A 72,089-nucleotide genomic window follows, 5' to 3' on the forward strand; every position below is an offset into this window, starting at 1 on the left:
TAATGCAATTATTTGCAATACTGTGTGGTGTTGTTTCCCTGCTTTGTGCATGCTGCACCTTCGGATTGTGAATTTATTGTTAAGGAACCTAAGATCATTAACCAAGAATTGTTTCTTGGAATAAGAGAAAGGTTTGTCATTAGACTGTGTGCTAGTGAAAGAGAGAAATGGATAAAAGATTCTGCTCTAGGATGGTGCCAGTAAAACTATAAACAGTGTTCCTTTAAATTATAGCAGCAGAGAGTCTGACAGAGGATAAGAGTCATGAGGCCCATCCAGCACCTGCCCAGTTTACTTCCTGACGCAGTGCTATAGACCTCCAGGTGAACTCTGGTGAGGGGGGATATGATAGAGGTTTTTAAGAACATGAGAGGTCTTGAACGAATAGATGTAAATCGGCTATTTGCACTTTCGAATAATAGAAGGCTAGGGGGCATTCCATGAAGTTAGCAAGTAGCACATTTAAGACTAATCGGAGAAAATTCTTTTTCACTCAACGCACAATAAAGCTCTGGAATTTGTTGCCAGAGGATGTGGTTAGTGCAGTTAGTGTAGCTGGGTTCAAAAAAGGTTTGGATAAGTTCTTGGAGGAGAAGTCCATTAACGGCTATTAATCAAGTTTATTTAGGGAATAGCCACTGCTATTCATTGCATCAGTAGCATGGGATCTTCTTAGTGTTTGGGTAATTGCCAGGTTATTGTGGCCTGGTTTGGCCTCTGTTGGAAACAGGATGCTAGGCTTGATGGACCCTTGGTCTGACCCAGCATGGCAATTTCTTATGATCTTATGTTCTTTTCCATTAGGGTTCCTTTGCACTTATCCTGAGCATACTGGTTTTTGTCTCCACCTCCTGAGAGGCCATGTCATGCATCCACCACCCTTTCTCTGAAAAACTATTTCTTGATGTTACTTCTGAGTGCAACCTCAGAGCCTCATGGTATGAGACTTTGGCCAGAACTCCCTTTCCACTGAAATATTTAGTTCTTGTGCACCATTTGAATATTTGAATGCCTTTTATCATACTTCCCTCTTTTCTTCTCTATACAAAGTCTCATTTCCTAATGCTTTTGGGGTCCTCTCTCTGAATCACTTCAACTCTTTGTGTAGGGAGAACATGGATTAGCTCCCCTTTTTGGGCTGAGTATCCCAAAAAAAGGCAATATCACTATTAGCAATGATGTTGGCCTGACATGAATCAGACCTCAAACCCATTCCCTCCTAGGACATTACTTCCTCTCAAATGCTGCCAACATTAACAGTTTCAAAGCTCATGGTCTGGCTGTGCATGGAAAGATTAGCATATCAGATCATGAATTTTGAAACTACCTCTGGGGCTGGCATTCAGGAGGAAGCAGCTGAAAACAGCCCTGATATCCCTGCAGGAGCAGAAAGCAAGTGAAAAAACAGTCTATAGGAGCAGCAGGTCTGGCATTCTCTGCCTGCTCTCAATCCTGCCCCTGCATTGATGCCATCACAGGGGGGGGGGGGCATGGCCACTCCAGATTGATGACAGTAGAGCAAGCGGGCACTGATGATGGCACCATCTCCTCCTGGTAAAACTATGATCCTTATATCCTGCACTCTGCTGGATCCAAGACACATCTCTATCCTTTCCTTTAGAAGGCTTTTTATTTAATTTTTCCATACCTGCGATCAGACTTTCTGGCCTGTAGTTTCCAGCCTTTTCTCTTTTATGATGAAGGATGACATCCTCTCTTCTCCAACAGAAGCAGTTTTAGAGGAATGACTTATCTGGATATTCACACTTTTGGCATTAAAGCAGGTGTCTGCAGGGCAGTTATATGAAACTCTGCCTGAGTGCTTTATAGCCACCCCTATTTCAGGTGCAGAGCAGAGGAAGGAGACAAGCTGCCTGTTTGGAGAGACTTATTAACACAGTAAATGTTGGCAGAAAAAGCCCCAAGTGGTCCATCCAGTCTGTCCAGTAATCTTTTTTTTTAAATTCTTTGGGTAATTAAGGCACTATACAGGTTTCCTAACCCTCTCCTGGAGGCACACCTAACCAGTCAGGTTTTCAGGATATCCATAATGAATATGCATGAGATAGATGTGCATACACTGGGTCTCAATGTATTCAAATCTATCTCATGTATATTCATGGTGGCAATCCTAAAAGCCTGACTGGGTAGATATGCCTCCAGGAGAGGGTTGGGAGTCATTGCCATAGTCTTCTCCATCATTCAGCCACCAAGAATCCTCTGCGTTTATCCCATGCCCTTTTGAATTCCATCACTGTCCTTGTCCTCACTATCTCTACTGGGAGGGCATTCCATGCATCCACCACCCTTTCCATGAAGAAATGCTTCCTGTTACTTGTTGTATCTTGCAGCTGGAGCTGAAATGGCAGCCAGAGGGATGTCAGTACCACACAGATGATGGATCCCTCCTTGACATGCGCCTTACTTAATCATTAAACACACCAGCAAAACCACATGTGCACTACTAATTTCAGAGTTTATTTTTGCCTGGAATAGAAGTGAGAGATGGCTGATTACTCTATTTTGGCTTTGGTGGTGATTAGTATATGCTTTCAACTGTCTGAGGTATTATTAATGTGAGGACAAAAGAAATGCTTCTTAAAAGAAAAAATAAGCAAACAAAAAATCATTGAGGGAATCTGGAGCTGGGAACTCTTTGTGTGCAGCACCAAAGCTGAGCTTCTTCCAATATAATTTTCTGCTCTGACTAACACAGGGAAGAAAGGTCCAGGAATTATTCCTTCTATTGTCCCCTTCCCCCCTTGAACATGCAAAAAAACCTTTTTCAGTCACACTGTCTGCTGGCAGGGAAGATGCGTTAAGGGCTGGAATCAAAAGGTAAGATGAAGGAGACAGGCTGTAGGATGAGTACTAACTTCATAGCAGTTAGCAGGAATCTTGCCTAACCTTGGAGAATGTCTCAATCTTTCACTTCGACTCTCATCTTTCAAGTCAGAGACTAAAATAACCACAATACATAAGATATTTGGTTAAATATTGAAGGGTACAGGTCCTGCCTTAGCAAAATCTTCCATGGCTCCCAGAACTGAATTGCAAGGAAACATGAACCTCTGAATGATTTTCAGAGAGCCCAAAGCGGGTGGAATGGGTGCCCCATTAAACTGGTGACTGTGCAAATATGTGTCTAATACAAGAAGTGTCAGTTATAAGGGACTACACTTATGAAAGTAATTATGCATCCTTCACAGTTTTATTCAAACAGACCAATGATTAACCCTTTCAGTTTTACCCCGAGTAAAGAAAGCCACATGGTACAAGCATGCCTTCTGTTTTTCTTTTCTAAGTGACAGGTTCTTTACTTTATTGGTGCATACTGCATGTAACAGATTTAATCCTTTCCCCCTTCCTGAAAGAAAAGTGCAGTATTTCATAGCATCACAGCTCTATGGACGTCTGCCTACTATACATGGACATCCCACCTCAAAGTAAGAGCTTTAAATGTGTGCCTCCTGTTTTTGTGTCTGTGTTGATACCAATAAGAATTCACACTGGAATCAAAGAAGGGATCATTTCACACCAGGAGATACTGGACAGCAATAAATTTATTAACTATTCCAAAAAATAAAAATTGACAAACTAGTAAAAAATAAAATCTTAGACAGCTGAAATTGTCAAAAAATCAGAAGCAACTGAGTTGGGGATGGCACTAACTTAGGAGAAGACAGATATGATTAAGAAGTTTTGGAATCTTGACCAGAGGCAATGTGAGGCAGGTCCTTGGCTCAGCATTTGACTGAGACAGTGGAGATGCAGTAGGTGGAGCTGAGGAACAAGGAAGAAGCCACTGAACCCTCCTACTGAGTTACTTAGCAACCTGCAACTCCCTCACCCCTCAGTCCTTTACTTGCCACCCTGGACCTCTGATTCCTCTTCATCATCTTCATACATCTCCCCTTCCTCCTCGGCAGTGGCATCTTGGTACTGCTGGTACTCAGATACCAGGTCGTTCATGTTGCTTTCAGCCTCAGTGAACTCCATTTCATCCATGCCTTCACCCGTGTACCAGTGTAAGAAAGCCTTACGGCGAAACATGGCAGTGAATTGCTCTGAGATGCGCTTGAAAAGCTCCTGGATGGCAGTGCTGTTGCCGATGAAGGTAGAAGACATCTTGAGGCCTCGGGGTGGGATATCACACACTGCTACCTTGACGTTATTGGGGATCCATTCCACAAAGTAGCTGCTATTCTTGCTCTGAATGGCCAGCATCTGCTCATCCACTTCCTTCATGGACATTCGGCCACGGAAGACAGTTGCTACTGTCAGGTAGCGGCCATGACGTGGGTCACAGGCAGCCATCATGTTCTTGGCATCAAACATCTGCTGGGTGAGTTCTGGGACGGTTAAGGCTCGGTACTGTTGACTGCCACGGGCAGTGAGTGGAGCAAAGCCAGGCATGAAGAAGTGAAGGCGGGGGAAGGGTACCATGTTGACTGCCAGTTTCCTCAAGTCAGCATTGAGTTGGCCAGGGAATCTCAAGGAGGTGGTGACCCCACTCATTGTGGCAGAGACGAGGTGATTGAGGTCTCCATAGGTAGGAGTGGCCAGTTTAAGGGTCCTGAAGCAGATATCGTACAGAGCTTCATTGTCGATGCAATAGGTCTCATCTGTGTTCTCAACCAGCTGGTGAATGGACAAGGTGGCATTGTAGGGTTCCACTACAGTGTCAGAGACCTTGGGAGAAGGTACTACACTGAAAGTGTTCATGATGCGATCCGGGTACTCTTCCCGCACCTTGCTGATAAGGAGGGTGCCCATGCCAGAGCCAGTGCCCCCACCCAGAGAATGGGTGAGCTGAAACCCCTGCAGGCAATCACAGTTCTCACACTCCTTTCTGACAACATCCAGGACTGAGTCCACCAGCTCAGCACCCTCTGTGTAATGACCCTTAGCCCAGTTGTTGCCAGCACCACTCTGACCTGCAAAGGAGAAAAAAGGCAACATGTGTCCTTACTGGTTGCATCATCCATGTCAATGCGGCAGGGTGACAGGGGACCAATCAAGTCATATATATATCACCCACCCCCAGCAATTTATATACAACAATCATTCTGGAAAAGATACTTTACTGCTACAAAAAAAACAAAACAAAAAAACAATAAGAAGTTTCTCCAGAGCTGCTGTGTGAGTATCACCAGGCTAAGACTGTGGTCTTCAAATATAAGAGCAGTGACAGAAGAATACTGCCCTGTATTTTTCCCTTCATAACATGTATTTCTGAAACCGTCATGAAAGAAAAAATGTAAAAATGTTTTTTTGGGGTTTGTTTTTTTTTTTTACATATTTTTATGTACTTTATATAGTTTTGATTGTTTTCACCTTACAAGTTAATAGTGGAATGGTCTGGCTAAGTGTAATACTTTATTTACTTTATAATATGCACTATCCAGTCTTCAGACCCAGAGAATGAGTAGAAGGTAGGAAGGGAAAATGATAAGGAAGAGACAGACAAATAAAAATAGAAAGAAGAGATGACCTGCTGCTGCTATTTACCAAAGATGAAGTTGTCTGGTCTGAAGAGGTGTCCAAAGGCTCCTGAACGGACACTGTCCATGGTCCCTGGCTCCAAGTCCACCAGAATTGCTCGAGGAACATACTTGCAAGCTGAAGAAAAACACAAATTACCCTCGTGAGCACGCAAAATGAAATGTCTGACCAACCACACATCACATGGAAGTCCTTCATTTATCTCACATAGAAACATAGAAATATAGAAATCACGGCAGAAAAAGACCAATCGGCCCATCCAGTCTGCCCAGCAAGCTCCCACCTTATTTTCCCATAGTTAGCTATTTCACCGACCACCAAGTTCAGGGCCCTTGTTGGTAACTGTTTGATTCAAATTTCCTGCCACCCCCTGCCATTGATGCAGAGAGTAATGTTGGAGTTGCATCAAAGGTGAGCATAAGGCTTAATGGTTAAGGGTAGTAACCGCCGCATCAAGCAAGTTATCCCGATGCTTGTTTACCCAGACTGCACAGATCAATGCCTTGTTGGATGTTGTCTGAATGTAAATCCTCTTTTCCACATTTATTCCTGCTGTTGAAACAGAGAGCACCACTGTATATGCATTCAAAGTGAAGTATCAGGCTTAATTGGTTTAGGGTAGTAACCGCCGCAATAAGCAAGCTACCCCCATGCTTATTTGTTTACCCAATCCTTGTTGGTTGTTGTCTGAATGCAAATCCTCTTTTCCACATTTCCCCTTGCCGTTGAAGCAGAGAGCAATGTTGGAGTTGCATTAACCGTGTGAAGGCTTATTGAGTAAGGGTAGTAATCACCAGGTAGTAGCCTCCATTCCAGCAAGCCACCCCCATGGCTCTTCTCTTCATTCCCATCCTCTATCCTTTATAGATCGAAAATGTTTATCCCATGCCCCTTTGAAATCCTTCACAGTTTTAATCTTCACCACTTCCTCCGGAAGGGCATTTCAGGCATCCACCACCCTCTCATTGAAGAAATACTTCTTGACATTGGTTCTGAGTCTTCCTCCCTGGAGTTTCAAATTGTGACCCCTAGTTCTACTGAATTTTTTCCAATGGAAAAGGTTTGCTGTTGACCATAGATCATTAAACCCTTTCAAGTATCTAAAAGTCTGTATCATATCACCCCTACTCCTCCTCTCCTCCAGGGTTTACATATTTAGGTTCTTCAGTCTCTCCTCATAAGTCATTTTATGAAGACCACCCACCTTTTTGGTCGCCCTTCTCTGGACTGCCTCCATCCTGTCTCTGTCCCTTTGGAGATATGGTCTCCAGAACTGAACACAGTACTCCAGGTGAGGCCTCACCAGAGCCCTGTACAAGGGGACCCTCACTTCATTTCTCTTACTAGATATTCCTCTCTCTATGCAGCCCGGCATTCTTCTAGCTTTAGCTATCGCCTTGTCACATTGTTTCGCCGACTTCAGATTGTTAGACACTATCACCCCAACGTCTCTCTCCTGCTCCGTGCACATCAGCCCTTCATCCCCCATCAAATACAGTTCTTTTGGATTTCCACACCCCATATGCATGACACACTTCTTTGCATTGAATCTCAGCTGCCATATCTTTGTCCACTCTTCCAGTTTCCTTAAATCCCTTCTCATTGTCTCCACTCCCTCCGATGTGTCCACTCTGTTGCAGATCTTAGTATCATCCGCAAAAAGGCAAACCTTACCTTCTATCCCGTCCGCAATGTCGCTCACAAAGATATTGAACAGGACTGGTCCCAACACCGATCCTTGCGGCACTCCACTTAACACTGCTCTCTCTTCAGAGTAAGTTCCATTTACCATCACACATTGTCTTCTGTCCATCAACCAATTTGCAATCCAGGCCACCACCTCGGCACTCACTCCTAAGCTTCTCATTTTATTCACAAGCCTCCTGTGCGGGACCATATCAAAAGCTTTGCTGAAATCCAAGTAGATGATACTGAGCACTTTTCCTCGATCCAATTCCCTGGTCACCCAATCCAAAAAGTCAATCAGATTTGTCTGACAGGAACTTCCCCTGGTGAATCCATGCTGCCTATGGTCCAGCAATTCTTCTGACTGTAGATAGTTCACTATTCTTTCTTTCAGCAGCAACTCCATTACTTTTCCCACCACCGAGGTGAGGCTAACCGACCTGTGGCTTCCAGCCTCCTCTCTGCTCCCACTCTTGTGAAGTGGGACCACCACTGCTCTTCTCCAATCACTTGGCACCACTCCCATTTCTAGGGATCTATTGAATAGGTCATGCAGCAGACCCGCCAGCACATCTCTGAGCTCCCTCAGTATCCTGGGATGAACCTCTTCAGGCCCCATGGCTTTGTCCACTTTCAGTTTTCCTAGCTCTTCCCATACATTCTCTTCTGTAAACGGAGTTACATCTACTCCACTCCCCTCCAGTTTCTTGTTAACTAGCGATGGTCCTTCTCCAGGGACCTCTTTAGTGAACACCGAACTGAAGTATTCATTTAATATTTCTGCCATTTCTTCATCTCTCTCCACACATTGATCCTTTTCACCTTTCAGTTTCACTATATGACTTTGGACTTTTCTCCTTTCTCTGATGTATCCGAAAAATATTTTGTCACCTCGCTTTACCACTTTGGCAAGCCTTTCTTCCGCTTGACGTTTTGCTGTCTTGATTACTTTCTTCGTCTCCCTCAGTTCCACTAGATATTCTTCCTTGTGCTCCTCCCTTTGGGATCCTTTATATTTCTTAAAAGCTGTTCTTTTAGCTTTTATTTTATCAGCCACCTCCTTCGAGAACCAGATAGGTTTCATTTTTCTCTTGCTTTTCTTTACTTTTCTAACATATAGATTAGTTGCCTTGGTAATTTCTCCTTTTAGTTTGGTCCACTGTTGTTCCACATCTCTCTTGTTCTCCCAGCCTTCTAGTTCTTCCTCCAGGTACTTCCCCATTACATCAAAGTCCGTGTTTTTGAACTGCAAAACTCGGGTCTTCGTGCTACTTCTCTGTATCCTGTTTGTGATATGAAACCAAACCATTTGATGATCATTGGTGCTGAGGTGGGCACCCACCTGGACATTAGAGACATTATCTCTATTAGTGAGCACTAAATCGAATATAGCTCTCTCCCTCGTGGGTTTCATTACCATTTGTTTGAACAGCCCCTTGCAGGGCATCCACTATCTCTCTACTACTGTTAGATTCTGCAGAAGGGATTCTCCAGTCTATATCCGGCAGATTAAAATCTCCAACAATCACCACTTCTCCCTTCTTTCCCATCTTTTGGATATCTTCAACCAGATCTCTGTCAAGTTCTTCTATTTAATTTGGAGGCCTGTAAACCACTCTGTTATGACTTGTAAGAGTGTGAACCCTGGGCCAAGGTGAGAGGTGTCTCCGCCCACAGGGAGGAGCCCTGTGAGCCTCACCATTGATAGGCACAGTCTCAGTGGTGTCAGACCCAGCTGTGGAATAGAGTCTTTATTAAGAGAGGAGAAAGGCTGAGCCCGTGGAGCGGGAGATGCAGTATAAGTATAGTTCTGAGCTGAGAGGTATACCCAAAGGTGATACCTCCGATGTGAAGATCTGGTAGTGGCCCACACAGCGGGGTATGCCAGGAAGTCTCTCAGTACTGTAGAATTACCTCAGACGTGCAGATCCGGTAGTGGCCTGCGGAGCGGGGTATGCCGGAGAGGTGTCTCAGTAGTGGTAATGAGATGGTAGTCCGAAGTGCAGGAACCCCAATGAGGGTCCTGTAGCAATGGTGCGGTAATGACCTACAGTGCAGGGTATACTGGAGTGGTTCCTACTGGGATGAAGTGGTAGTGGCCCAAGGCATGGTGTACACTGAAGAGGATCCCACAAAGAGGCTTGGTATAGTTGAAGTCTGTAGTAGAAAGGTACTCACAGGAAGTAGTTCCAGAAGAGATCCTGGGGAGCGGGACAGATAGAAGTCCAAGGCAAAAAGGCCCTCCGAGGAGCAGATAGCCAGAGACGAGGAAGGGCCTCAGAGGAGCAGGTACCCAGAGCGTCTCACGCCAAGTGTAGAGTCTGGAACCAGAAGTCCAAGGATGGAGCGGAATTTAGCAAAGAGGGAACTCCTTGTTAACTCGTCAAACCGAAGGGCCAGCCAGCTTAAGTACAACAAAAGGATGATGTCATCCAGAGGGGACGCCCCCGTGGTTCCCGCCATGACATGTATAAAGGTGGCCCGTGCGCGTGCGTGTGCGACTAAGTAATTCCTGAAACAAGATGGCGATTGGCAGTGCCCACGCTGTCCCGGGAACGCCAGGTTGGTTGGCTATGGTTGGCAGAGACCGCCATTCTTCCAAGAGATGACAAGGCAGCAAAGAAAGAGGTGAGCATTAGTGGTTGCAGCCATCTGCGACCGATGGGCGTAATAGTACCCCCCTTCTTAAGGCCCCTCCCCGGGGGTTTTGGTTTCCTAGGATGAGAAATGTGGAATTGTCTGATCAACTCCTTGTCGAGGATGTTGCTTGCAGGCTCCCAACTATTCTCCTCGGGACCAAATCCTTCCCATGAGATGAAATACTCCCAGTGACTTCCGCGTTTTCTTACATCCAGTATATCCTCAACCTGATAATCCAAAATATATATAGAATGAGTACAACTACAGTTGTAACTATTATACATCGAAGGAAGCTGTTGCAAATATAAAACAGATTAGTTACAGAATAAGTGTTTAAATTATACAGTATTTAAATATACAATTATACAGAGAAGGAGGCTGTTTAAAGTTTGACAAATGAACAAAGTAGTGGAGGGAGATGCATGAGGCAGGGGAGTAAACATGATATCAAGATGAAGTACAATGAAATAATAGATGGCATTGGCGAGAAAACCTGCATAGAGAGGGAACATGATGTGACTGGGAAAGCTAAGTTAAAGAGCCTAGCTGAAGAGCTTAGCTGAAGAGCCTCCTTATGTTTCTGGGAAAGCTAGGCTAAAGAGCCAGGTTTTAAGCTTTTTTTTGAAGACAGGATGGCTAGGTTCCAGACGTAGGTCTGGGGGGAGCGCATTCCAATGGTGGGGTCCAGCAGTAGCTAGGGCTCTCTTCCTAAATGATGATTTGGCAGGAGGGGCATAAAGTGTACCTTTGTATGCGCTTCTGATAGGTCTGGTGGAGGTGTGCAGTCGAAGTTGTGTCTTTAACTTGATGGGAGAGATGTTGTGAATTGTTTTATGAATGATGGTGAGGACTTTGAAAAGGATCCTGTATTTTATGGGAAGCCAGTGTAAGTTGCGGAGGATGGGAGTGATGTGTTCTCTTTTGTTAGAGCTAGTAAGGATTCTGGCTGCGGCATTTTGGACCATCTGTAAGGGTTTGATTGAATTGGAGGGGAGTCCGAGTAAAAGAGAGTTGCAATAGTCGATCTTTGTTAGGATAATGGATTGTAGAACTAGGCGGTAGTCGTTGAAGTAAAGGAGGGGTTTTAGCTTTTTTAAGACTTGCAGTTTGTAAAAGCAATCTTTTGTGGTAGTGTTTATGAATTTTTTTAAGTTCAGTTGATTGTCCAGCCAGGCTCCTAGATTTCTGACATCTGGTGAGAGGTTGATGTTTAAACTTGTGGTTTGAGTGGTGTTTGCATGGTTGGTGGGAGAGTTATGGGAGATAATGAGCATCTCAGTTTTGTTGTCATTCAGCACTAGGTTGAGGCTGGAGAGGAGTTGTTTGATGGGTTGAAGGCAGTCATTCCAGTGTGACATTGTTTTTTGCAAGGACTCTGTGATTGGGATGAGGATATGTATGTCATCCGCATAGAGGAAATGAATGAGATTGAGGTTTGAAAGAAGTTGGCAAAGAGGGAGGAGGTAGATGTTGAACAGAGTGGGTGAGAGAGAGGAGCCTTGAGGGACTCCCTGGTCTGAAAGGACAGGGAGAGATTCTGTATTATTTATCCTTACTTTATAGAGCCTGTTGCTCAGGAAGGATTTGAACCAGCTGAGTGCGGTGCCTTTGATGCCTATGTTAGCTAGTTGATCGATGAGTAAGGTAGGCTTTACTGTGTCGAAAGCAGCAGATAAATCTAAAAGGACCAGTAGGGAGGATTGTTTTTTTTCCAGGTTTGAGAGGATGGTGTCCATGAGTGAGAGAAGGAGGGATTCCGTGCTTAGAAATTTGCGAAAGCCGTACTGTGCTGGGGAGAGTATGTTGTGATCTTCGAGGAATTCTGTAAGTTGTTTGTTGACCGTTTTTTCCATCAGTTTGGCGATCATGGGTAAGTTTGCGATAGGCCTGAAGTTAGCTGGGTCCTTTCGGGAGGCGTTTGGTTTTTTTTAGTAGAGATTTGAGGATTGCTAACTTTAACTGGTTAGGTACAGTACCTTGAGATAAACAGGTATTGATGATATCCGCTAGTGGTTTTGCGATGGTATTCGGAATGGCGATGAGCACGTTTGTAGGTAGTGGGTCTGAGGGATGTGAGGCTGGTTTGATTTTCTTAAGGGTGTTTTCTATCTCGAGAGCAGAGGTGGGTTCGAAGGACTCAAAGCTGAATACTTGATGGTGCTGGGTTGTGTGGTAGGGTAAAGGTGAAGAGCTATGGGTTGTAAGAGTACTGGTTAGATTGGAGATTTTTGTCTTGAAAAAGGTTGCAAGTTCGTTGGCTTTGTTGAGAGCTTGGTGGTTTGGAATTGGAGGAGGTAGTAGTTTAGTAAGAGATGAGACATATGAAAAAAGTGCCTTTGAATCGAAGACGAAATTGTGGATTTTTTTTGCATAGAAATCTTTTTTGGTTTTGTTGATGGCAATTCTGTAGGAGATGAGGAGGGCTTTATAGGTTGCCTGCGAAGTGGTGGAAGGGTTTTTTCTATGCTCTTTATTTCTTAGTTTTTGTTTTAGCGATTTGAGTTCAGGTGTAAACCAGGGTTTTCTGTTGTCTAGTGCAGGTTGTATTTCTTTGGTAGTCGATGGGCAGATTTGTTCCGCAATTTTATTGGAGAGGTTGATCCATGAGGTAGTGGCTGTGGTTGCGTCTGTAAGGTCTAGCTGGTTTATTTCTTTAGAGATCTGTTTAGTGAGTAAGTCCAGAGGGCAGGGTTTCCTGAAATGTATGGTGGTTTTGGTGGAGTCTTGGGGTGGGAGGTTTTTTATCTTGAGGGTCGTGTGGATGACTCTGTGGTCAGACCAGGGGACTAGCGAGCAGTTGGGGTTGGAGAGGATGGAGAAGCTGTCGTTGATGAAGATGAGATCCAATGTGTGTCCTGCCTTGTGGGTTGGGCTGTTGACAATTTGAGTGAAACCCATATGATTGAGAGATGAAAGGACTGTTTCACAGTTGGTGGATTGTGGATTAGTGTCAACATGCAAGTTGAAGTCACCCAAGATTATTGCAGATTTGTCTGCGTTGATGTATTTCGCTATTAGCTCGATCAGAAGAGATGGGTCTGAGTCTAAAGTTCCTGGAGGGGCATAAATGAGGCAAATTTGTAGTTGTTCTGCTTTAAAGAGGGAGAATTCTAGTTTGGTGGTGAAGTTAGAATATTGTAAGGTAATGCCTAGTCCCTTTTTTGCTGCAATGAGGAGGCCTCCTCCTTTTTTTTTAGGTCTAGGGACTGAGATGAGGTCATAGGCTTGTGTGGGAAGCTGGTTCGTTAGTGCTATGTCTGTAGGTTTTAACCAGGTTTCCGTAATTGCACAGATGACAGGGTTAACTTCTATAAGGTAATCATTGAGGATGTGCATTTTTTTAGAAAGTGACTGAGCGTTGAAAAGAGTAAGTGTGAAGAGTGAGAGACCCAGGAATTGTGCAATTGGAGATATCATGATAGGGATTAACCTTTGTTGTCGGGTAGTTTGATGAGATGCAAGTTGCATGTGTTTTCTTAATTTTTTCTTGATTATGGGAATGGAGAATAGGTGCATCTTAGTGGCTGTGTCGGGGGAAGTGGTCTTAGATAGATTCCTAAATGTTGAGTTCGACTTGGGGGAGTTAGTTTGTGTATCTCAAGGCAGCAAACAGTGGTTGTTGAGCAGTATGTAAAGGCCTTTCAGAGGAGGGGGAGAGACTAAATAATGTGGTCTTATCCCAATGGGCTGTTGCACAGGCTGTGAGGCCGTTTCTCCTTTTCCTTTGATGATGATTCTCCTGGGTAAGAGAGGTAGGCGAGTTGGCTGAAGGAGAGTTGGTGATTCTTGTGGTGTGGGTGGTTGGAACGTTGGTTCCGACGTCGTGTGAGCAAGGGTCCTGGTCCTGGGGCTCTCCAAGGGGCTCGCTAAGGGGCAGGCCCCTTAGGTCGCGCCCCTTTGGGCGCGCGACGCCGCCTGCGTCACTATAGATTTAAAGGGCCTAAGTCAGCCCCTGATAGGCCGGCTGCAGTGGAGTGGGTGCGGCGAGACTCACCGCCTTTTCCGATTTCCTGTCCTCCTTTAGCCTCGGGGCGTTTCTTTTTATTTATTTATTATTTTATTTATTTCTTTTATATACCGACGTTCGATCAAGATATCACATCGGTTTCCAGATAACTTTAATTTATTTCCTCTTTTTCCTTTTCCCTATTTATTTTGTTTTGCTGGGTGGATTCCCTTTTCCACGCGGCTCACCCTCGGGGGTAAGCAGGCTCGTGCCCCGAATGGGCTGCGCCGACCGCGCGAGCCCCGGCGGCAGGAACGGTGAGGTGAGGCGAGGCTCCTAGCTGGGCTGGAAGCGTGGCAAAAGGGGGAAGCCCCCGGCGTCACTATAGATTTAAAGGGCCTAAGTCAGCCCCTGATAGGCCGGCTGCAGTGGAGTGGGTGCGGCGAGACTCACCGCCTTTTCCGGTTTCCTGTCCTCCTTTAGCCTCGGGGCGTTTCTTTTTAATTTATTTCCCCTTTTTCCTTTTCCCTATTTATTTTGTTTTGCTGGGTGGATTCCCTTTTCCGCGCGGCTCACCCTCGGGGGTAAGCGGGCTCGTGCCCCGAATGGGCTGCGCCGACTGCGCGAGCCCCGGCGGCAGGAATGGTGAGGTGAGGCGAGGCGCCTAGCTAGGCTGGAAGCGCGGCAAAAGGGGGACACCGCCGGCGTCACTATAGATTTAAAGGGCCTAAGTCAGCCCCTGATAGGCTGGCTGCAGTGGAGTGGGTGCGGCGAGACTCACCGCCTTTTCCGGTTTCCTGTCCTCCTTTAGCCTCGGGGCGTTTCTTTTTAATTTATTTCCCCTTTTTCCTTTTCCCTATTTATTTTGTTTTGCTGGGTGGATTCCCTTTTCCGCACGGCTCACCCTCGGGGGTAAGCAGGCTCGTGCCCCGAATGGGCTGCGCTGACCGCGCGAGCCCCGGCGGCAGGAACGGTGAGGTGAGGCGAGGCTCCTAGCTGGGCTGGAAGCGCAGCAAAAGGGGGAAGCCGCCGGCGTCACTATAGATTTAAAGGGCCTAAGTCAGCCCCTGATAGGCCGGCTGCAGTGGAGTGGGTGCGGTGAGACTCACCGCCTTTTCCGGTTTCCTGTCCTCCTTTAGCCTCGGGGCGTTTCTTTTTAATTTATTTCCCCTTTTTCCTTTTCCCTATTTATTTTGTTTTGCTGGGTGGATTCCCTTTTCCGCGCGGCTCACCCTCGGGGGTAAGCGGGCTCGTGCCCCGAATGGGCTGCGCCGACTGTGCGAGCCCCGGCGGCAGGAACGGTGAGGTGAGGCGAGGCTCCTAGCTGGGCTGGAAGCGCGGCAAAAGGGGGAAGCCGCCGGCGTCACTATAGATTTAAAGGGCCTAAGCCAGCCCCTGATAGGCCGGCTGCAGTGGAGTGGGTGCGGCGAGACTCACCGCCTTTTCCGGTTTCCTGTTCTCCTTTAGCCTCGGGGCGTTTCTTTTTAATTTATTTCCCCTTTTTCCTTTTCCCTATTTATTTTGTTTTGCTGGGTGGATTCCCTTTTCCGCGCGGCTCACCCTCGGGGGTAAGCGGGCTCGTGCCCCGAATGGGCTGCGCTGACCGCACGAGCCCCGGCGGCAGGAACGGTGAGGTGAGGCGAGGCTCCTAGCTGGGCTGGAAGCGCAGCAAAAAGGGGTGATTTTTTGCCGCGCTTTTGTTGAGAAACTGTTTTAGTGTACGGTTCGTCCTCTCTGTCTGTCCATTGGCCTGTGGATGGTAAGCCGATATGAGATCCAGGGAGATGTCAAATGTTTTGCATAGGGATCTCCAGAATTTTGCTGTAAATTGGACCCCCTCGGTCGGAGAGGATGTGTCTTGGCAGGTCATGAAGGCAAAAGACGTGGCGGATGAAAAGCTTCACTAATTCTGGAGCTGAAGGTAACCTGGGTAGTGCCACGGAATGAGCTATCTTTGAAAAGTGGTCCACAGTGACCCAGATGGTATTGTTGCCGTTGGATACGGGTAAATCAACAATAAAATCCGTGGCTATATACGTCCATGGTTCGCTATGTGCAGGGAGTGGCTGAAGAAGTCCCCAGGGATGACCGACCAGTGGTTTTTGTCGAGCCATGTAGGACATGACTCTACATAGGTCTGGACATCTTTCTTCATGGTGGGCCACCAGTAGAACCTTTGCAGAGTGGAAGTGACCTGGCTTGTCCAGGATGACCTGCGAGCAGAGAGTCATGCGCCCATCTGAGGATCTTTTTCCTGAATGCTTGAAGAACCACCGTCTTCCCGGCTGGAACCGTGTGGGTAGCAGAGAGAAGTACTCTTGTAGGGTCAATGATGTGATGCGGGGTATCAGGTACATCTTCCGTGGAAAAAGAACGGGAGAGTGCGTCAGCAAGGGTGTTCTTGTCCGCGGGACGGTATCGCAAGAGGAAGTCGATGCGATAAAATCATAGAGACCAATGGGCCTGCCTGTGATTCAGGTGTTGCACATGACGTAAGTATTCGAGGTTTTTGTGGTCGGTGTAAACCGTGATTTGATGATGTGCACCCTCGAGCCATGGATGCCATTCCTCGTATGCTAATTTAATCGCTAGTAACTCCTTGTCTCCAATCCCGTAGTTTTGCTCGGCAGGAGAGAAGCGTCAAGAAAAAAACGAGCCGGGATGTCATTATGTTGGCTGAGGAAGGCACCAACCCCGACGTCAGAAGCATCCACCTCTATGATGAAGGGTTGTCAGGGATCTGGGTGGCATAAGCACAGCTCTTGAAGAAACGCCTCTTTACGTTTCTGAAAGGCGGTCACAGCTTCTGGGGATCAGTGAGAGGGATTGGCTCCCTTTCGAGTTATGGCTTTAAGAGGCACGGTCAACGTGGAATAATGGTGAATGAATGATCTGTAGTAGTTAGTGAACCCTAGGAATCTTTGCAGAACCTTAAGACCAGTGGGTTGTGGCCAGTCCCAAATACTCTTGGTTTTTTGTGGATCCATCTGGAACCCTTGGCTGGATACCACATAGTCTAAAAAGGGGACAGACTCCTGGTGAAAGGAGCATTTTTCCAATTTGGCATATAAGTGTTTGTCTCTTAATCTCTGCAGAACGTTAATGACGTCCAGTTGATGGCTCTGGAGATCTTGAGAGAAGACCAGTATGCCATCTAGGTATACTACTACACAGCTGTTTGAAAAACGGCCGGGGCATTGCAAAGGTCAAAGGGCATGACTAAATATTCAAAATGGACGTCACGGGTATTAAATGCGGTCTTCCATTCGTCGCCCTGGCGTATCCAGACCAAGCTGTACACCCCTCTGAGGTCCAGTTTAGTGAATATTTTGGCCCCTTGGAGCCTATCAAAAAGTTCTGAGATCAATGGCAATGGCTAGCGGTCCTTCATAGTGATCTCATTTAAGCCGCGGTAGTCTATGCACGGGCGGAGGGATCCAGCCTTCTTTCCCACAAAAAAGAACCCGGCTCCAGCAGGAGACTTAGAAGGCCTAATGAAGCCCTTCACCAAGTTCTCTTGAATATAATCAGACATTGCCTTGGTCTCCATCAGAGAAAGTGGGTACACCCTTCCTCTGGGGGGTTTGGTGTTAGGTAATAAGTTTATGGTGCAGTCAAAAGATCGGTGAGGTGGTAAAGTTCCGCCGTTTTCTTAGAGAATACATATTGATAGGAGGAGTATTGCAGAGGTAGACCTGGAAGGGATGTGGTGGTGGTCAGGCAAGGCATAGGAATCACAGCCTCTAGGCACTTTCCATGGCAGGAATTGCCCCATTCGGACAGTTGCAGGGTGCTCCAATCGAATTGGGGTGTGTACATTTGTAACCATGGCAGTCCGAGTACCACAGGGTGTATTGCCTTATCTAAGATCAAGAAGGAAATGGTCTCCGTGTGCAGAGATCCAGTGCAGAGTCGGATAGGTTGAGTGGAATAGGTGACTTCGCCAGGTAATGGCTCGCCATGAATTGATGACAATAGCAGAGGTGTAGGTGTCGGAACGGTGGGGAATCATAGGTGCTCCACGAGTTGTCTGAGTATAAAGTTCCCACTGGCACCGGAGTCCACCAGGGCTAAAGTGTGGAATTCAAGGGTATCTGAGTTAATGGAGACTGGAAATGTCAATGGAGGAGATGGAGAGGTGAGACCTAGGAGGAGTCCTCCGGCAGATCCTAGATCTGAGAGTTTCCTGGACAGATAGGACAAGAGGGCACAGTGTGCCCTGGCTGACTGCAGTACATGTTCTTTTTGCTGGTGATGTCTCTCTTTAGCAGATAGGTCACTGCGGCCCATTTGCATGGGTTCTTCTTCCTCGATACTGGGTGTGGGAGTAGCCTGGGTGACCGGTGTTGGACGAGAGCACGGGACCCCCGAGGGCATCTTTTTGGGCCCCTTAGTCTCCTGGGATCGCTCACGCAGGCAACGGTCAATGCGATCAGCGAGGTCGATGAGAGAGTCCAGTCTCGAGGAGCTCACGTGCAGCTAATTTGTCTTTGATGCGTGAATTGAGACCTTCCAGGAATATAGCACATAGGCAACCCAGATCCCAATGTAATTCCAAGGACAGAGTTTTAAACTCAGTCACATACTCAGTCAAAGGTCTGGTACCTTGTTGTAGATGCAGGAGTGCAGATCCAGTGACAGTTTTGCGAGCGGGGTTGTCAAATACTGAATGAAAAAGAGCATGGAAACCTGTCAAATCATTGAGAATTGGATCCATTCACTCCCAAAGGGGTGATGCCCAGGCCAGGGCTTTCCTGTCCAAAAGGGGCAAGATGTATGTAGTTTTGGACACAAGGTCCATAAAGTAGGTAGGTTGCAGCGAAAGGTCCATACAGCATTGATTCAGAAAACCCCTACATAACAGGGGATCACCTGTAAAACGAGTAGGTGCTGGCAAGGGCACAGAAAGCCTTATAGGCAGCGCATGTGAAGCGGAAGTGGGCTTGACAGGTGTCGAGGCAGAGTCCAGCCGAGAGCTTAACTGATTGATGGCGTTAGCCAAAGTCTCTAATACACTTTGTTGCTCTGAGATCCGCTGGGCCAGGCCAGGGATGGCTGAGACCTGAGCTGGGTCCATGGAGTTAGCAATCTGTTATGACTTGTAAGAGTGTGAACCCTGGGCCGAGGTAAGAGGTGTCTCCGCCCATAGGGAGGAGCCCTATGATCCTCACCGTTGGTAGGCGCAGTCTCAGGGGTGTCAGACACAGCTATGGAATAGAGTCTTTATTAACAGGCCAATACATTACAGTGTGCTCCGACGGAGCACACTGTTAGCCGGCATTTGGACGCGTGTTGTGGACGTGCTAGCTTTACCCCTTATTCAGTAAGGGGTAATAGCGCGTCCAAAACGCGCGTCCAACCCCCCCGAACCTAATAGCGCCCACAACATGCAAATGCATGTTGATGGCCCTATTAGGTATTCCCGCGCGATTCAGTAAGTCAAATGTGCAGCTTGGCTGCACATTTTACTTTCAGAAATTAGCGCCTACCCAAAGACAGGCACTAATTTCTCCAGGCACCAGGAAAGTGCACAGAAAAGCAGTAAAAACTGATTTTCTGTGCACCCTCTGACTTAATATCATGGCGATATTAAGTCGGAGGTCCCGAAAGTTTAAAAACATTAAAAAAAAAAAATAAATTTGAAATAGGCCCACGGCTCACGGGTTGAAAACCGGACGCTCAATTTTGTCGGCATCCAGTTTCCGAACCCGTGGCTGTCAGTGGGCTCGAGAACTGATGCCGGCAAAATTGAGTGTTGGCTGACAAACCCACTGACAGCCGCCGCTCCTGTCAAAAAAGAGGCGCTAGGGACGCGCTAGTGTCCCTAGCGCCTCTTTTTACCGCCGGGCCTAAATTTAATAAATTAAAATACTGAATCGCACGCACAGGAGAGTGGCCCGCATTTTTACTGTATCGGCCCGTAAGAGAGGAGAAAGGCACAGCCCGTGGAGCTGGAGGTGCAGTATAAGTATAAGAACTATAGTTCTGAGCTGAGAGGTATACCCAAAGGTGATACCTCCGATGTGAAGATCCGGTAGTGGCCCACAGAGTGGGATATGCCAGGAAGTCTCTCAATAGTGTAGAATTACCTCAGACGTACAGATACGGTAGTGGAGCGGGTTACGCCGGAGAGGTGTCTCAGTAGTGGTAATGAGATGGTACTCCGAGGTGCAGGAACCCCAATGAGGGTCCTGTAGCGATGTTGTGGTAATGACCTGCAGCACAGGGTATACCGGAGTGGTTCCTACTGGGATGAAGCAGTAGAGGTCCGAGGCACGGGGTACACCGAAGAGAATCCCACAAAGAGGCTTGGTATAGTTGAAGTCTGTAGTAGAAAGGTACACACAGGAGGTAGTTCCAGAGGAGATCCCGGGGAGTGGGACAGATAGAAGTCCAAGGCAAAAAAGCCCTCCGAGGAGCGGATATCCAGAGACAATGAAGGGCCCCTGAGGAGCGGGTACCCAGAGCGTCTCACGCCAAGTGTAGAGCCTGGAACCGGAAGTCCAAGGATGGAGCAGAATTCAGCAATGAGGGAACTCCTTGCTAACTCGTCAAACCAAAGGGCCAGCCAGCTTAATTACAACAGAAGGATTATGTCATCCGGAGGGGATGCCCCTGAGGTTCCCACCATGATGTGTACAAAGGTGGCCCGTGTGTGTGCAACTAGGTAATTCCTGAAACAAGATGGTGGTCGGTAGTGCCCATGCCATCACGGGAACGCAAGGCTTGTCGGCGGTGGTTGGCGGAGACCGCCATTCTTCCAAGAGATGACAAGGCAGCAAAGAAAGAGGTGAACATTAGTGGTTGCAGCCGTCTGCGAACGACAGGTGTAACACACTCCAATAAAAATGGATGCCCCATCATCTTTTTTTAGGTCTGCCCATAGTGCTTCTTCTTTGCCCCATCTTCCTTGCAGCTCAGATGCTTGGATATTGTTTCTGGCATAAAGAGCCACTCCTCCCCCTTTTCTGTCCTCTCTGTCCTTCCTTAACAAGTTATAGCCCAGTACGGCCGTATCCCAATCTTGAGATTCCGTGAACCACATCTCCATGACAGCAACAACGTCCAAGACCGCCTCCACCATTAGGGCTTGCAGATCTGGGATTTTATTGCCCAAACTACGAGCATTTGTGCTCATAGCTTTCCAGCTTTTCTCATTCAGGTTACTGCTTTTCTTGGATTCCTTTTGTAACTTTAGTTGAGTTTTGTTATCCACTTCACCCTTTTCCACTGCATTTGTATTTGGGTGGTGACATACTAATTTCCTTCTGCCACCCCCGGCATCTAGTTTAAATGCAGGAAAATTAGGTTCTTACCTTTGCTAATTTTTGTTCCTGTAGTACCATGGATCAGTCCAGACAGCTGGGATCAGTCCAGACAGCTGGGTTATGCCTCCCCTCCAGCAGATGGAGTCAGAGAGAAAACTGAAAGCACCCCCTAGATATACTGGTGTGCCCCCTGTGATCCCTCAGTATATGTGATATCAAAGCAGAAGTAAGAATCTAGCCATAGCAAATGCCACCCCCAATAAATTTCCACAAGGCAACTGAATGCAGTGCAACCTAGAGGCCAGATCAAACAGTAACCTCCTTAAACACAGACAAACAAATAGAACACCAAAGTTGTACAGTCAACAGGAAACAATGACAATTGTACAGTGAAAAAACACACTTCATCTGTGGTGTGGAAACCAACTGTAATGTAAAGGATAAAAATGGAACACGAGCGGACTCCCAGAACACCGTGGGCGGGCGTCTGGACTGATCCATGGTACTACAGGAACGAAAATTAGCAAAGGTAAGAACCTAATTTTCCTTTCCCTGTACGTACCAGGATCAGTCCAGACAGCTGGGATGTACCCAAGCCACCTCAACTGGGGTGGGACCCTGAGAGTCCCGCTCGAATCACGCTGCTGCCAAACGACTGTGAGGACGGACCCCTGACATCCAGGCAATAATGCCTGGCAAACGTATGCCAAGATTTCCAAGTGGCCGCCCAACATATCTCCTGGGAAGAGACCAATCGATTCTCTGCCCACGAAGTCGCCTGAGCACGCAACGAATGAGCTTTAAGCCCATCCGGAACAGGCTTACCGCAGCCAATGTATGTGGATGCAATGGCCCCCTTCAACCAGCGGGCAATCGTAGCCTTAGATGCCTGAAGACCCTTTTTGGGCCCATTCCACAACACGAAGAGATGATACGACTTTCGAAAATCATTGGTAACCTCCAAATAGCGCAGGAGAATTCGCCGGACGTCCAGACGCCGCAAGTCCTTACCTTGAGGAGACCGCAAGTCCTCCGCCGAAAAGGAGGGTAGCTCAACCGTCTGGTTGACATGAAACGCCGAGACCACCTTAGGTAAAAAGGACGGCACGGTTCGTAAGGAAACACCCGAATCAGAAATACGCAAGAACGGTTCTCTGCAAGAAAGAGCCTGAAGCTCCGACACTCTCCGAGCCGAGGAAATAGCCACAAGAAAAACCGTCTTGAGGGTCAGATCCTTCAACGAAGCCGACTGAATAGGCTCAAACGGGGCCACACACAAGCCACGGAGTACCAAGTTCAAGTTCCAGGAAGGACAGGGGAGCCGAAGAGGAGGACGCAAGTTTCTAACACCGCGCAAGAACCGAGCTACATCTGGGTGACACGCAAGGGAAGACCCTTCCATCTGACCTCTCAAGCATCCCAGAGCCGCTACCTGGACGCGAAGCGAATTATACGCCAAACCCTTTGTCAGGCCCTCCTGTAAGAACATGAGAATCTGAGGAACGGTCGAACGCTTAGGCGTTATAACCAAACCGGCGCACCAATCATGGAAAACCTTCCAAACTCTAGCATAAGCAAGCGTAGTAGAAGACCGATGCGCCCGAAGCAGGGTAGACACCACCGCATCCAAATAACCTCTCCTCCTTAACTGCTTCCGCTCATAAGCCAAGCCGCCAGACAAAAGTGAGCCGCCAACTCGAAAACTACCGGACCCTGACACAGGAGATTGGGAAGATGACCTAGCCGTAGAGGACCGTCCACTGCCAGGTTGACGAGATCCGCGAACCACGGACGACGCGGCCATTCCGGAGCCATGAGAATCATCGGACCTTGATGGGACTCTATTCGTCGTAACACTTTCCCCACCAGGGGCCACGGTGGAAACACGTACAGAAGGATGTGACGGGGCCACGGAAGCACCAGTGTATCCACTCCTTCCGACGCGTGCTCTCTTCTTCGGCTGAAGAAACGCGCCGCCTTCGCATTCGTCCGAGTCGCCATGAGGTCCAAGTGCGGAGTCCCCCACCGCCGAGTGATGAGACACATCACCTCTGATGAAAGCTCCCATTCTCCTGGATCTAGATGTTGGCGGCTGAGGTAGTCCGCTTGAACGTTGTCCACGCTGGCAATGTGGGAGGCCGCTAGGCGCGACACGTGGCGTTCCGCCCAAGCCATCAACAACGCCTCCTCTGTCGCTACTGCACGACTTTTTGTGCCTCCTTGTCGATTTATGTACGCCACTGTGGTTGCGTTGTCCGACAGAACTCGTACCGACCGTCCGCTTACCATGGGAAGGAGGCGACGCAAGGCCAGACGTACCGCTCTGGTTTCCAAGCGGTTGATGGACCAAGTGGACTGGCGCGCTGACCAGGTGCCCTGAACAGCTCGGGATTGGCAGACCGCCCCCCAGCCGGAAAGACTGGCATCCGTCGTCACCACCATCCAAGATGGGGGTTCCAAGTTCACTCCCTGGAGCAGGTTGTCTGGATTGAGCCACCAGGAGAGACTGGAGCGGGCCTCCTCCAGTAAAGGGAGTTCCAGCCCGTAAGGCTCCATGAAGGTGTCCACCTTCATGGAGCGGAAGGATGTAGGGCTGTCATCTCCCAATTAAATAAAAAACAAAAACAAAAAACAAAACAGGGATGGGATCCATCAGGTCTAGAGGACACATATAAAGAGCAGGTAGTAAAATACTGCACGGAGCGGCAGTAGCCACAGAGGCATTCACGGAGCGGGATGCCAGTGGCCAGTGGTAGGTGTCCATATAAAGAGCAGGTAGTAAAATACTGCACAGAGCGGCAGTAGCCACAGAGGCATTCACGGAGCGGGATGCCAGTGGCCAGTGGTAGGTGTCCACCTTCACGGAGCGGAAGGATGGAGGGCTGTCATCTCCCAATTAAATAAATAATAAAAAAACCCAGGGATGGGATCCATCAGTTCTAGAGGACGCATATAAAGAGCAGGTAGTAAAACACTGCATGGAGCGGCAGTAGCCACAGAGGCATTAACGGAGCGGGATGCCAGTGGCCGGTGGTAGGTGTCCACCTTCACAGAGTAGAAGGATGAAGGGCATCCATCTCCCAATTAAAAAAAGAAAAGAAAAAAAGAAAAAAAAAACAGGGATGGGTTCATGGGCTTATAGGTATTACCAATTATTAGGCTTTTCAATATTTGATGATAGTTAATGTGACTTTCAAGGCATTCTTCACTTTCGGTGCATGTCCGGCATGACTCCTTGCTTCAATGACAGGGGAAAAGAAAAACTGATACTTCACACATTTCCAGCATTGCCCTCTGCTTCATGGCAGAGAGCTATGCTGCCGCTTACCCAACTAATCAAACTTAATATTTCACTTGGAAGCAGCTCCAGCACTGCTCTCTACATTAATGGTGGGGGTGAAAAGGGAATTAGAACATAAGGTTACTAAGAGCCAAGAGAAACAGTTAAGTATGAGAACAAATGTGTGAAGCTTGCTGGGCAGACTGGATGGACCGGTTGGTCTTCTTCTGCCGTCATTTCTATGTTTCTATGTTTCTATAATCCTCTGATCTGGGATCCCAACGAGATAGCAGTGATCTCTGTAAAGGCCGCATATGCGCAAAAGCCCATTGCACCATCTCCATAGTAGATACCATATGACCAATGAGCTGTAAATAATCCCACACCATGGGAGTCGCGAGAGCCAACAGGCGCCGCACCAGTGCCATGAGATTGAGCATGCGTTGATGAGGAAGAAAAACCTTGCCCACCGAGGTATCGAATCGCGCGCCCAAAAACTCCAATTGTTGGGTCGGCTCGAGTCTGCTCTTCGCGAAGTTGACTACCCAACCCAATGACTGAAGTTGACGCACTACCAGGGAAACTGCCCGTTTGCAATCCGCATGCGACTTCGCCCGGATGAGCCAATCGTCGAGATAAGGGTGCACGAGTACTCCTTGCCGACGGAGAGAAGCCGCGACCACTACGAGCACCTTGGTGAACACTCGCGGCGCGGTGGCCAGGCCGAAAGGGAGGGCACAAAACTGATAGTGGGACCCTAGCACCATGAAGCGTAGGTATCGTTGATGACGCTCTCGGATACCAATGTGGAGATAAGCCTCCGTCAAGTCCAAAGAAGCCAAATATTCTCCCTTGTGGATGGCCGCAATAACAGACCGTAGCGTCTCCATCCGAAAGCGAGGCACTCGTAAGGCCTTGTTTACTCCCTTGAGATCCAGGATCGGTCGGAAGGTGCCCTCCTTTTTGGGAACCAGAAAATAAATGGAATACCGACCTGTCCGAAGCTGGTCCGGCAGGACCGGAGTCACCGCCCCCAGAGCCTGTAGGTGATTGAGCGTTTGCGCTATAGCCAGCCTCTTTTCCACCGGACCGCATGGCGACACCATAAAGAGATCCCGGAGGGGACGTACAAAATCCAACTCGTAGCCATACCGGACCACGTCGAGGACCCATTGATCCGAAGTTATTTTGACCCATTCCTCCCAAAACCGGGACAGCCGACCTCCGATAACGGGAACGGAGGAATGGGCCTGCGCACCTTCATTGTGCGGGCTTAATGGCAGCGAAACTTTGTGAGGAGCCTCCACGTTGAGGCCTCCTGCCCCGAAAGGAAGGAGACCAGGACTGGGTTCTTGTTGCCTGTTGTCTCTGGGGAAAGGCACCACCTCGTCCCGCACGGAAACGCCTTTGACCCCGAAAACGAGCCCTAGCATTCCCAAACGCCTGCGATTGACGCGGCTTATCCTCAGGCAACTTGTATACCTTGTTGTCTCCCAGGTCCTTAATAAGTTGATCCAGCTCCTCTCCAAAAAGCAACTTGCCCTTAAAGGGAAAGGAACCTAATTTTGCCTTAGAGGTGGCATCCGCCGACCAACGACGGAGCCACAGCAACCTCCGAGCTGAAACAGCCGATGACATTATGCGAGCCGAAGTACGCAACAAATCATATAAGGCATCCGCCGTATAAGCGACCGCAGCTTCCACGCAATTGGCCTGCTCAGCCTCACCCGGAGGAAGCTCCTGCGTGGTCAGCAACTGCTGAACCCATCGCAGGTTGGCCCTCTGCACGAGGCTGCTGCACGCCGCCGCCCGGACACCTAGGGCCGCCACATCAAAAATATGCTTCAGCAAGATCTCCAGCTTACGGTCCTGGAGATCTTTCAAGGCTATACCACCCGTAACAGGGATAGTCGTATGTTTAACCACAGCCGTGACAGCCGAATCCACCGACGGTGTCTTTAGGAGTTCCAAGGATTCCTTAGGCAAGGGATATAGCTTTTCCATAGCTCGAGTGACCCTCAGGGAAGACTCAGGCAGCTCCCACTCCTTTGAAACAATCTTTAAACCTTGTGATGGAATGGGAAAGTTTGGGGGGGGGCCCAAAGCCCCGCCATAGCGATATCCCCCGTAGAGGTGTCAGCGTCCTGGGGGGGCGCCGTGAGCTCAAGCTCCTGGAGTACATGGAGAATAAGGGAGCTTAACTCCTCCTTGCCGAATAAACGCAGCACCTGGGGGACATCCCCTTCCACGGGCATCTGTTCGTCCGCCGTCAGCAAGTCTGACGGGTCCTGGGGATTCAGAACCGGTTCCGCGTCCTCCGTGCCCTCAGCCCCCCCCCCCCCCCCCCGTGGGCGGGGAACACTGGCTCCTGAGGACCCCACGCTCAGCGGCTTCCCCTGGGGCAAGGAAGGTTTAGGGACCTTGGGGGGAGAAGGGACCTCTGCCTCCCAACCAGCTTCAGCCTGCAAAAATGCTTTGTGCATCAGAAGCACAAAATCGGACGAAAAAGGAACCGACCTTTTTAAGCTCTTCTGCAGGGATCCCGAGGGAGGAGGAGCTTGAGGGCTCCCCAAATCGCCCGGGGATCGCGTGTTTCGCTCGCTAGGAGAGGGGGGAGGGGAAGAATCATCCTCCGAAGCCTCCGGGTCTGACTGCCGCGTGGCCAAGATGGCCGCCGCACTCCTCCCCGCGGGAGGAGGGGCCGGAGAACGGCTAACAGAAGCGCCGCGATGCCGCGGCGAAGAAGGCAGGCCAGAATCGCTGCGGGCAGCGCTCGGCCCTCGGGAGGGTCCCTCGTCCCCGGGAAGACATCGGGGACAGAGGCCCTCCCGCGAGAGTCGCGCCCCCGTTCCTGCACAGGCCACACAGGCTGAAGATCGCGGCATCGCGGGACAAAAAAATGGAGCCCTGAGAAATTTGGCGCCAAAATCGAGGTGAGTAAACTGCTCACCAGCACAGCTCGTCGGGTGACTGAGCCACCCCCTCCGGGGTCCGGAGAGGCTCTGGCAGGGCGGGGTAAAAATGAAAAAATCCACTGCCTGTGCCCAACAGGACTGAAGTGGCTGAAAAAGAAACTGCTTCTGTTTTGTTTTTTTTTCTTTGAAAACCCCCTTCAGGGTTGGGACCCCTGGAATTGGGGGGAGGGTGACCGGCCCACCGGTAAGCTCTCCCCCAGCCTCAAGGACCGTCTAACCCGGGAACTTTCACAGGGCAGTGCCCTATGTGCCTGCCCCACACTGAGCTCTAACCGCGCTGCGCACAAACAAACAGCAACACGAACAGACAGGATAGAGAGAAGAAAGAAACCAGATGATCTTGACCCTCCATTAAAAATTCCCCTGTTCTTTTTTTTTTTTTCCCAGTACCAACAAACTGACCAGGCCAGGACCGCAGGTTATGCCTCTCAATCTGCTGGAGTCAGAGAATATACTGAGGGATCGCAGGTGGCACACCAGTATACATCTTGTTTACATGTTACCCATTTATATTGTTCATTGCTTGTTTTATTTGGATTCTCTTTCATATTGTTAGTTATATGTATCAAACTCGTTGTATGTATCAAGTTGTTATTCTGTAAACCGGAGTGAAGGCATTTTTTGCTATACTTCGGTATAAAAAAGACTTTAAATAAATAAATAAATAAATATATCTAGGGGGTGCTTTCAGTTTTCTCTCTGACTCCATCTGCTGGAGGGGAGGCATAACCCAGCTGTCTGGACTGATCCCAGCTGTCTGGACTGATCCTGGTACGTACAGGGAACTTATGATATAGGATTTAAATTTATCTCTTAGGATCCTTTTTCCTGCCACAGACAGATGTAAGCCACCTTTGAGAAAGAGCTTTTTACTGTTCCATAATGGCCCCAGTCCCCAATATATCCAAAACTTTGTTCCTTACTCCAGGATTTGAGCCATACATTGAAGTTATTAATATGGCTTAGCCTCTCCTTCCCCTTTCCATGAACAGGTAACACTTCTGCAAAGGCAATGGTTGTCGCCATGTGACTAATCTGATTTGCTAGAGGCTGGAAATCTCTCTGTACCGCTTGGATGCTGTTTCTAGCAAGGTCGTTGGTTCTTTGATCACTTTGCCTATTTGAATAGCATTTCTGCTGGCCGATGATCCTGGGATAACTGTAGTGTTTTCCGTGATAAGAGTTCCCAGATTAGTGTCTCTGATGAGAGTCACCCAGCACAATTAGTTTTTTCCTTTGGTTACTGATTGTATTATGGAATTTCTATATGCAGTGGGTTTCTTCTTTCTTTTCAGATAACACTTCAATCTCTTTCACAAGAGCTTCTTCATTACCTAATACAGAGAAGGCGTTTTGTACTTGTGTCACTTGAAACAGCATGTGTCTCCGCATCACAGGTCTAATTCTACCAGAGCCCACTGTAATCCTGTTGTGAGGGGGGGGGGGGGTAGACTTGTGAGCTGTACAGTTGTGAAGAATGGGTGTCTGTGGGTCTTATCCTACCTGAGCCCACTGTAAATGACTTTTCGTTTTTCTGTGGTAATGGGGAATTAATTCTTGAATACCGTAAAGTGGATGAAACTTTCTTTATTGCAGCTAATTCAGCTTTAACTTCAGCCAGCTCCTTTTTCAAGGAAGAGAGTTCTGAACAAATGGGGCAAACCCTAAGTTTCCAGATGATTTCCCTCAGAATAAAGGCTCCACAATAGTTACATTGGATAGTCCTTATTTTGGTAAATTTATTTGATGTAATACACCTAAGAAATTACCACATTTCCAATTTATCTTGTTGCCAATTATGTATTTAGGCAGACTATATCAGAAAAACAAACCTAGGGGTGGGTGGGTAGAGGGGCAGGATGTGAGGGAGTTAAACAGTTAACACTTGGCCAGTGCTGTTCACTGGACACTGTACCTGCTATTTATTTTGAACAGACCCTCCCCCAGGTTTGGCTAGCTAATTTAAGCTTTTTCCTTAGCTCTCCCCAGTAATCTGTACTCATAGCTGTCTCCTTGAAGTTCAAAGCAGAATGAGGACTTGATTGCTCCCTGCAATGCACTGAGTCAGCTGCCCAAAGCTCAAGAGTAAATGCAGTGGGAGGAGTACAAACCTTATCCAGACTTCCATAAATAGGGCTCCCACTTGCTCTGGGAGCTGAAACTCTAGAGGGGAGCATCTCTGCTCATTCAGTCTCAGTATCTGCCTTTGCTTTCGGCATTGCAGGTAGGAGATACCGGGTGGAGCAAGTGAAGAGCCCTCTGATGAGAGAAATGGGGGACTCCCTTCATGAGAAAAAAAAAAGTGAGGGACTCCTTGGGAAGGTGGAGGTAGGAAAGACAAGCTTCCTGGGTGGAATGGGAGAGTTGTAGCAGTGCAAAGAGCTGCTACTTACAGGAAGCTTCGTTGTAGTATACACTGATGCGCTCCAACTGAAGATCAGAATCTCCCACATAGTTTCCGGTGGGGTCTATCCCATGTTCGTCACTGATCACTTCCCAGAACTGGGGAAAAACATTTTTAAAAAGAGGAGAAAATTGGTAAAATCATACTATTTAATTATCTAAACAGAACGGATATCAGACTTTCAGTATATTATTTCCCTGAATTCTTGCCCCAAGCAAAGTATTTGGGAGAAACACAATAGATATTGATGATAGATGCATCCCTTCTCTGACCCTGCTTCTCCTGGAAGCTAAGAATGAGAATCTTGATAGAACCTCTTTGCCGTTTTATTGAGGTTGATTTGTTGGTAAACACAACCTCTCTTGCTTTCTTGTCACTTTAGTTCTAACCTTTTTACTTGCAGACCAAAATTGCACGAATGTGGTGGATTTCAGCATTGATGAACCCTGAAGCTGGACATTTCCGTGTTATCTGAAACTGCATTGTTAGACGGCCCGGCCACGGGAGACCGCGGTCAGCCCCTCCTACCTCTGTCTCTGGTGTTGGGAGTTTGGGCGGCCTCCGTGCGGCTGGTGGAGGGTCTCCTGAGGATGGCCCTTAGCTCCATCGGGTGCCACGGCTGCCGCCACCGGCCCTACACCGCTCCCCGTGGCAGGGGGGCCAACCCCTGACTGCCTCTTCATGGCACTAGGCCACAGGACTATGCTTCCTGCTTCTTCTCCGGGCAGGGCCCTCCTTAGGAGCGCGGCCACGCCCCCTGAACTCTTTTAAAGGGCCAGTCACACCAAATTGAGTCCAGCCCTCTGGAAGACGTCTGAGGCCTGAGACTACTTAAGGGAGCTTACTCCTCCGGTACCTTGACTTGGCAACGAGTCTGCTCACCTTGGTGAGGTCTTCTGTGCTTCATAGTGCTCTGTATCCTGTTCCTGCCTTCCGAGTCCTGTTCCTGTTCTTGCTCCTTCTCTTGGCTCTCACGGACGGATCTTCTGACTCTGGACTGGCTATCGGTGACTCTCTGGCTTCTGACCCTGGACTGGCTATCGGCGACTCTCTGGCTTCTGACCTCAGACTGAACCTCGGCAATTCCATTGTCTTCACAAGGGTTACCTAAGATCAGCCAGCCCCACGCACCCAAGGGCTCAACCAGCGGGGAACGGGGTTGGTATTGGTGAAGCTCCAGCTGGCCCTTGCTTCAGTTCAGCCTCGCCTCCTGATGGTAGGGATCTGTGGGGGTTCGCCTCCTCAGGTAGCGCCAACTCCTCCTTGGGCAAAGGGTCCACATTCTCCTCTGGTCGCATAACATGCATGGAGGGGATTCTAATTCTTCATCATTTCTTCAGATACAGTATATAATATTAAAGGATGCCATATACAGTAGATAGAAACACAGAACAATTTCTCCCAACCCTGTTTTGGAGATACATCTAACCAGTCTGCTTTTCAAGATATTTGTAATGAATATGCATACATTAGAGACTCGGTATATGCAAATTCATCTCATGCATATTAATTGTGTCTACCTAGAAAATCAGACTGGATAGGTGTGTCTCCAGGACTGGGATAGGAAACAGTGGTAGAATAGGATGGCAGAAGAAAAATGCAAGGTGCATCTAGTTTATTCGTCTTCCCTGTGGGGCTGATGCAATAAAGGCGCGTAGAAAGCGGGCGCTGAACCCTTAGCGCATCCTTGCTAAGGCGAATCCAGACAGTTTTCGTGACTGCCGTACTGCGGTCACGAAAACCGATGCCGAGGCTGAGAGGCACTAGGAAGGGGGTGTGGTTGGTTGATGGATTGATGGGCCACATAAACCTTGAGATGGTAAGGGGGCTGATTGGAGCCCAGGGAGGGAAGCGCTTCGTCTGTTTTATTCATTTTCTTCAGCACATCCAGGAGCTTCTGTGGGGTGAGGATGTGAGTGGAACCTGGAGGGGAAGAAGGGTAAGCGTCGGTTTTCCTTAGCAGTGGACAGCCACGAAAACCAACGCTGATTAACTCGGCGTCAGTTTTTGTGATGGGCCTGATCGTCATTTTTTTTTCTTTTATTTCTTTTATTTTTCTTGTTTTTTTGATGTGCACATTTTTCTTTTTGCATCGGGAGTGAATGCCTAATAGCCTCATTCACATGCATTTGCATGTGAAGAGCGCTATTGCATTCACTCTGTGTTAGACACGCGTTAAATAGGCGCTAATCCCCTTATTGCATTAGGGGATCGATTAGCGCCTATTTTGCCTGCGTCCAACTGCACGTTAACAGTGTACTCCGCTCAGCGCACCATATTGCATTGGCCCCTTTGTGTTGTAATACGGGCAGGGCTTAATTTGTGTGTGGGGGGGGTGGAGGCGGGTGGCCTGGAACACAGTTCCAGCACTTCTTTTCAGGCTTAAGAGGCAGAGAAGCAGGGGGTGTTGTTTTCCTTCCCCCTCCCCTCCAGCAGCCTGCAGGGAAGAGAAAGGGAGGGGGTGAGCCTGGAGCAGACAAAAAGAGAGCAGCCACTTTGATCCCTAATTCTTCTCCTTCCATCCTGTCCCACCCCACCCACCTCTCCTCCTGTATTGCAGGAAACAAAAGGGAAAGAGGTGATGCTGAATCTGACACTACAGAGCACAAAGCAGACACAAGTAGGTGAGCTGAAGTGGCACAAGTTTGAAACTTGTGAGCAGAAGTGTTAATTGTTAACGCTTCAACACTGGCCTTCATGCACTGCACTACTGCTCACAAGTTTCAAACTTGTGCCAATTCAACCCCCGCTGTGTCCATTACCGATGGTTTGATTTCTGACAGAACAACCCAGAATGGCGTTCTGCCACCTTTTTCTGGAACCCAAGAAGGCAAAACAGAGTCAACAGTGTAAATCAATTCTGGCTCTCCTGTGGAAACAGAGCAGATCCAGTAGCTGCTTGAATTATTTATGGTCCCCTATCCCTTAGAGGCAGAACAGAACAGAGATGAGGGCAGCCCATATGGTTTTGAGTTTTGTGCCCTTTCCCACCCAGAACAATTGGGAAGGCAGTGAGGGAGAACAACCGAGATCAAAAGGACACAGGGTGAATGCCTGTCAGCCTCACTGTTTCTGATACTACTGGGTGTGTTGGCTTCCAGCTGATCATGCTGTCATTTCCGGCCCCCTGTTTCTGCTGCTGGTGATCCCACTGGTGAGGGTGAAAGGGTTAAGACAGTGAATAAGGGGATGTGTCAGAGCAGGTCCCCCTAGTGCTGAGGAGCTGGGCAGGTCCTGAGACACGGGGATGCAGGCAAGTAAGGAGGAGTTAAGAGTGAGAGCATCCCCAGGGGCGGAGCCATTGAGAGAGCGTCAGCACAGAAGGTATGACGTAGGCTTACCAGAGGAGCGAGGAAGCCCAGGGGTCTCTGGCAGTGATAGAGAGAGAGAGAGAGCTACCCCGAGGATCGGGGAAGCTCGGACCAGTCACAATACACTACACGCTGCCCCGAGGAGCAGGGGGCACGACACAGTCACAAAAGGAAGGCAATGGCCCGAAGAGCGGTGTACACCTCCGTAGATCTCCACAAAGCAGAGTAGTGAGGCAATGGCCCGCAGGACAGGGTACACCTCCGATGGTCTCCATGAGGCAGGGTAGGAAGGCAATGGCCCGCAGAGCAGGGTACACCTCCGTAGATCCCACGAAGCAAAGTAGGAAGGTAGTGGCCCGCAGGGTAGGATACACTTACGTACAGTCTTCACAAGGCAGAGTGGTTCCAGGCCAATCCCGAGAAGCAAGGAAGCTGGAAGGCAGAGTCCTAGGTGCAGGGCCTTCCGAGGAGCGGATAAATGGAGACAGGAACAGGGCCCCCGAGGAGCGGGTACCCGAGAGTGTCTCATGCCAGGAAGCACCGGAACCAGGAACTGACGTCCGTAGAGAAATCCGTAGGATTCAGCAAGGAAGGAACTCGTTGCCAAGTCGATTAGGGCCAGGCCCCGATAGAGCTTAAGAGTCCAGGTTTGGTGATGTCATCACAGGGAGATGCCCCTGAGGTTCCTGCCCTGGTGCCCATAAGAGGGGCCATGTAGCGTGCACGCGCGCCTACGGAGGCCCAGAGGAGGCGGTCAGCGGCATCCTCGCTGCTCCAGGGAGTCCTGGAATGGAGCATAGAGTGACAGAAGTGGCTGGCCACAGTCGCGGGTTTCCTCAAGGGAGAGAGAGAGGTAGAACATGCAGTGAGTAATAACAGTCGCAGCTGTCTGCGACTGAGGGTCGTAACAGTACCCTGCCCTCTCTTAAGGCCCCCCCAGGGGTTTGGATTTCTCTGATGAGAGGCATGGAACTGCCTAATTAGATCCTTGTCAAGGATCTAATTAGGCTTGTCAAGGATCTAATTAGGCTTTGGGCCCTATTTTCTTTGGGCCCAAAGCCCTCCCACGAGAGGAGATATTCCCACTTCTTTCCACACTTCCGGACGTCCAAGACATCTTGTGCTTGATAGGTAACGTCCGCCTCAGATGACAGTAGTTGGGGCTCAGGTGTTTTTTTTTAGAGAAGTTGGACAGTACCAGAGGTTTTAATAGTGTGACATGGAAGCATTGTGGATTTTGAGAGATGAAGGCAGGCGAAGACTGTAGATAACTGGACCCAGTTGGCGAAGCACGGGAAAAGGCCCAATGTATCTGGGGGCGAACTGGGCTGAAGGCAGTTTAAGATGGATAAACTGGGTACTGAGCCACACTTTGTCTCCTGGATTAAACTGTGGAGCCTCCCGGTGATGAGCGTCATAGAACATTTTGGATCTTTGGGCAGCTTGCTGAAGGAGTTATTTAGTGTTGTCTCAGAGTCGATGCAACTCCTGCCGCTGGGGATGGTACTGAAAACGAGAGTGGCAAAGGAGGCAGCGGCTGGCATCCATAAACCACGTGAAAGGGTGAAGATCCAGTGGATGCAGTCTGATGGGAATTCAGAGCAAACTCCACCCACGGCAGAAGGTCGGACCAGTCATTCTGCCATGAATTTACATAAGGTCGAAGGAACTGTTTCAAGGTCCTGTTTGTTCTTTCCGTCTGACCATTGGCTTGGGGATGGTAAGCCGAAGTGAGATCCAATGTGATATTTTGCAGAGGGATTTCCAAAAGAATGTGTCTGGGAAGGCTGTGGAGGCAGAAGATGTGGCGGATGAACAAACTGGCTAGCTCCAGGGCTGAAGTAAGACCAGGTAATGCCACAAAGTGAGCCATTTCGAAAAACGGTCCATGGTGACCCAAATCGTGTTATTGCCACATGAAGGAGGAAGGTCCACAATGAAATATGTGGCTATGTGCATCCATGGCTCACTGGGCACTGGAAGTGGTTGTAAAAGACCCCAAGGATTACCCACCAGGGGCTTATGACGGGCGCATGTAGGGCAAGAATCAACGTAGACTTGTGTGTCTTTCTTCATGGTGGGCCACTAATAGAACCATTGGAGAGTGGAAAGGGTTCTAGCCTGTCCCGGGTGGCCTGCTGTTAGGGAATCATGAGCCCAGTGGAGCATCTTCTGTCGAAGTTGTCGGGGAACAACCAATTTCCCAGGTGGCACAGTGAACGTGGCGGAGAGGAGGACCTTAGCTGGGTCAATAAAGTGCCAAGGAACATCGGGAACATCTTCTGTGACAAAGGACCGCGAAAGTGCATCTGCATGGCAGTTTTTATTGGCTGGATGGTATCATAATAGGAAATTAAATTGAGTAAAAAAAAGGGCCCAATGGGCCTGTCGATGATTTAGGTATTGAGGTTGGTGCAAATACTCTATGTTCTTGTGGTCAATAAATACTGTAATCTGATCCTGCGCCCCCTTGAGCCAGGGGCACCACTCCTCAAAGGCCAATTTAATTGCCAACAGCTCCTTATCCCCAATTGCATAATTACATTCCACTGGAGAAAAGCGCTAAAAGAAGAATGAGCAAGGGTGTAAGGTGTGAGTGGCCGAATACTGGCTGAGTACTGCTCCTACGCCGACATCAGAGGCGTCGACTTCGACAATGAAGGGCCGTTGTGGGTCTGGATGGCGCAGGCATGGCTCCTGGAGGAAGGCAGCCTTGAGGTCCTAGAAGGCGTTCATGGCCTCGGGTGACCACTGAGATGGGTTAGCCCCTTGTGAGTCATGGCCATGAGTGGAGCGGTTATCATAGAATAGTAAGAACATAAGAACATAAGAAAATGCCATACTGGGTCAGACCAAGGGTCCATCAAGCCCAGCATCCTGTTTCCAAAAGTGGCCAATCCAGGCCATAAGAACTTGGCAAGTACCCAAAAGCTAAGTCCATTCCATGTTACCATTGCTAATGGCAGTGGCTATTCTCTAAGTGAACTTAATAGCAGGTAATGGACTTCTCCTCCAAGAACTTATCCAATCCTTTTTTAAACACAGCTATACTAACTGCACTAACCACATCCTCTGGCAACAAATTCCACAGTTTAATTGTGCGTTGAGTAAAAAAGAACTTTCTCCGATTAGTTTTAAATGTGCCCATGCTAACTTCATGGAGTGCCCCCTAGACTTTCTATTATCCGAAAGAGTAAATAACCGATTCACATCTACCCGTTCTAGACCTCTCATAATTTTAAACATCTCTATCATATCATAGGTTTTGAGAAAAGACCAAGATTTCATCCAAGTATACTACGACGCAATGGTACAGCATGTCTCTGAAGACCTCGTTCATCATATTTTGAAAAACTGCTGGAGTGTTACAGAGGCATCACGAGGTATTCAAAGTTTCGTCATGCGTATTAAACGCAGTTGCCATTCCTTGCCCTGGCGAATTCTGACCAAGTTGTAGGCCCCTCTAAGGTCCAATTTGATGAAGATCTTAGCCCCCTGAAGTCTGTCAAAGAGTTCTGAAATTAAGGGTAGAAGGTAGCGATCCTTCAAAGTGATCTCGTTCAAGCCACGATAGCCATGGGCAGAGTGAGCCATCTTTCTTCCCCATGAAGAAAACGCCTGCTCCAGCGGGAGACTTGGAGGGCCAGATGAAGCCCTTGGCTAAATTTTCATGAATATATTCCAGCATGGCTTGTGTCTCAGTCAAGCCTACCCCGAGGAGGCTCTGTGTTGGGTAGCAAATTTATTGCGCAGTCAAAGGAGCGATGAGGGGGTAGGGTGTCTGCCGCCTTTTTGGAGAAGACGTCTGCTTACGAGGAATACTGCGGCGGAAGGCCCGGAAGAGAAGCAGAAGTGGTTAGGCAAGGTACAGGTGATACGGTCTCCAAACATTTGTCGTGGCAAGAACCCCATTGAGATAGTTGTAATGTGACCCAATCGAACTGCAGAGTATGTAACTTAAGCCATGGTAGTCCTAGCACCACAGGATGAATGGCTTTATCCAGAACTAGAAAAGATATGGTCTCCACATGTAGAGAGCCAGTACCGAGTTGGATAGGAACTGTGGAGTGAGTAACTTTGCCTGGTAAAGGTTCGCCATGAATGGCGCTGGTGAGTGGATGGTGGGAATTTGAAGATGTTCCACAAGTTGCCTCAGAATAAAATTCCCGCCGGCCCCAGAGTCCACTAAAGCCAGCGTGTGAAATTCTTGTGCATCAAGTTTGATGGAAACTGGCAGGGTTAGTGGAGGAGAGGGTGAGGTCAGGCCTAGGAGTAGTCCTCCAGCTGAACCTAGGCCTGGGAGTTTCCCGGAAGACAGAATATGAGGAAATAGCATGTCCGGATTAGCCACAATACAAGCAGAGGCCTGATTGCTGGAGGCGGTGTCTTTCTTTCAGAGATAGCCTACTTCGACCCATCTGCATTGGCTCTTCCACTTCTTTACTTGAAGTGACATTGGGCTTGGGAGAGTGCATACATCGAATTCGGGATGAGCTCACTGCCAACCTTCTGGACGCTCCTGCCTCTTGAGAACATTCTCGAAGGCAGAGGTCAATGCAACCGGCAAGGTCTATTAAGGAGTCTAGGGATTCAGGTACTTCCCGGGCCGCCAGCTCGTCCTTGATCTGTGGGCTGAGACCTTCGAGGAAGATAGTACGTAGGCAGTCCGAATTCCAGTGCAGTTCAGATGAGAGGGTCCTGAACTCAATGATGTAGTCAGGCAAAGACCTAGCGCCTTGTTGGAGATGAAGAAGGGAAGACCCGGATATGGTTCTTCGACCAGGATCATCAAAGATGGAGTGAAATAAGGCGAGGAAGCCAGGCAAGTCTCGAAGAACTGGGTCCACTCGTTCCCAAAGCAATGACACCCAGGCCAAGGCCTTACCGTCCAGGAGTGACAAGATGTATGTCGTCTTGGTAATCACATCTGGGAAGTATGCTGGTTGTAAGCAAAGGTGCATATTACATTGATTCAGGAAACCCCTGCACATAAGAGGGTCTCCTGAGAAATGTGGGGGTGCCAGCAAGGGCACAGAAGGCCGGGAAATAGGCATGTGAGTAGCAGGAGTAGGTTTGGCAGGCATCGAGGCGGAGTCCAACCTAGTACTCAGGTTATCTATGGCTGCTGCCAGAGTTTTCCAAGAATGTTTGTTGTTCAGAAATTCGTTGTTACAGGACAGGGATGGCCTGGAGCACTGAGACCTCTGCCGGGTCCATGGACTTTGTAATCTGTTAGAACTCGTGGGTTAGTGGACCCTTGGCCTGCAGTGAGAGATGGTACTGCCCACCGGGAGGAGCCCCACAGGGCCTCACTGTCAGGAGGCAAGGTCAGCAGCAACAAGTGACACAGCCCAGAAAGTGTCAGAGTAGGTCCCCCTAGTGGTGAGGAGCAGGGCAGGCCAAAAGACACGGGGATGCAGGCAAGTAAGGAGTTGTGCAGAGAGAAAGCGTCCCCAGGGGCGGAGCCACGGACAGGGGCGGATTCCTGATGACGACCGGCACAGGGATTCGCCGCCCAGGCCGGCCCAGGAGATATCACGTGGTCTGCTGAGCACGGCTTTGTCACAGCCGCGCTCCGCAGACAACATAACTAGAACGACTGGCCCACCGGGGGATGCCTGATCCCCCGATAGGGCAATCCGCCCCTGGCCACAGAGAGCATCAGCACAGAGGAGTGGGGAAGCCCAGAGGTATTTTGCAGTGATAGAGAGAGAGAGCTACTCCGAGGAGCGGGGAAGCTCGGCATAGTCACAATACACTACGAGCTGCCCCAAAGAGCAGGGGGCGTGACACAGTCACAAAAGGAAGGCAATGACCCGTGGAGCGAGGTACACCTCTGTAGATCTCCACGAAGCAGAATGGTGAGGCAATGGCCCGCAGGATGGGGTACACCTCCGGTGGTCTCAACAAGCAGAGTAGAAAAGCAATGGCCTGCAGGCGGGGTACACCTCCGATGGTCTCCACGAAGCAGGGTAGGAAGGCAATAGCCCGCAGAGCAGGGTACACCTCTGTAGATCCCACGAAGCAGAGTAGGAAGGCAGTGGCCCGCAGGGCAGGGTACACTTACATAGAGTCTTCACAAGGCAGAGTGGTTCCAGGCCAATCCCGAGAATCAGGGAAGCTGGAAGGCAGAGTCCAAGGCACAGGGCCCCCTGAGGTGCGGATAGCCGGAGACAGGAACAGGGACCCCAAGGAGCGGGTACCCAAGAGTTTCTCACGCCGGGAAGCACCGGAACCAGGAACTGACGTCCGTAGAGAGATCCGTAGGATTCAGCAAGGAAGGAACTTGTGCCAAGTCGATTAGGGCCCGGCCCCGATGGAGCTTAAGAGTCCAGGGTTGGTGATGTCATCACAGGGAGACACCCCTGAGGTTCCTGCCCTGGCGTCCATAAGAGGGGCCATGTAGCGCGCGTGTGCGCCTAGGGAGGCCCAGAGGAGACATGTGGTCGGCGGCATCCTCGACGCTCTAGAGTGTCCTGGAACGGAGCATAGAGTGACAGAAGCGGCTGGCCACAGCCACGAGTTTCCCAAAGGGAGAGAGAGAGGTAAAACACGCAGTGAGTAATAGCGGTCGCAGCTGTCTGCGACCGAGGGTCCTAACAAAAGCAAACAGAATGTTAGGAATTAATAGGAAGGGAATGGTGAATAAAATGGAGAATGTCATAATGCCTCTGTATCGCTCCATGGTGAGACTGCACCTTGAATACTGTGTGGAGTTCTGGTCCCTGCATCTCAACAAAGATATAGTTGCACTGGAGAAAGTACAAAGAAGGGCAACCAAACTGATAAAGGGGATGGAATGGCTCCCCTATGAGGAAGGCTAAAGAGGTTAGGGCTGTTCAGCTTGGAGAAGAGACGGCTGAGGGGGGTTATGATAGAGGTCTATAAAATCATGAGAGAAATAGGACAGATAAATGTGAATTGGTTATTTACTCTTTCAGATAATAGAAGGGGTACTCCATGAAATTAGCAAGCAGCACATTTAAAACAAATCAGAGAAAATTATTTTTCACTCAAAGCACAATTAAGCTCTGGAATTTGTTGTTGGAGGATGTGGTTAGGGGAGTTAGTGTAGTTGGGTTTAAAAAAGGTTTGGGTACGTTCCTGGAGGAGAAATCCATAAACTGCTATTAAACAAGTTGACTTAGAGAATAGCCACTGCTATTACCGGCATTAGTAGCATGGAATATACTTAATGTTTGGGTACTTGCCAGGTACTTGTAACCTGGATTGGCTACTGTTGGAAACAGGATGCTGAGCTTGATGGACCCTCGGTCTGACCCATTATGGCAACTTATTATGTTCTTATGAAGGCCAATCTGTGAGTGAAGTGATTGGAGGGGGGTGAAGAGAGAGTGAATGAAGTGAGGAAATGGGATAGAAATAGATGGAAGGGGGAGCAAGAGAGAAAAAAGTGTGTGAAAAGAGCATATGGCATTACTCTTTTTCCTCCACCCTCAGGAGGCAAACAGCAGTCTATGCTTTTAAATTCCAGGCCCCATACTCTTCAAGGAGACTGGGGACTGTAGACAGTGCACGCAATTAATCACTCCCCCTAAGGAGAGTGAGCTGGTTCTGGTTTGAAGAGGAGGCTTGTACCCTCCTTGAGGAGGGAAAGGAGGAAAATTGGAATGGGTAATTTTCCAGGGAGAGGAGGGGATAGAAGAGCACCAGGGAAAGGGAGTGAGACTTAGGGGCTTTAGGACCACTGTGGGGGGGGGGGGGGGGCTAGTGGGGCATTTATAAGGCGGGGACTGGGAATGGAAGATCAGGATCACCAGAGTGGAGGGAAGTTAGAGAGAAAGAATCCCATTCTCTCAACCTTCTTTACCTCAGTGATTCTCCATCCCCAGCTCCCACCAGTGCTTAACCCCTAGCTATCCTTTGCTACCAGTATCCATCGAGCATATTAAGAATGTGAAGAGTGCGCTCGGGTATGTGTATGAGAGAGAGAGTTCACACCCTGCCTTGGTATTGCCCCTCTGCACAGGTCATACCTAGGCCTAGCCCCACTCACCCATCTCACCCTACCCCCACCCTACCCCCACCCTGTCACAGTTCATTTTTGTCTACAAACTTAAGTCCTGAATACAGGGGTCCCAAACTATGGCCTGCGGGTTATCCCCAGCCCACCCTGCTTTTTCTTTCACCAGCCAGATGTGGCACATAGACGAAGTTGTTCTTTTTTTTTTTTTTTTAATCATGTCAGTGGCAGAAAGGTTGGCAGCATTTCCCAGACCCTGACAATAGAAGAGCCAGCCAGACCTGTGCCATGAAGTCAGCCAGACTTTTCCAGAGTGAGGGAGGGAGGGGCTGAGAAGGAGGGGAATGGATGAGAGGGGTGAGTGAGAGTGAAATGAAAGGAGGGAGGGAAGAGGAGGGAATGAGAGGTAAGATAAAGGAAGAGAGTAGAGGGGGAGGAATGTAGGAGAAGGGAGTAAATGAGAAGGGTGAATGAAGTGAAGGGAAAGGAGTGGAAGAGGGGAGGGCAAGGGGTTTGGGCAAGGGAGTGAATGAGAGGGATGAGAGAAATGAAGTGGAGGAGGGGTGAGGGAGGAAAGGATAATGTGAGAGTGAAGGGAGGGGGAGGATGATATGCACCACACACACCTCAGGATGTGGAGGAAGGGGAAGGCAGGAAGCAGGGTTCCCAGGAGTGTGGCAGAGTTGCCAACTTCTGAGAAATCTAGAAATATTATTACTGGTACTCTACCTTCCACAGTCCTGGGATCCCCAGCATTTCAAATCATCCAAAGGGCCAGACATACTGTCAACCCTCCCCCTTCCCCATTCAGGAGATTCTGAGGGGAAGCCTCTTGGTGACTTGAAATGCGCTAGGTGGTCCTTCCCTTGGAAGTTTTTTTTATTTTATTTATTTTTTATTTTTATTTAACGGTTTTATATACCGACGTTCATTGGGAATATCACATCGGTTTACATTAAACATAAAGGGGCGGATTTTCAGAGCCCTGCTCGCGTAAATCCGCCCAAAACCGGGCGGATTTACGCGAGCAGGGCCCTGCGCGCCGGTAAGCCTATTTTACATAGGCCTACCAGCGCGCGCAGAGCCCCAGGACTCGCGTAAGTCCCGGGGTTTTCGGAGGGGGCGTGTCGGGGGGCGGTCCCGGTCGTCGCAGCGTTTTCGGGGCGTGTCGGCAGCGTTTTGGGGGCGGGTACGGGGGCGTGGCTACGGCCCGGGGCGGTCCGGGGGCGTGGCCGCGCCCTCCGTACCTGCCCCCAGGTCGCGGCCCGGCGCGCAGGAGGCCCGCTGGCGTGCGGGGATTTACGCCTCCCTCTGGGAGGCGTAAATCCCCCAACAAAGGTAAGGGGGGGGTATAGACAGGGCCGGGCGGGTGGGTTAGGTAGAGGAAGGGAGGGGAAGGTGAGGGGAGGGTGTTAGAGGATTCCCTCCGAGGCCGTTCCGATTTCGGAGCGGCCTCGGAGGGAATGGGGGTAGGCTGCGCGGCTCGGCACGCGCCGGCTATACAAAATCCATAGCCTTGCGCGCGCCGATCCAGGTTTTTTAGTAGATACGCGTGGCTCCGCGCGTATCTACTAAAATCCAGCGTACTTTTGTTTGCGCCTGAGCGCAAACAAAAGTAGGCCTATTCGCGCTCCTTTTAAAATCCGCCCCAAACTGAGCTTAAAAACGCTTTACAGAGAACTTGATAATACGTACAACCTAGAACTGAAGATAGAAAAGGGCCTGTGGTGGGAGAATGGGTGTTAATTTGCATGCAGAGGTAGAAGGAATACAAACTATATACAGACTATAAAGAGAGAGGTAGAGGGGAGCAGGCTCTCTCTATATTTTTTTTTTGGGGGGGGGGGGGACCACAGACCCTGCCCGATATCTGCTTCACTCTTTCTTCCTCTGTGCTTCTCTTATGTTTTCTTGATTTCTGAAACTGTTTTGTCTCCATCACCTACTCCATGCATCCATCACTGTGAGAAAATATTTCCTTACTGGCAGATACTGGGTAAAATTCACCAGAGGATGTTCCTGCCCTCTCCCCTACTTGTCCCCAGCCTTTGTCCCATGTCAGGCCATGCTCCTCACAGAACTGCTTCTTCCCCCATCCTCGAGCAGTGCAGAACACATCCTGCAGATCACCCTGCACTGCTATTGCTTTCCTCCTGCCACCTGGAGTCTCCTTCCATCCAGGCTGCCAGTGCTGCTACCACTTGGTGATCTTAACCTGCACCAGCTGCTGTCCTCTGGCTATGCCATCATCTGGTCTTTTGGTTGCACAGGATGTAGGCCAAAGCTTGAGTCTCCTTCTAGCCCAGGGTTAGCCAACTCCCATCCTCAAGAGTCACAAATAGGCCAGGTTTTCAGGATATCCACAATTAATATGCATGAGATAGATTTGCAAACAATGGAGGCAGTGCATGTGAATCTATCTCATGCATATTCATTGTGGATACCCTGAAGATCTGGCCTGCTTGTGGCTTTTGAATTGGCCACCCCTGTTGTAGCCTGTGTGGATTCTGGAGCCACATGGGCATGCACCTTAGTGGGGTGCAAATACTTGCTGCCATGCAGATGTGTACTGCACTAGTTACTAACAGATAGATCCTAAGCATATTATATAGAGATAGGTAGATTGATGTTACTCCTCACTTTACCCCATTTTAAGAACTTTATTTTCAATGAAAATGCTTGATTCTTTTGCATCTTATGTATATCTCACAGATATTTGAATGCTTCTATCATATTCCCCTGTCCCTCCTCTCCTCTAAGGCAGGCCTTCCCAAACCTGTCCTGGTGACCCTACAGCCAGTCAGATTTTCAGGATATCCACAGTGTGTGTGCACCAGATAAAAACTGAATATGCTGGATCTCCAAAATATGCAAATTTATCTCATGCATATCCATTGTAAGCATCCTGAAAACCTGACTGGCTGGGAGGTCACCAGGACAGGTTTGGGAAGCCCTTCTCTGGGCTTTATAAATCCTAAAGGCTGACCCCACAGGATTTCTGCTGTAGAGGCTGCACTGTTTGACTTGAGTAGTGCTCCTCTTCACTGCCTCTGCTCTCATCTCCAAAAGGACATTGTCATCACGTAGAGAAAGTGGGTGTTTTAACACTTAGACAATAAAATGTTATAGGAGTCCGTGTAGAAGGTTATGTCGGCACTCTTTATAGAATCAGATGTAATAAAGGGTTTTCCCCTCTTTTGTTTCTACAGGGGAAAAATGCACAGGCGCCCTGGGAAGCTGGGGAGAGAGATGACGGGGAACTGGCCATGGTGCTGAAACAGGAGATCTACTCCCACTGCTGCTGCTGAAATTGTTTTAGCTTTATATTGTGCTGACAGGGTTCACGCAGTCCTGCACAGGATGAATGCAGATAAAACAATGAATATAGCACATGATAATAAGGAAGGGAAACCCTTTGATCACTGATGGGGGGGATTCTGGGAACACCGGTTCGATTATTTTATGAAACCAAACGGCGGAGCAGAAAAGACCAGAGTCCTTTCATTAAAACAAATTAAAACTGCTTGAGATTAGCGTCACTTGATAAGAAGGTTGGAAACACATCACTAGCATTAACCCTTCAAAGCACAGTGAAGCTAAATGCATGTCCCGGGGCTAGAGAAGAGGGACGTAAGACGCCTCGAAACTACAGGGTGAGCAGACGTGCTCAATAAAGCAGAAGGGTATTTTGTTTATAGCTATGCTGCTGACATGATGCTATCCAAAGATAGGGAGGAAACCTCATTGCTACAAATAATATTTCAAAACCAAATCATATCTTTTGGTAGAGGGACTGGATTTCCTGCTAGCTGGCCTCCCTCTTGGCTCCTTGTGATTTAATTCTGATCGGTTGGAGCATCCCTGGGATCCGCCCTTAAGCAGCATTCAGGCTGGGACCCTGCAGGTGAACTGCCCCCTCTGCGTCTCAGAACCTAAAAACAGCCCAAATGTGCATCTCTTTCTAGTTCAAGTTCAGTTTCCTGCTGAATCTGTATCAAATTAATTTCTAGTAAGATAAAAAAAAAAAAAGCAAAACTGTTCTCGGAGTGCAATAGTAATTTCTATTTCTAATGCACCAATTGCATCTTCTCTTGCTTTATGTCAGGAATGGCTCTTTTCCACTGTGCACCTTCCTATAAACTATATTTCCCTGTTACTTGTAGGCTACACAATGACCTCTCTGCACATGAATCCTCCTGGAATAAATCAGAGGACAAGAGAATGAGTTGCATCCAGATATGGGAACTGGAGAAAATTGCTTTGGGTTTATTTGGTGGGGGGGGGGGGGGGGGGCAGATCTAGGAGACCTCTATCTACCCTGCTTTTCCCACTCATGGACAGAAGTCCCTCAGGCACTTAGGGGACAGGTCTCAGGGTCTCGGTCGTAGCTGCTCAAACTTCTAGCAGGGCTGGGTCGGCTTCAGACTGGTTCTGTCGTGGGCTCAGGGAGTCATGGCTGATCAGGCTGCAGTTGGTGGCTCAATTACAGACTTTGGGAAAGATTCATTTAAGAACATAAGAAACCAGTGCTCATTTCTTTGTACGCCTAGAACCCATTTGTTACACACATCGGTCGTAGATGGCTGCAACCGCTGTTGCTCACCTCTTGCCTCACTGCACTGACTCCATTGGGTAGACTTGCGGCCTCCGCCAGCTATTGCCGGCCTGCTTGCCCCCATTCCCGGGCCTTCCTGGATGGCATGGAAGCTGACGACTGCCATCTTGCCCTTGGAGTTCCGTAGGTGTGCGCGTGTGCTCTCGGGCAAGTCTTATGCACGTCATGGCGGGAACCTCGGGGGTGTCTCCCCTGGATGACATCATTCTTCATGGACTCTTAAGCTGGCTGGCCTTGTCTGCCTATGACTTGGCAGCGAGTTTCCTCATTGATGAATTTGCTTCACTCATTATGGACTTCCCGTTCCAGCTCCTGCTTCCTCGGCATAAGACATCCCGGGTACCCGCTCCTGGGGGGGCTCTTTCCTCTTCTCTGGCTATCCGCTCCTCAGAGGGCCTTGTGCCCAGGACCGCTGCCTGCTCTGTTCCTCGGGGCTTCCTCTGGAACCATCGCTACTTCTACTGTGAGTACCCCGCTCTGTGAACCACTGTCGTATCATCTCTACTGAGGAACCCTCTTCGGTGTACCCCACTCTGTGGACCACTGCCATATCTTCTCTACTGAGGAATCCTCACCAGTGTACCCCGCTCTGCGGACCATTGCCATACATCTACATCTGCAACAAGGTTCCAGATCTCCGACCGATTTTGCCATCGAGTTTAGGACTCTCTTGTCTGAATTTCACTGGGACCTGGGCTATCTGCGTGCTATATTCCTCGAAGGTCTGAGCCCGCGTATTAAAAACGAATAAGCAGCACAAGAACTCCCTGAGGCGTTGGATTCTCTTATAGACCTCGCCAGTCGCACTGACCGCTCTCTTCGTGAGGCTTCGCACAAGGCCAGAGGATCCAAGAGGATGGCTTCAGGTGCTCCATGCATTCACCCGATGTTGTCCACTCAGACCGCTACTACACAAAGCACCGAGGAAGAGGAACCGATGCAAATGGGCTGTAGTCATCTATCCTTAAAGGAAAAGCATCACTGTCAAAGATCTGGTCTTTGTATGTATTGTGGTCAACCGGGTCATGCGGTACCCTCCTGCCCACTCTGTCCAGGAAACTCCCAGGCCTAGGTTCTGCCGGAGGACTTCTCCTAGGCCTGAACTCACCCTCTCCTCCTCCTCCCTGCCTCAGGGATCTGTATTGGGACCTTTACTTTTCAATATATTTATAAATGATCTGGAAAGAAATACGACGAGTGAGGTAATCAAATTTGCAGATGATACAAAATTGTTCAGAGTAATTAAATCACAAGCAGATTGTGATAAATTGCAGGAAGACCTTGTGAGACTGGAAAATTGGGCATCAAAATGGCAGATGAAATTTAATGTGGATAAGTGTAAGGTGATGCATATAGGGAAAAATAACCCTTGTCATAGTTACGCAATGTTAGGTTCCATATTAGGTGCAACTACCCAAGAAAGAGATCTAGGCTTCATAGTGGATAACACATTGAAATCATCGGTTCAGTGTACTGCGGCAGTCAAAAAAGCAAACAGAATGTTGGGAATTATTAGAAAGGGAATGGTGAATAAAACTGAAAATGTCATAATGCCTCTGTATCGTTCCATGGTGAGACCGCACCTTGAATACTGTGTACAATTTTGGTCGCCGCATCTCAAAAAAGATATAATTACGATGGAAAAGGTACAGAGAAGGGCTACCAAAATGATAAGGGGAATGGAACAGCTCCCCTATGAGGAAAGACTAAAGAGGTTAGGACTTTTCAGCTTGGAGAAGAAATGGCTGAGGGGGGATATGATAGAGGTGTTTAAAATCATGAGAGGTCTAGAACGGGTAGATGTGAATCGGTTATTTACACTTTCGGATAATAGAAAGACTAGGGGGCACTCCATGAAGTTAGCATGTGGCACATTTAAAACTAATCGGAGAAAGTTCTTTTTCACTCAACGCACAATTAAACTCTGGAATTTGTTGCTAGAGGATGTGGTTAGTGCAGTTAGTATAGCTGTGTATAAAAAGGATTGGATAAGTTCTTGGAGGAGAAATCCATTACCTAATATTAATTAAGTTGACTTAGAAATCAGCCACTGCTATTACTAGCAACAGTAGCATGGAATAGACTTAGTTTTTGGGTACTTGCCAGGATCTTATGGCCTGGATTGGCCACTGTTGGAAACAGGATGCTGGGCTTGATGGACCCTTGGTCTGACCCAGTATGGCATGTTCTTATGTTCTTTTGTAACTCTGCCTGTCTTAATTAATTCGGACCCTCAGGAATTTCACACCCTGGCATTGTTGGACTCCGGGGCTGGTGGAAATTTTATCCTAAGACAACTTGTGGAACACCTTCAGATTCCCACTGTCCATACGCCAATGCCATTACTGCTCTCCTCCATTCATGGCGAACCATTACCAGCCGAAGTGACTTTCTCCACGGTCCCCATCCGACTCCACACTGGATCTCTACACATGAAGACCATTTTCTTTCTGGTACTGGACAAGGCTATACACCCTGTGGTCCATGGACTGCCGAGCTTAAAACTACACACCCCGCAATTGTCCCAATGGGGCAACTCCTGCCATAAAAAGTGCTTGGAGGTCATGTCCCCGATACCTTGCCTAACTACTATGACATCCCTTCTGGGTCTTCCGCTGCAGTACTCCTCCTTCGCGGATGTATTTTTGAAGAAAGCTGTGGATACCCTGCTTCCTCACCGCTCATTTGATTGTGCTATAAACTTATTGCCTAACACCGAGCCTCCTCGAGGAAGGGTCTACCCACTTTCACTAACAGAGACAAAGGCCATGTCTGAATATATACAAGAAAATTTGGCAAAAGGCTTCATTCGGCCTTCCAAATCTCCCGCTGGAGCAGGATTCTTTTTTTGTGGGGAAAAAGAACGGCTCCCTCCGGCCGTGCATAGATTACTGTGGCTTAAACAATATTACCAGAAGGATCGCTATCCCCTTGCCATTAATCTCTGAACTTTTTGACAGACTCCAGGGGGCCAAGATATTTACCAAATTGGATCTCAGGGGAGCTTACAATTAGGTTAGGATACACCAGGGTGACGAATGGAAAACCGCATTTAACAGCCGCGACCGTCATTTTGAATACCTGGTAATGCCGTTTGGCCTCTGCAATGCTCTAGCGGTGTTTCAGAATATGATGAATGAGATCTTCAGAGACATGCTCTACAGTTGCGTCATGGTCTACCTGGATGACATCCTGGTATTTTCACAAGACCTTCAGAGCCATCACCAGGATGTCGCCAACATCCTGCAAAGCCTAAGGGACAATCAGTTATACGCCAAGATGGAGAAATGTTCTTTCGACCAGGAGACTGTCCCTTTTCTAGGCTATGTGGTCTCGAGCCAGGGTTTCCAGATGGATCCACAGAAGACCAAGAGTATTCGCAATTGGCCTCATCCAATGGGCCTTAAAGCGCTCCGAAGATTTCTTGGTTTTACGAACTATTACAGATCATTCATCCATCATTATTCAACACTGACTGCCTCACTCACAGCCATGACTCGTAAGGGAGCCAATCCCTCTTAGTGGTCACCCTAGGCCATGACCACCTTCCAGGAGCTCAAGGAGGCGTTCCTATGAAAACCATGCTTGCATCATCCTGACCCCCGACAACCCTTCATCGTCAAAGTAGACACTTCAGATGTCAGTGTTGGAGCAGTACTCAGCCAGCATTCAGCCAATCACACTTTGCACCTGTGCTCTTTTCACTCCCGATGCTTCTCCCCGGCTGAGCGTAATTATGGAATCGTGGACAAAGAATTACTGGTGATTAAACTGGCCTTCGAGGAGTGGTGTCCCTGGCTCGAGGGAGCGCAGCACCAGATCACAGTATATACTGACCACAAGAACCTCGAGTATGTGCACCATGCTCAACACCTTAATCACAGACAGGCCTGTTGGTTTCTCTTTTTTACTCGGTTCAATTTCCTACTACAATAACGGCCAACTAATAAGAACGCTCGAGCCAATGCACTCTCTTGCTCTTTCACCACAGAAGATGTTCTGAATATTCCACGGCACATCATTAATCCAACAAAAGTTCTCCTCTCCACCACACTCAGTGCCATCTGGGAAGACTGTGATTCCCCGACCACTTCGAAGAAAAATCCTCCATTGGGCGCATGATTCCTTGCTGGCAGGCCACCCCGGACAAGCTAGAACTCTTTCCACACTCCAGAGATTCTATTGGTGGCCAACCACGAAGAAAGACGCTCAAGCGTATGTGGAATCATGTCCCACTTGCACTTGTCAGAAGCTGCCAATGGGCCGTTCTTGGGGTCTCCTACAATCTCTTCCTGCACCTAGTGAGCCGTGGACACACATAGCCACAGATTTTATTGTGGACTTACCTCCTTCCAGTGGCAACAACACCATTTGGGTTACTGTGGACCGATTTTCGAAGATGGCTCACTTTGTGGCATTCCAAAGGAACAAATTAGCAAGGCTGCACTCTGCCAAAGTATATTTATATCACGACGAGTGCAGAATAAGTGTCACTTAGTCCACAGGTGTCTTCCAATATATTTATTATAATATCTTCATAATATTTACAATGAGTGGCAACTCCGTTCTTTGTGTTGTGAATTACAGCATATTAGGTCCCCCGACACTGACCCGCGTTTCGCCGTGGCTGCTTCGGGAGGGATGTAAATTTCACACAATATCTGTTAATAAATATAAAACAAGGACTAAGTGCATAAGGCCAGCTAACCGACAACAAGTTGGTAAATTCAAAGTATACATATACCTGTATAAATCTGAAACATCATTTAACAAAGAGTGCAAGGTAAAATGGAGTGTTGGGGCTTTAAAGCTGTCGAAAAAGGCGCCAAACTGTTCCACCAATCAAAGACCAGAAATCCCCGAACCAATCAGAATGAAGGACCTGTGTAACTTAGGTAAATAAATGCCATTCTATTTCTTTGTTCAGTCCCCGAGGGGAGATAGTATCCAATGTGTATATGTATCTCTGCTCTTTACGTAACAAAAACTCAGAATGATCCCCACCACGCGACAGATTAGCCACCACTTCCAGAACAAAGAGAAACACAAATCTGTAATTGAATGTGAATGCTGTATCCAATGATCCACCAATGGAGTATTCTCACGAGAATGTTTTATATTGGAGCAATGCTCCATAATCCTAGTCTTCACCATGCATGATGTCTTACCGATGTATAATTTTAAACAGGGACATCGGATGACATAAATTACTCCTTGGGTGGTACAATTAGATTTCCCTCTCAGTTGATAAGTTTTATTTTGCCAAGTATGAAAAAAGCTAGACATCGAATCAGTATGTGTACAGACCGTGCATTGCCCACATGATTCATGTAAACCCCCGGACATCCGATCAGGGCTTTGATAGTCAAAATCTGAATGAATCAACATATCTTTAAGCAAGGGCATTCCAATGTTTCCGGAAGATGTCCGTTACTGATTTACTAAAGATGGAAAAGGGCAAAATACAATTAGTTACAATAGCAGTAGAAGTAGTATGGGTTAAAAATAACAAATCCCTATTAACATTCAAAGCACATTTAAAGGCTTTTCTGATCACTTTATAAGGGTACCCTCTTTCCCTAAACTGCTGTACTATCTGCTTAGCTTTGTGTATAAACTCTGTTTTCAAAGTACAAAGCCGCCGCAACCTAAGGAATTGACCCATAGGTACATTGTGTTTTAATAGTTTTGGATGGCAGCTGTCAAAATTCAACAATGTATTCCGGTCAGTCTTTTTTCTAAAGATCGTGGTACAGAATGCATTTTCACTACATCTAACAACTACATCTAAGAATGAAATTTGTGTAGGATTAATGTCAAAATTAAATTGTAAGGGGCGGATTTTAAAACAATACGCGCGCCGGTACTTTTGTTCACGCCACCGGCGCAAACAAAAGCACACCAGATTTTATAAGATACGCGCGTAGCCGCGCATATCTTATAAAATCCGGGGTCTGCGCGCGCAAGGGGGTGCACATTTGTGCAACCTGTGCGCGCCGAGCCCAGCGCAGCCTGCCTGTTCCCTCCGAGGCCACTCCGATTTCGGAGCGGCCTCGGAGGGAACTTTTCTTCGCCCTCCCCCCACCTTCCCCTCCTTTCCCCTACCTAACCCACCCCCCCGGCCCTATCTAAACCCCCCCCTTAACTTTGCGCGCATCACCGGCAGCCCCGCTCCGTCCTCCGGTCCCTGGGGCGTGGTCCGGAGGCCTCTACCACGCCCCCGGGCCGGCGCCACGCCCCGGCACGCCCCCTCCCTCCCCATTTCGAAAGCCCCGGGACTTACGCGCGTCCCGGGGCTTTACGCGCGCCGGCGGCCTATGCAAATAGGCACGCCAGCGCGCGCAGGGGTCTTAAAATCCGCCCCTAAATGTGTATTACAATTATTGAGCCAATCCATAAACATAAAGAATTGAACATCCATACCTAACCAAATTAAAAAGACATGATCGATGTAACGTAGCCACAAATAAATAAACTGGGACCATTCTGAGGGATAAACAAAGGTTGTCTCAAAATCGGATACATATAGGCATGCCAAACTTGGAGCCATAGTTGCCGCCATGGCCGTGCCTTTAATTTGTTGGTAAAATTTATTGTCAAAACAAAAATAATTCCGTGTTAATGCAATTTCCGTCAGTTGCATAAAAAATTGTGTTGGAACGCGAACAGGATCAGGTCTCAATTTCAAGGTGTCTGCCACAACCCTCAATGCCTCTGGTTGTGGTATATTCGAATACAAGGATACTATATCCAAAGTTACAAAGAAAAATGGTATTGGTGGAACAGAAAGACCCTCCAAAATCTCAATAAAATGGGTAGAGTCACGCACATAAGATTTACTTTTGGACACGAAAGGATTTAAAAAAATGTCCACAAATTTAGACAGCGGTTCCAGGATAGACCCCATGCCAGAAACAATGGGGCGTCCTGGAGGATGTCGCAAGTCCTTATGTATTTTGGGAAGGATGTAAAAAACCAGAATGAGAGGAAATTATGCAACCAAAAATTTAGACTCACGTGTAGTGATAAATTTTTGATCCAAAGCAATCTTTACCAACTCTTCAATAATACCCCGTAATTCTTCTGTAGGATCCATCAACAATGGGCAGTAAAAGGAAGTGTCATTAAGTTGTCATAGCACTTCTGCCTGATAATCAGAACGATTCATAACGACAACTTTAAAGCCCCAACACTCCATTTTACCTTGTGCTCTTTGTTAAATGATGTTTCAGATTTATACAGGCATGTGTATACTTTGAATTTACCAACTTGTTGTCGGTTAGCTGGCCTTATGCACTTAGTCCTTGTTTTATATTTATTAACAGATATTGTGTGAAATTTACGTCCCTCCCGAAGCAGCCACGGCGAAACGCGGGTCTGTGTTGGGGGACCTAATATGCTGTAATTCACAACACAAAGAACGGAGTTGCCGCTCATTGTAAATATTATGAAGATATTATAATAAATATATTGGAAGACACCTGTGGACTAAGTGACACTCGTCGTGATATAAATTCACTTTGTGGCATTACCTGGTCTTCCTTTAGCCCCGGAATTAGCAAAATCATTCATTCGCCACATCTTTCGCCTTCACGGACTCCCGAGACATATACTCTCTGATCAAGGTATTCAATTTATGGCAAGGTTTTGGAGGTCACTATGTAAAAAGTTCAATATTGCCTTGGACCTCACATCAGTCTATCACCTGCAGGCCAATGGGCAGACAGAGTGGACGAACAGAACCCTGAAACAATTTCATCGGGCGTATGTGAACACTCGGCAGAATGTCTGGTCCGACTTACTACCCTGGGCTGAGTTCGCCTTAAACTCCCACCAGTCTGCATCTACCGGGTCATCACCCTTTCAAATAGTATACAGACACCAGCCTCTGCCTCCTCTTCCACTACTTCTGTCTGTGTCTTCTCCAGCGGTGCAGGTTTCTGCACAAGAATTACATCAACTTTGGGAGCACACCAAACAACTTCTACAGTGACCCGCCCAGACGTCAAAGAAGTTCTACGATGCCTGTCATTGGACAGCTCCACAGTTTAACCCTGGAGACAAGGTGTGGCTCAGCACTCGCTTTATTCGCTTGAAACTGCCTTCAGCCCCCTTCGCTCCCAGATACATCGGGAGCGAAGGGGGCGAAAGTGACCAGGCCGTCTGGGCCTGGTCACTTTCGGTCTTCGCCTACCTACATCACTCAAGATTCATAATGTCTTCCACATCTCACTATTAAAGCCTCTCATCTTGTCCAAGTTCTCCAAGAAACCACCTGAACCCCAACCTCTGGTGTCAGAGGAGGACATTACATATCAAGTACAGGACATCCTGGCCGTGAGGAAGCGCGGGAAGTGATGGGAATATTTGATCTCTTGGGAAGGATTTGGTCCAGAAGAGAACAGCTGGGAGCCTGCAGTCAATATCCTTGACAAAGAACTGATCAAGCAGTTCCATGCTTCTCACCCAAGAAAGCCCAATCCCCCAGGGCAGGGCCCTAAGAAGGGGGATACTGTTACGCCCGTTGGTCACAGACGGCTGTGACCGCTATTGCTCACCTCTTGCCTCACTGCACTGACTCCACTGGGTAGACTTGTGGCCTCCGCCAGCTATCGCTGGTTCCCGGGCCTTCCTTCATTCTTCATGGACTCAAGCCAGCTGGCCCTGTTATGACTTGGTAGCGAGTTCCCTCATTGCTGAATCAGCTTCGCTCACTACGGACTTCCCGTTCCAGCTCCTGCTTCCACGGCGTGAGATGTCCTGGGTACCCACTCCTTGGGGGCCCTTTCCTCATCTCTGGCTATCCGCTCCTTGGAGGGCCTTGTGCCTAGGACCGCTGCCTGCCCCGTTCCCTGGGGCTTCCTCTGGAACCATCGCTACTTCTACTGTGAGTACCCCACTCTGTGGACCACTGCCATATCATCTCTACTGAGGAACCCTCTTCGGCGTACCCCGCTCTCTGGACCATTGCCGTATCATCTCTAAAGAGGAATCCTCTTTTGGGTATATCCCACTTCACAGACCCCGTGGCACCCCTGTGTCTGTGTGACTTTCCTGCTACACTCCCTGCTCTACGGGCAGTGTTGCTCTCTCTCTCTGCTCCCTCTCCAGTACCTGCTGTTCTTCACACCCAACAGCTGAGACCTCGCCTCCCAACGGTGAGGCTAAAGGGGCTCCTCCCCATGGGCGGTACCATCTATCACCTCGGCCCAGGGCCCACATACCCACAAACCCTAACACCATTTGAAAAATTATACAAGTCAGTTTCCCTTGCTTCCAGTTCACTTGGATTATTCTCACCCACTTTTTGCTCATTTTTTTTCTTTACATTTCTTCTCTAAAACCTACCAAGGTCCTGCTTGACTCGAGAAACTGCTTGATTTTGTTTAGCTTTATGTGCAATAGAAGATTTTCTTTGAGAACTGAAATGAAAGTCCATTCAGATGCTCTTACTCAGGATTTCCTTCCCTTCCCCTTTGTTCCTCATCCTCATCTTCTCTCTTTACTCCTCCCCATCCGAATCTCATCAGAAATGCATCCCGTGCTCCTGTCAATCATTCCTGACCTTCTGTGGTGGAGATGTGGGTGCAGCTGTCTCAGAGATATTCCCAGCCTGATCCCACCTTTCTGCCATTATTTATTATGTAACACCGGAAAAGGTTTCAGTGACCACCTCTGAAAGAGAGAAGAGATGAATACACCAGCCCTCACACACTGAGCAGGGGAGGTTCAGGGACCGGCCCTCATACTGAGGCATTTCTTGAAAGACATTGATCTTAGAAGACTATGCCACTCATATCTAAAACTTGCACATTTCAGAAGTAAAGAGTAATTAAACCTGAAGAGCTGAAAAAAAAATAAACCCCATTGGCAATAGCTTGTAAGAAGTTGCATTCTACTTTCTAACACAAAGGGAAGTTAGGATGATGTGTGATGTGAGTCGATTGCTTCGTAGCAAACAGAAAGGCTTCGTGATGGCTCCCAAAGTTTGCAACAGTCCTTGGAAGGACTTTCTTTTAAAGGAAATAAACAATTCTGTCTCCTTTGGGAGATATTTCATAACAAGAGAAGAGGGCTGTAGAAAGCCTGAATTGGCCAAAAGGTTATTTCTGTGGTGCTTTTAAAAAAACAAAAGTAATAACGTGTTAATGTATTTCTCTGAAAACTTCACTGCAAACTGACTTTTGCTTGTCAGAAAGGTTCTTTGTGTTTACTGGGAATTCTGCCCCAGAAGGTAGCAAGAGTTTTCGGAACAAGGTCACAGCTCGAGAGAGCTCTGAGACATCTTAAGAGCCCTTCAGCATCCTCCCGGGACCTCGCTTTGCTCTGCTCCCTCCCGAGATTCCTTCTCGCCTTGCCTCTGTAATTAAAGAGCTGCAGGTGGGAAGTAATTTAGAAAAGCATGCAGGAAGACACCGATATAATAACCTCTCCTAGTGAGATAATACTGTCTTGGGAACAGCATCTTCAGCCTGGCCATGGTGTGCCTTGCTTTCACAACTGGAGCTTTCTCTCCCTCTTTCAGCCCGGAGCCATGGGTAGGAATCAGTGGCCTGTCCTTTCCTGTCCAAATCCTCCTTACAGGGTGGACTGCTAAAAGTTCCCCGGGGAGCACGGGAGGCTGCTTCTAGCTGACAGGCTCCAGACTGGATAATTAGGCTGAGTCTTTGTCACTGAATCCTTGTCCCCTCCCTTTCCTCAGGGTATTGAAGACCCCACCCCTCATAAAAAAAAACCTTTGTGTCCTTTGGTGCAATATGTAAGTCAGGAGCAGAGCAGCCCGCATGGATGAAGTCAGCATTGTTTCCCAGAACCCTGGAAAAGAAGTCACTGACTTCTGAAGAAGAAAAAGATCTTGCTACCTTCAACCGGCCAGCACAAGGGAAACCTGATCCCGATGAGCTAAGCTGATAAATCTTAAGTTCAGTCCGGACCTGGCATCCATTCCAGCCTTGCCTTTAATTGTGAAGGAGGTTCAAAGGACAAAGAGAAATCACATTTGCATTATTATTCTTATTAGTTTTGGAGGGGAGGGAGAGAAGGGTTATATGCAAGACAAGGAAAGGAGGAGGAAATAATTCGAAACTGCGCATTCCTACATTCTGTCATTGCTCATTTCTGGTAAAGGAAGCCAAAGTTACACAGATGAGAGAGCAAGATACAATGCGCTCTTCCCATCCCTCAAAACTGCATTAGAAATTTGCGATCTGGCATTCCTAAATCCAGCTCATAAGTTCTACTTATTTAGTAGCAAATAGATGGTAACAATATTTGGAATAGCAGTTGAAAAGGATCTAGGACCCAGAAGAGCTGCATGTGTGTACCCGGCTGACAGACAGGGAGGTGACCAGAAACTGGGACCCTGGGATGTTCTTGCAGGCACTGGGCTGGGTGGGAGGTGGACCAGGCTCTGGGCTCAGCTCTTGCCTTTGTTCCTTTCCAGCGCTGCAGTCTTGGGTGTGGCTCAGCCTGCATTAGCAGCACTGCAGCAAAGAGCGGCCTCAGCTCTTCCTCTGCTTCTGATCCTAACCCCCTCTGAGGACAAAGGGGGCTCTGAGGCTGGCGGCCGGGGGTAGACCTACGCTCCCTCCAGAAGCAGAGCTTTGCATTTGCTCCATGCAAACAAGTATTGGGCGAATTCTCCAGCTACCAACCATGACGGAACGAGCCCACCAGTAGCACCGACCAGTGCCCCCCCAGAGCCTTTCAGAAATGCGCCCCCTCCCCGGCCTCGCCCCTCACCTTGGCTCCGATCTGATTGCCGCACTGGCCGGCCTGGATGTGCACGATCTCTCTCATGCTGCCTGCGGAGGGGATGCTGCGGGCGGGTCGCGAGCTCCAGCCCCGGCTCCGGCCTTTTATAGCGCCTCCCGCACTGCCCGGCAGCCGCTGACGTCACCGGAGAGCAGCGCCGCTTCCGCCAATCAGGAGGCGCCCTGGGAATTTACTGCGGCAGGGCTGCAGCATCAGCACCAGCCTGGGCAGGGCACGCGCCCCCTCCCCCACCCTCTGCAGCCACGCGCCTGTCAGATGAGCGCGCCTTCCCTGCCCGCGCAGCGCCACCCCCAGCCCTGACCTTCTCCCCGATCCAATTCTACAGCATCCCTGCCGTGTGCACCCTGTTCCAATCCTATCTCTTCCTCGGTGCTCCTGCCCCACTTCTACTCACCCCACCCCATTTCTTCCCTGCCCCAATTCTACCCCGATCCTGTCCCATTCCTACCCCATCCCTGCCCTGTGCACCCTAACTCAATCCTATCCCAGTTCTGCAACATACTTCCTCTGTGCTCATGCCCCAATCCTACCCACCCCAATTCCCCTGACCAAATTCTACTCTAATCTTAACTCAATCCTACCCCTTCCCAATGTATGCACCCTGCCCCAACCATACCTACCTCATTCCTTCCCTGACCCAATTTTACCCATCCTATCCCATTTCTACCCCATGCATGCCCTCTGCACTCTGCTCAAATCATACCCCATCCCTTTCCTGAACCAATTCTATCACAGTCCTATCCCATTCCTACCCATCCCTTCCTGTGTACCATGCTCCTGCCCCAATCTTATCTCAATCCTACCCCATTCCTCCCTGTGCTCCTGCCTTAATCCTATGTGTCCCTGTGTCCCTGTGTCCCTGCTCCAATCCTACATTCATCCATCCATCTGTGCACTCTGTCTCAGTTCCATTTGTGTCCCAGCCCTTGCTCCAATCCTATACCCATCCTTCCCATGAGTTCCTTCCAATCCTGTCCCTATGCTTCTTGCCCCATTCCTATCCTAATCCCTTTCCTAAGCTTTCTGCCCCAATCCTACACCCTTTTCTCCTCTGCCAAATATGACTCTGCCATCACTAGCGAGCAGCCCAGTTTGACCCTGTTTTATCAGAAAGCAGCCCAGACCTTCTATCATTAGAGAGCAGCCTGAACCTCCAATCAGAGATCAACTTAGCCTTGGTATTTAGCATACTGCATTACTGTTGGTATCAGCTGGTCCCACGATATTCCTCTTCTGCCAAACCACAGCATAAGCAGCTGTCAATGCAAAGCCTCAGTGCTGTCTGATGTGTTCTTTTGCATTACCTCATAGTGATGTGCCCATTTATCCAGACTGAATGAATCAGACAGGCTGTACCTGCAAAATTAAGCAAAATGATTGCTCCCTTTACAAACAGATCTGTGGATCATCCACTGAATATAAATGCCCTGGAAGACATGTGCTAGAAGGCTTGCATGGCCTGGATGCCATCTTACTTAAATGAGTTGAGTAGCTCTCACCTATGTGGAGAGATACTCTGAATGGTGCTGGTGACACATGGCAAAGCATCACTATAATGTTTAGTGTGATTAGACTTCAACTATCTCACAATGACCAGCACTTTTGCCCCCCAATTCCACAAGCTTCCTTACTACCAAGCTGTCTGAAGATGCTTTATTCCCAAGTTCTGCTGGTTATAATCCCCCTAGAGAACCATCTGCATAGAGAATCCCTTCTGGACTAGCCCCATCTGCAGATGTTGTTGTTGCCTAAAGATCACCCAGGTCATTCAAGGCTTCTTAGCACAGTTAATCTTTCTTTGTTTGCTCCAGGTGCCAATACCCTGAAATAGGACCACAGGAAAGAATCAATGTTATCATCTGCATACCTGGAGTTTGCTGAGCCCTGATTAACCATACACAGTACAGCACCAGTTCCTCTTAGAGAGCTTGTCATAGGACACGCAGGACTGTCCATTCATTATCTCAGCCAGCCACATGAAACAATTGCTCATATAAACATGCTGAAATAAATAAATATTATCACACCTGAATGATATTTTTTTTATTTGTTGGGCTCTCACTCCAAATTGCTAAGAGCTGTACAGATGAAATAATTCTAGGACAGTGATGTTCCATTTTCAAATCAGGGATAGTGCATTGCAGTACACCCCAAAACCCCTGTTCTGAAGCATCTGACTAGATGCACCGCTAGGAAACACACAGACAGACAGACAGACTGGAAGCACCGCTAGGAAACACACAGACAAAGAAGGCCACTGGAAGGCCTAGACAAGACACAGAATACACACACAAAATAAGCTCAAACAAGACAAGAAGTACAGGCAAGAAACAAGACAAAGGCAGGACAGACAGGATAGGAAAGCCTAAACAGACAAGAGCTAACCACAGAACAAGGGCAAAGTTATATAGGCAAGAGTACAACAAGAGGAGACTCTGAGGCAGGTTCTTAAGGGGCTGGCCTTGCTGCATCATGCATTTATTTATCTGATTTTTATATTCTGCTTTTCAAAGCAGATTACATTCAGGTACAGTAGTTATTTTGCTATTCCCTAGAAGGTTCATAATCTAAGTTTGTACCTGAGGCAATGGAGGGTGAAGTGACTTGCTCAAGGTCACAAGGAGTGACAGCGGGATTTGAATGCTGCTCTCCCTGGTTCCAAGTCTGCTGCTCTAACCACGAGGCTACTCATCCAAACATAGAAACATATAGAAACATAGAAATGATGGCAGAAGAAGACCAAACGGCCCATCCAGTCTGCCCAGCAAGTTTCGCACTTTTTTTTCTCATACTTATCTGTTTCTCTTGGCTCTTAGTAACCTTTTGGTTCTATTTCCCTTCCACCCCCACCATTAATGTAGAGAGCAGTGTTGGAACTGCATCTAAGTGAAATATTTAGCTTAATTAGTTAGGGGTAGTAACTGCCGCAATAAGCAAGCTACACCCATGCTTATTTGTTTACCCAGACTATGTAATTCAGTCCTTGTTGGTTGTTGTCATCATCCTAGAAGGGGGCAGATAGAGCAGGTTTGAGGGGAGCCCAGTGAGGGACCTTGCTGATGGGGGGGAACAACACTGTCTACCAGCCAGCTTTGTTACAGTACTGTATTTGGGACTGCTTAAATAGTTACTAAGAGTTTTGCAGTTGGTGTAAAATGCTGCTGCTTCCGTAGCCTATAATGATAGGATTACACCTTATTTACAAGAATTAAATTGGCTACCCATTCAGTATAGAATCCAGCTTAAAGCACCAATGATAATGTTTAAGTTGTAGTTTGATGAAACCTTGTGATGCTTTTCTGATAAAATCATAAGCTCTGAGATCTTCGAATCAGAACTTGTTGGTTGTATCATCTATGAGAAAATGTAAATTCCATGTTACAAAAGAAAGGAGCCTTGTTAGTAGCAGGCCCAGCATTATGGAATGCAGTACTGTATACGTTAAGCTGCAAGAAGACTAACATTTCCAAAAAAGCTAAAAGCTTTTTTAATCAGGCTTTTGAAAGTAGATGTTGATGAACAGCTATTTTAAATTATCATTTTATATGTAATCTGTGTACTGTGAGTCCTATTTTGATGACAGTTGATTTGTAATCTGTGTTGAACAATAATTTATTGGATGTTGCAGAATATACATTTTTTCATAAATAACTAATTAAATAATAAATCTCTGCCAGAATTCAGTGCTACCTACAACATGATACCCTTTTGAGTTTCCCCAGAATGAGCACCAGACATTAATGTCACCAAGTACTGGAATGGTAACCTGGATGAAGAGGTAAGAACATAAGAACATAAGAAATTGCCATGCTGGGTCAGACCAAGGGTCCATCAAGCCCAGCATCCTGTTTCTAACAGAGGCCAAAACCAGGCCACAAGAACCTGGCAATTACCCAAACACTAAGAAGAACCCATGCTACTGATGCAATTAATAGCCATGCTACTGATGCAATTAATAGCCATTAATGGACTTCTCCTCCAAGAACTTATCCAAACCTTTTTTGAACCCAGCTACACTAACTGCACTAACCACATCCTCTGGCAACAAATTCCAGAGCTTTATTGTGCGTTGAGTGAAAAAGAATTTTCTCCGATTAGTCTTAAATGTGCTACTTGCTAACTTCATGGAATGCCCCCTAGTCCTTCTATTATTCGAAAGTGTAAATAACCGAGTCACAGCTACTCGTTCAAGACCTCTCATGATCTTAAAGACCTCTATCATATCCCCCCTCAGCCATCTCTTCTCCAAGCTGAACAGCCCTAAGCTCTTCAGCCTTTCCTCATAGGGGAGCTGTTCCATCCCCTTTATCATTTTGGTTGCCCTTCTCTGTACCTTCTCCATCGCAACTATATCTTTTTTGAGATGCGGCGACCAGAATTGTACACAGTATTCAAGGTGCAGTCTCACCATGGAGCGATACAGAGGCATTATGACATTTTCCGTTCTATTAACCATTCCCTTCCTAATAATTCCTAACATTCTATTTGCTTTTTTGACTGCTGCAGGACACTGAGCCGACGATTTTAAAGTATTATCCACTATGATGCCTAGATCTTTTTCCTGGGTGGTAGCTCCTAATAAGGAACCTAACATCGTGTAACTACAGCAAGGGTTATTTTTCCTTATATGCAACACCTTGCACTTGTCCACATTAAATTTCATCTGCCATTTGGAAAGTTGGTGGCTGCTGCTGCCATCCTGCATAGGAAGTTCTGTTTAATCAGGCCAGTAGCACCCAATACAATTAAAACAATTTCTGTATCTTTCCATCAGATTTGCTTAAAACCAGCAATTATCAAACCCATACTGAAAAAAACCAACCTGGATCCAGAAAACCCACTAAACTACCGACCCATATCAAACCTACCTTTCATTGCCAAAATCATTGAAAAAATCATCCACTCTCAACTAAGTGACCACCTGGAACAGAACAATACCCTACTTCCCATGCAATTCGGCTTCAGGAAACAACTAAACACCGAATCACTACTCCTATCATTAAACGACACCATGCTCAAAGGATTTGACAAAGGCCACAGCTATCTTCTAGTCCTACTAGACCTTTCAGCAGCCTTTGACACTGTATACCATTCAATTTTGACTGAACATCTATCCGAAATCGGTGTAAAAGAAAAAACCCTACAATGGTTCACATCCTATCACAAAGGAACTACCAGGTGTCAATAAATGACACCCTCTCAAAGAAAATAAACCTTGATACTGGAGTTCCCCAAGGCTCCGCACTATCGGTGGCACTCTTCAACATTTATCTTCTCCCGATATGCCACTTCCTCTCAAACTGACTCACTTCATATATGCTGATGACATCCAAATACTTATCCCAATACACAACTCTCTGGAAGACACCTACAAAAAAACAGCCAACTACCTCACCAAAATAAAGCAATTACTAACCAACATGAGACTTATCCTAAACATTCATAAGACAGAAATAATCATGCTGGATAGAAAGAATAACCCTATGCACATACCACCACTCAACATATCAAATCAAAAATCAGCACTCTCCCCTGTCACCCATGCCCACAACTTAGGAGTAATAATCGACAAGGAACTATCATTCAAGAACCACATCTCCGCAAAAATCAAAGACAGATATCACAAACTCCTAAACCTACGACGCCTAAAGCCTTTCCTCTCCCCCAACAACTTCAGAACAGTCCTCCAACTACTCATCTTCTCCAACCTGGATTACTGCAACTCCCTGCTTTTCAACTTACCTCTCACCACCATTTGACCGCTCCAAATCCTTCATAATACAGCCGCCAGAATACTCACAGGAACGAAAAAATACGATCACATTACTCCAACTCTCGTATCACTACACTGGCTCCCAATAAAATAAAGGATAGACTATAAAATACTATCCATAATACACAAAATAATATATGAAAATCAAACAAACTGGCTAAGGGCATCCATAAAGCTACAGTCACCAAACCGAAATCTCCGCTCAGCTAACAAAGGCTTATTAAAAATTCCACCCGCTTGTCACAAACGTACCTCAACTCGGAAGAGAGCCATATCCCTAGGAAGTCCTGAACTATGGAACTCCCTCCCAACCGAACTGAGAACACAACAAAATTTAAAAACCTTCAAAAAAGAACTAAAAACTTGAATGTTCACCAAAGCCTACCAAAACACCCTATGACTCTTTGATACATCTTCCCTCTCTATCGACCCATATAAACATGCAGACCCAATCCAAAACATGTAATTTAACCTGCACAATTTACAACTAAGATATGTTTATAACGAATAAGATAAATATGTTAACAAGTGTATTAATTTTTGAACACTCTGTTAAACATCGAAACTTTGTAAACCATTGTGATGGCGAAACCAAACGACGGTATATAAAACCCGATAAATAAATAAATAAATAAATAAATAAATAAATAAAATTTGGTGGTCTCGTATTGCATCGTATTTGAGGATCTTCTCTCTCTCTCCATTCAATCCACAGAATAGTTGATTGTTACTGACATTTTAATCAGCAATGCTGTCCTTGTGTTTTTCTCCTTTACAAATAATAAACCTGTTTGCTGATGGCAAGGAGTCATGGCACTGGCAAATTCTGTGGTACTCTTCCTTGGCAGCCATTGCCAGCCCCCTCATGCCTGCTCACCTCCCCAGCAGTTATGTCACACAGGCACTTTAGACTCTGCCTGACTGCTGGCTGGTAGTTTTTAAGCACAAAGGCCCAGAGGCATACTGGGGGGAGGGGAAAGGGGGCAGTCCGTCCCGGGTAACAACAAGGGGAGGGGTGCTATTGCCTCCAGCAGGAAGGTCCTGCAGCAATGCAGAGCAGTGACATGCCTGGGGGGGGGGGGGGGGTGTTTCACTCCCTGCCAGCACAAGCAACAAAATTGCAAGGAACAAAATTGGCGAAAAAACCCATCTTCAACCACCCTCCTCATCTACAAATCATGCCTTAACTCATACAGAAACAACATCAACACAACAAAGAGAATATTCTTCTCCAAAAAAATCCACCACCTCATTTTTGATTCAAGAGCTCTTTTCTCCTATGTATCAACCCTCACAAAACCCCTGGCGCCTACCATTCCAGACGATCAAGCACTCAATAAAGCGAACGAGCTGGCAGACTTCTTTGACAACAAAATCACCTCACTCCTAGCCCCCCTCAAGGGACCATCTACACATCCAAACCATGTATTCAACCTCAGCCCCCAATCATCGAGATCAACCGCTCAACAATCACCACACTCAACCGCTCAACAACCACCACTCCCATCAGATCAACAACCATCGCAACCAACCGTCCAACAACCTAACACCTCACCAACAGTGCTCAACACTTTTGAGCCCACATCCACATTAGAAATAGAGAATATCCTCAAGAAGATAAAACCATCCTCCCATCCATCAGACCATATTCCATCCAACAAACTGAGTCTGATCACCAACACCATAGCCAAACCTTTAGCAGACATCATTAACTGCTCTCTCACCCAAGGACATGTCCCGAACCAACTCAAGTTAGCCATGCTCAAACCGCTCCTCAAAAAACCCAACTTACCCACCTCAGACCCAGCTAACTTTAGACCCATAGCAAACCTCCCCATGATTGCCAAAGTTATGGAGAAAGTTGTCAACAAACAACTTACAGAATTTCTTGACGAAAACAATATCCTCACCTCAAACCAATTTGGCTTTCGTAAGACTATGAATACCGAATCGTTATTAACATCATTATCAGACACTATCATCTTCAATAGAAAAGGGCCAACCTTGCCTCCTCGCTCTCCTGGATCTCTCATCAGCGTTTGATACCGTAAACCACACGTGCCTCCTGCAACGCCTAATAGACATCGGCATTACAGGAGCAGGTTTTAACTGGTTCAAATCGTTTTTGGAGAACAGATCATACAAGGTCAAGATAAATAACAAAGAGTCCCACACCATCGAATCCAAGAGGGGGGTACCGCAAGGATCATCCCTCTCTCCGACTCTTTTCAATATTTATCTGCTCCCACTCTGTCAACTACTCACTAACCTTAAGCTAAGACATTACCTATATGCGGATGATATTCAAATCCTCATCCCTATAGAAGATTCCCTACACAAAGCCATATCATACTGGAATAAATGTCTGTCAGCTATCAACAATCTACTCACCAGCCTCAACTTGGTTCTAAACAAAAACAAAACTGAAATCCTCATTATAGCACCGGAAAACTATACCCCCCCCCTCACATTCTAACACTAACCAACATCCGGACACCGCCGGGCACTCCACCACGCAACAAGTTAAAGACCTGGGAGTCATCATAGACAGCAGACTCAGTCTCAACAAATTCGTCAACAACACAACAAAAGAATGTTTCTTTAAACTTCAAACATTAAAGAAACTTAAACCACTCCTCCTATACAGAGACTTCCACATGGTTTTACAAGCCATCATACTCCCAAAACTGGACTACTGTAACGCTCTCCTCCTAGGCCTACCAGCATGCACCACCAAACCACTTCAGATGGTCCTGAACGCCTCCGCAAGAATTCTCTCAAATGCCAAAAAAAGAGATCATATCACCCCAATCCTCCACCACCTCCACTGGCTTCCGATTAAATACAGGATCCAATTCAAGTCTCTAATGATGATACATAAGGCCTTATACAACATCGCGCCTCTCAACTTAACATTTCAAATTCAACTACACACATCCGTGAAACCAACCAGAAGCGCTTATCAGAACAGACTAATCACACAACCGGCGAAATCCGTTCTGAGGAAACGTGCACTATCTACAGCGGGCCCTTCACTTTGGAACTCGTTCCCTCCAGACCTGCGTCTGGAACCATGCCACACTACATTTAAAAAGAAACTTAAGACTTGGTTGTTCAAACAAGCTTTCCCCTAGAGCCAAGAACAGGAAGAAGAGTCTTTTCACTCCCACAATGATATTTTCAGATCTATTATATTCTTCCTTTATTCAATCAGATATTTACATATTCATGCTGACTACATACATACTACATACATATACTCATGTGGACTTACATATTTCCATGTTATTTATTGATTTATTAACTGCATGTTTATTAACGGTTTAATATTAGACACTATTTGCTTACTTCGATTAATTTGTTCAATGTAAAAACTTGTTTACTTCGTTTGTACAATGTAAAAACTTGTTTACTTCATTTGCTCAATGTAAAAACTTCGTTTTTAATTCTGTTCTATGTAAACCGCTAAATGTAGCGATAGTTACTGTTCCTTGTAAACCGGGGTGATATGTATATTATACAGGAACCTCCGGTATATAAATTATTTAAATAAATAAACAAATAAATAAACAAGCAAGGTCCTGTGGAAGAGGCCAGCAGAAGAAAAGGCCCAGAGGTGCCACCAGCATTTCCTGGAGCCGGCAGCAGAAGAGACCCAACGGTGCCGCCTGTGTCTCCCAGAGCTGGTGGCAGAAGAGGCCCTGCTGTGCAGCCAGCGGCTGAAGAAGCGAGATATGGCCCTGTGAGAGTAAGTGCCAGTGTAAGGAGGGTGTGTGTGTGTGTGTATGAGAGGATTCCTGTGTGTGTATGAGATGGTGAGTGTATAGAAGAGTGAGTGTGTGTGTGTGCCTGTGTATATATATATGAGGGGGTGCCTGTGGGTGCGTATGTGTGAGAGGGTGTCTTTGTGTGGGGGTGGGGTGAGAAAGAGGATGTGTGTGTGTGTGTGTGTGTACGTGGGTGAGACAAAAATCGTGTGTGAGAGATACAGAGGAATCGTGTGTGTGTGTGTATGTATGAGAAAGAGACAGAGGAAACATGTGTCTGTCTCTCACACACACACACACACACACACACTCAACCTCCCTCTGTCTCTCACCAAGTGTGTATGTGTGTGAGAGACAGAGGAAGCATATTTTGTTTTTGTGTGTGTACCTCCAGTTCACAACAATCTCAGGGTGACAGGTATGGAGAGTGGGGGATTTTAAAAATCTTTATTAGTTTTAATTACTGGGTGTTATTTGATGTTTGCTCTTTTGAAATATTTTATCTATATTTAGGAAATTTTTAAAAAATTTCACAGGAGCTTCTAATTATTGAATATTATTCTATTCATCAGCTGTTTTGAAATGTACATGTTTTAGTATGGTTTTACTATTCTGTTTGATTTATATTTCTTGATTGCATTGTTTTGAGGAATAGTGATTTTCTGCTTTTCCATTGTTGCACAGCATACAGAATCTGGCTTGTGGTTTCCAGTTCAGTTTTGGTCTGCATGTGTGCGTGTATGTAAGAGAGAGAAAAAGAGAGGAAGCGTGTGTGTGTATGTCTAAGCGTGTGAGAGAGACACAGAGGAAGTGTGCGTCTCTCTCTCTCTCTCTCTCACACACACACACACATGCTCCCTCTGTCTCTCACCAAGCATGTATGTGTGTGTGTATGAGAGAGAGGGAATATATTGTGTGTGTGTGCATGTGTGCCCCAGTCTACAACAATCTTAGGATGACAGAGACAGATGACATATGGAGAGCAGGTGATTTTTAAAATTCTTATTAGTTTTAATTATTGGATGTTATTTGATGTGTCTGCTGTTCTGAAATATTTTATCGATGTTTAGGAAAATTTCAAATTATATATTGAGGGTGGTGTCGAAGAAGTATCCGCCCTGGGTGGCCAAACACTTTAGGTATGCTTCTGCAAAGGCCACATCCTAGTCCCACAGTCAAAGTGATTTTGTCTCCTGAAGTCAGTTACCTGGCCATGCTGTGCTCACCCCAGGCCATTGATTCCCTCCAACTTAGGAAAAGACTCCTGAGACCCTGGTACCATATACCCCCAAAGGACCGTGTCAAGGAGCTTCACCATGAGGCCTGGGCAGCTTAGGGGGGGGTGGGAGAGACAGAGCTATATGCAGCATCTTATGGATATTTCCTTTGCTTGGAGGCCCCAAGATTGTCTGTACACATGCATGCCCTTCAGAAGATGACACCCCCACACCCCTCCACCACCAGTGGTTTCCTGCTCTCTGCCTCCCTTGTAAAGTATGCCAACCCTAGTGCCCATCCCAGAGCAAATGCCCCAGCCACCGTACCACTGGTCAATGCGCAGATTGCCACGTAATGCACGAGACAGGCAGGCTGCAGGGATCCTGGGACCTGTAATGAAATCATCTGGCAGTAACCGCTCCTGGTACATGGCTGCAATCCCAGTGCTGCACACAAACAGTGGATTAGGGGCACAACTACAGCTCACCACTCCTGGTACTCTACACTGAGGGGACTGATCTTTGTTTTGCACATCCCTTTTATAGACTCAAGGGAACAAAGATTTCACAGATCATTACATCACCCTAAAGGGAGTCCATTAGTTTCTCATTCAAGCACCCTCTATAACAAGGGTGGCCAACTCTGGTCCTCAAGAGCCACAAAGAGGCCAGGATTTCCCAGTGTCCACAATGAATATGCATGAGATAGATCTGCATACAATGGAGGCAGTGCATGCAAGCCTATGTCCTGTATATTCATTGTGGATATCCTGAAAACCTGACCTGTTTGTGCCTCTCGAGGGCCAGAGTTGGCCACCCTTGCTCTATGATCGTGGCCGAGTGACATAACCTTCCTGTGGTACAGTTTACCCCATGGTCATTGCTAATAATATTGCAGCATTCCCCCCTCCTACTTTGGGCTCTCATGTTGTGTGTGAACCCTGTATTAGTGAGATACGGGGACTGGAAAGAGCACTTGCTCTGCTATACCTGTCCTCCTGCCACCCACGTCTGTGTGCTCACAGTGGGCAATCATACTGCCTGGGATCTATTCTTGTCAGAATACTTGGGAGCTTGAACTTGCTTTCTACACCTCACAGCACCTGCTCTTCTCTGGTAGTCAGGAAGAAAACAAGGGTTGACACCACAGTCTTTTTCAAAACTTTACTGAAGTGGAGACATATATATTCTTAAAGTCCAATTTGCACGTAAATTTAAATAGCTCTACCCTTGTATGGAAGGAATTGTATGTAGGGGTTGGAATGAACGACAAACCCTTATTTAACGCACTGATCTCATCACTACTAAGGATTCTTGATGAAATATTAGTGATCCTATTCGTATTTACTGGTCCTGATTCTGATTGCGAGATCTCCGGTCTTGGTATGGCTGAAATCGGTTGTTGTAACTCCCCCTCCTGCCTCTCCCTCTCCACTCCCCTCTTCCTCTGAAAAAAGAAGTTGATGCCTTAGATTCAGTAACTACATCTCTATTAGAGTCCTTCCTCCAAAACTTTCCTATCTCGTGCATCCTTGTAAACAGTCTGTCTTTTGTACCTGTGGTGAATAATGGAGCCGATGGATCTACTTCTAAATCAGTATTGCTGCATACACGCTTCGCAGTCCTATCTAAATTAGGACTATCAGGAAGCCTTTTATCATTTCTTTCTTCTCTGTCATTCATAATTTCATTCCTATTCTTAGCATTCCCATTATTTTTATGTATCTGTTTGTTAGAATATTGCCAGGAATAAACATGATTATTCTTATAATCAGCTTCATCTCGTTTGAATTTATCAAACTTGGTGGTCTTTAATTCTTTGGTGAAACTGTCAGCATTCTTCTTGTAGTCCTCATGGATAATATTGAAACATAAATCGTGTCTCTTCAAATACTCCAGTTCGGTGTCAAGTTCACTCTTGAGTATCTCCTCTCTTTTCTTTGATGTCTTAATTACCAATATCATTAAGTCCAGTGAGCATTTATTGAGAATTGCTTCCCAACAGTTTAGGAATTCTGAATCTTCACGGTACATACTTGGTGGTTTGTTAATACGCAACCCTCTCGGTATACGTTTATACCGGCTCAGGAGCCAGTTACTTATTTGATTTAGATTCTATTTTTTGGCACTTCAATAATGCCCAGAAGCTCCTGCTCTTTGGGCCTGGGCCATGGTTTTATAACCCCTGTGAGGGAGAGAGCCACAGCCATTGCTCCAGTGCACTTGGAGGGGTTGTCAGGGCTCTGGCTGCCTGCAATCCCACAGGCCCACGCAACATGCAAATGGGCTGCCGCGGTAAAAAGGAGGCTCTAGGGGAAATTGTGCGCCCCTAGCGCCTCCTCGGCAGCGGGCAACCCCAGGACAGGTGGCTGTCAGCGGGTTAGGAAAACCGATGCTCAGTTGTATGAGCCTCCCTTTTCCTAACTTGTGCACAGCCGCAGGTTAGGAAAATGGATGCTTGTTAATTGAGGTTCCCTTTTCCTTTATTAAGTTCCTTCAGCTTAATATTTCCACAATATTAAGTCAGAGGAAGCACAGAAAAGCTGTATTTTCTGCTTTTCTGTCAACTTTAGGGGCTCCTTGAAACTTGATGCCTTATCCGGGGCGTGTCGAGTGCACATTTTTTTTTTTTTTTGCATTGGGAGGTAATGGCTCATAGCCTCATGAATTTACATGTGATGAGTGCTATTAGATTCGCGAGGGGTTGGATGCGAGTTTTGGACGCACTAATTCCATTAATGGATGAGGGGTTGTGGATGCGCGTCCAACCACAGGTTGCACTCGGCTGCCAATGTTCAGGTCTTCATGGACCCAGGAGAGCTGGAGTTGCAAGCATGGGGTGATAAACAGCCAAACAGAGGAGACTGGTGGGAGAGAGCCAGAGAGGAATGGTTTAGGAGACTGATGGGGAAGAACCCAAAGGGGGGGACAGTCGAAAGGTGGGATGCCACTAGGAACAATTAAGACGGGAGCCAGAAAGATTAAATTGTTAGTGGGGACAGCAAGCCAAAGACAGTGAACGATTTAGGGGGAGAGAGTGAGAGAAAGGGAGATTGCTGAAGGAAAGAGACAAAGGGAAAGGAGAGATCCAGTGAGAGGGGAATGGAGGTAACATATTGGATATGGAAGAACTTTAAGGGTATGAGAGATGGTAAAGAGATAAAGAAGAGGAAAGAGAACTAGATGGAAGGATGAGAAGCTATAGAGAAGAAGAGGCTGCAATGGGAGGGAGAGATAATAGATAGAGGAGAGAAATGAGATGAACAAGAAAGATTAATGTTACAGAAAGTGAGTTAGAGGAAGAGAAAGAAGAAAATAAAATGGAAAGGCAAAAGTCTGGATATGAGTTAGAGAAAATGAAGAATGGATAGAGATTCGTACAGTTTGGAAAAAAAAAACCCAACCCAACAGCAAAGGGTGAAAAAGCTTTTTATTTTCAGTTGAGTGACAAGAATATGAAAAGCAGTGATCTGGTAGCTGTCTGGCACGGGAGTAAACGGGATTCTCCACAGGTTGGAGAGGTTTTTATTGGGTTAATGTAAGATTTAGCCAAAGATGTTGTATGTGCATTTGTAAGAATACATCAGAGATCTGAAGAGGGAATTTATGTGGTTGAGCAGAACATTTTTCCATATATTTTCTGTTAAGCCAATGCAAGGTTTCAGAACCTGCCAGGAAATATGACTTAAATACTGAATTATTATGTACTGCATGCAATTTATTCTTTATTATGTACAGCAATGTGGTGGAAAATTAAATAATTTTATTAAAAGAAATAATATCTCAGCGAATGCGGCAGACCTATTGAGAGTCCCTCCAAGCATCACTAACAGCATCACACATCAACGATCATATGAATTAGCATACCAGACTGCTCTTTTCTTGTACTTAGCATTTACAAATTAAATTCTGTTTTTTAATTATTTTTTAGGGCTTTGGCAGA

At 47.4% G+C, this 72,089-nt stretch overlaps 1 protein-coding gene across 1 annotated transcript; it reads right to left on the bottom strand.

The window, feature by feature from the left end:
- Positions 1-3,582: 3,582 nt before the first annotated feature.
- TUBB3 (tubulin beta 3 class III) lies at positions 3,583-57,435 on the bottom strand. The gene is made up of 4 exons (XM_029608344.1): positions 57,357-57,435; positions 29,694-29,802; positions 5,512-5,622; positions 3,583-4,937 (listed from the first exon to the last, which is right to left on the bottom strand). Exons 1-4 carry the CDS (start codon positions 57,411-57,413, stop codon positions 3,862-3,864), a joined length of 1,353 nt encoding a protein of 450 aa, XP_029464204.1. The 5' UTR covers positions 57,414-57,435; the 3' UTR covers positions 3,583-3,861.
- Positions 57,436-72,089: the final 14,654 nt, after the last annotated feature.

Source organism: Rhinatrema bivittatum, chromosome 7, assembly GCF_901001135.1.
Source record: "Rhinatrema bivittatum chromosome 7, aRhiBiv1.1, whole genome shotgun sequence".
In the NCBI taxonomy this organism is placed as follows: domain Eukaryota; kingdom Metazoa; phylum Chordata; class Amphibia; order Gymnophiona; family Rhinatrematidae; genus Rhinatrema; species Rhinatrema bivittatum.

What these genes read in the sequence shown, in the direction of transcription:
- TUBB3 (XM_029608344.1), bottom strand. Translation starts at nt 57,413, where the DNA reads ATGAGAGAGATCGTGCACATCCAGGCCGGCCAGTGCGGCAATCAGATC. An exon ending in GCAATCAGATCGGAGCCAAG is followed by an intron (nt 29,803 to 57,356) that starts GTGAGGGGCGAG and finishes GTTTTTCCCCAG; the next exon opens with TTCTGGGAAGTGATCAGTGA. An exon ending in ACCAGACAACTTCATCTTTG is followed by an intron (nt 4,938 to 5,511) that starts GTAAATAGCAGC and finishes TCTCCTTTGCAG; the next exon opens with GTCAGAGTGGTGCTGGCAAC.